The 72,089-nt window shown below is 36.0% G+C and overlaps 1 protein-coding gene across 1 annotated transcript; it reads left to right on the top strand.

Moving 5' to 3' along the window:
• The first annotated feature begins 46,189 nt into the window (after positions 1-46,189).
• LOC117908227 lies at positions 46,190-67,477 on the top strand. Its single transcript, XM_034821862.1, has 7 exons — positions 46,190-46,487; positions 47,024-47,527; positions 47,610-47,846; positions 57,044-57,163; positions 66,007-66,054; positions 66,141-66,565; positions 66,653-67,477. The coding sequence occupies exons 1-7, from the start codon at positions 46,190-46,192 to the stop codon at positions 67,265-67,267; spliced, it is 2,247 nt and encodes a 748-aa protein (XP_034677753.1). The 3' UTR covers positions 67,268-67,477.
• Positions 67,478-72,089: the final 4,612 nt, after the last annotated feature.

Genomic DNA, 72,089 nt, shown 5'->3' with positions numbered 1-72,089 from the left:
TTATAGATTCTACTTATTATGTGATCTATTGACATACTCTAGCTCTAAGGAGCATACATCAAATTTTCATTGAAGAAAATGTTATGACCATAGTCTTCTTTCACATGTCCTTTGGATTACCAAAGGGGATACATTATCTCAGTCCTATGAAATATCATGGTGCCTTTATTGAGAATGCCTATTGCCACCAACCCTCATCAATAGTGTTCCAATCTATAGGGATATGTGACCACCTTAGGATCCCACCCATAGGTCAAAGCCTCCTCCTGTTGACTTTGGCATAAACTCAATATCATTTCAAGGTTGAGAGTCGATATAGTATAGTAACTTGGTGAATCATGACAATCAATAGTCTTACGTTATGATTCACCATTGATTCTATACAATATGTAACTATACATACTAGTACACTCACCATGGGAAACCCATCTTGATGGTTAATTCCAACAATGTTCCCTTAGGTGATCCAAAGGACATGTGATCTAGAAGACTATAACCATTAGCTTTTCACGTAGTGAGATTTGACATATACTCCTTGGAGTTAGAGTATGTTAATTGATCAAATAATAGATGAATTTTTAACTCAATGATTAGAGAGGTAATCTTAATAGGTGATAATACTACTGTAGACCCTCAATTTTGTCCCTTGCCACTTGCATATATCTTGGGGGTGTCGCCCACACTCAATTCCTATGTGTCATGACTATGAAGCCTTTGTTAGGCTTAATCGGTTCTCGGACCTCATGTGAGTTCACCTATGGTCCGATTTAGTGTGAGCGTTTGGTCCATTATGAAGTGTTGTCATGGTCGATTCCTTGGTTCGTATCATTCTATGGGATAAAGGTTGAGGTTTCCGCAATCTCAGTTCAGTTGGAGACCATGATAGAACACACTAGCTTGTTTTAGTCATTTCCTCATTGATTACTACCAAAAAGTGCTATTTTGTAGACCTAATTATAATGGTTTTAAGCACCTTTGAGTAGTAATCATATTCATTTAACCCAATTAATTCATTAAGGTCCTTAGTAATTGGTTTTAACCATTTTGTGGCAAGTTTACATGTTTATATCAGCTTATGAATCAATTCAAGCATTCCAAATGATGGAGGAGCTACTTAGACAAGCCAACCAAAGAAGAAAAGCAAAGAGAAGCAAAGAGAAGCAAAGAAAAGCAAAAGAGAAGCAAAGAGAAGCAAGGAGGAAAACAGAGGACAGCAGCTGCAGTATTCTTTGGCACTTTTGGAGAACTTCCCGAAGTCCATTTTTTACATGCTATATACCATTTCAAAGCTCAGGAAGTCAAGAATCCAACGCTTCAAACCGTACACGATTTGAATCTGAAACGAGGAAGTTATGGCCTTCGGAAGAAAACTGCTCCAGGTGTGCGAAAATTTCGCACACCTCCTGAATGGTGTGCGAATTTCGCACACCTCCTTCAGGTGTGCAAAAATTTCGCACACCCCTTCCCCTGTTTTGCCGACTCCACACGAGATCTTTTCTTTTAGATATTTTTGTATAAATTTCCATCCTTCTCCTTGTAATCCACCAATCATAAGATTTCTTAGCTAGGAAGGTTGGAAAAACTTCTCTATATATACTCCTTTGCATCCATTGAGAAAGATATGTAATATGTAATATTGATAGATATAGAAATATATAAAGCTCTTTTTTCTCTCTTCTCCGGTTCTTCCCCATTCCTATTTTCTTAGTAGCCAAACATCCTTGGTGGATGAAATCCCCAAGGATGAGAGGCTAAAACCTTTTAAGTTTCTCAAAGTATGGATGTTATGTGATGGCTTGGATGGATTCCCATGGAAATTTCTCGCACCCGGAAGGTAAGGTAGTCGTTTTTCATTAATGGTTCATTAATGCAAAGTTTAGTTTTTATTTCCATTAGACAACTTCCAATGGCCAATACTTGATAAGCTTTTGGATTTCTATCCATTAGTTATCTCCTACGAGCTATTGGAAGGTGAGGTTTTCAATTCCAAGTTTTGCATTAATCCATTAGAACCAATTTCAATGGCCATTGAAAGGTGAGTTTATCACTTGGAATGACTTTGAGTTGCCAATATTTGGTAAGCTTTTGGCTTTAGACCATTAGTTATCTCTTACGAGCCATTCAAAGGAAGTCTAAGGTGAATAACCATTGATGAAATTCACTACCATCTGTTTTGCCATTTTAAAGGATTAAAACTTGATTTGCTAAATCCATACCGGTTCGGGAAGCAAGCATCACCATAGTTGCAACCCCAACGCGAGGAGCCTATCCTGAGATTTCCAATTTGCATAAGAACCAGAGCATATCTCTCCTATCTTTGAGAAACTTGTTTTTACACCCTTTCATTTTAGTCTTTAATGTTAGCTTAAATTAGTTTAAATCTTTCTAAAACATTTACATCTTCTTTTAAAGCTAACATCCATAAGAAAATCACCTATTTTCCTAATTTGAATATCACTTGTGTTTGCGAAAACCCTTCCCAGTGAACGATCCTAGAACCACTATGCTATAGTAGCTTGGCTACTTTAGTAATAGTATCTAAGGTATAAATTTTGTTGATACGCCTTTAAAGCTAAGCTACCATGAGTCGCATCACTCATTCAAGCTTGGAATTGTGCACTGTTTTTTTGGTTGGATTCCTTATTCTTCAAGGAACATTGTATCAAAATTTGAGAATTTTTCTCAACCGGTAGACCGGATGGACAACTGGCTCAACCGGTTCGACAAGTTTTTTTTTAGGCAATTGATCGGTTCATCGAGGCTGCTTGCGAATGGCTCTGTTTTTGGCATTTTTGGTGCCCTTTTCTGGTTGGTTCAAGCCCTGGTGCTCCATATGGGTTTGGAGGATGGTTTTAGGTCCAATTTGGGCCATTTTGCGGGTTGATTACAACCCACCTTGAATCCATGTGGATTCTTGGTGGGTAAGGAATTATGGAGTTATGAGGGGCAACTACACACCTCGGGAAGAGGGGAGCTAAATGAGTTGGGGTTCTGAGGCTGAAGGTGAGGGATTCTAGAGATGAACGTGGAAGAAAATGAGGTGGTGCGGATGCTGATGGGAGAGGGAGAAAAAAGAAGAAGAGAAAATGGGATACATATGGAGAGAAAGAAAAAGGGGTTTTTGAGAAATCCTTGGTAAGGAGACTCTATATGAGGAAAACTGAAAGCGTAGGAGAAAATTCTAGGGGTTTCTAAGGGTTTGGCACTTAGTGAGAAAGAAAATAAAGGAGAAAAGAAAAAAAAAAAAAAAAAACAGAGCTGGGAAGAGAAGTTTAAGAGGTTTTGAGGAAAACAGAGAGAACGGGAAAAATAAGAAAAGAAAAAAAAAAAAGGTCTGAGAAGAGGGGAGAGTAGTTTTGAAGAAGAAGGGATTAATGAAGAGAAAGAAAACAGAGAACAAAGAGATGAGAGATTTTGAGAGAAGGGTTGAGAAAGCAAGAAGTGGAGAGTGAGAGAGTAGGGCTGGAATCCAAACGTATTCTTGCTTGAGAGGATAACCTGTAGGTATATTTGTTGTGATTCCCTTACTTGCTTCCATTTATCACTATATTTTTCATCCACTTTTGTGACTCTTGAACATTGTTGGATATTTGGTTGTGAAATTGTGTTACTACTATGCTTTTCTTCCCATTTGCTTTCGATTATCATCAGAGGATAAGCTTGGATGTGGTTTCAATTGTACCACTGATCATGGATCCCATCAACTTCTACATGAAATGGGTTTTCATTTGATAGGTCTTTTGTTTGTTCTTCTGGACCATGCTTTGTTTTGGGACATTTTGTTCATCTGCATTTGGGGTATCTCTATCTTCTCTCTGTTCCCCCATTGTCGAGGATTTTCAAATTTCCGGATCTATTTTTTTTAGCGTCAATTTCCAAAGTTTCAAAATTCCGGATTTATTTATTTATTTATTTATTTATTTTAGCTTCAATTTCCAAAAAGTTTCAAAGCTTCGGATTTTTTTTTTTTTAGCATCAATATCCAAAAAGTTTCAAAGTTCCGGAATTTTATTTTTTTTTTGCATCAATTTCCAAAAAGTTTCCAAATTTTGGATTTTTTTTTTGGCATCAATTTCTAAAAAATTCAAAACTTTGAATTTTTTTATTTATGTTTTTTAGCGTCAATTTCCAAAAGTTTCGAAAATTCTGGATTTATTTTTTAGCGTCAACTTCCAAAAAGTTTTGAAAAGTCCGGATTTATTTTTTTTAGTGTCAATTTCCAAAAAGTTTTGAAAATTCTGGATTTAATTTTTTAGCATAAATTTCCAAAAGTTTTGAAAATTCCGGATTTATTTTTTTAGCATTAATTTCCAAAAAGCTTCGAAAAGTCCGGATTTTTTTTTTTAACATCAATTTCCCAAAAGTTTCGAAAATTCCAGATTTATTTTTCTTAGCATCAATTTCCAAAAAGTTTTGAAAATTCCGGATTAATTTTTTTTTAGCGTCAATTTCCAAAAAGTCTCGAAAATTTCGATTATATTTTTTAGCGTCAATTTTAAAAAAATATTCAAAATTCCGGATTTACGTTTTTAGCATCAATTTCCAAAAAAAATCGAAAAGTCTAGATTCAATTTTTTAGTGTCATTTCCAAAAAATTCCAAAGTTTCCAAAATTCCAGTTATTAGGAGATGAAGTTCAAACGGGAAAGATGTTAGTCCTCAACTGAAAGCCAAGGGAATGAGAGTAACTAAATTTTAGCCACGTAGTCCAGAGTCATGGTTGCGCTTGGTGGCCATTGGGCAGAGCTTAGAGATTACATATATATGGTTTGGTCATGGCTGGAAATTTTCGTAAATTTGGAATTTGCATGTATTATGTGCTTGTGCGCTTATTGACTAACCCTTTCTCACAGCACACGGCTAGGGACCTCAAGTACACAATTTTGTTCTGGTTATTAGTTTCCTATGTGTGTCGAATACCAACTAGAATTGTGAGTCTTATTATTTATGTAGCCCAAGGGGGAAATTGACTGATCTTCGACCTATATACTCCAACGTACCCAATTCACTAGTAGAGACCGGATTCCAGGCCTAAAGGGGTGCTACCTCATATAAGGTACCTTCCTGATAGGTAACCTAATCCCTGGACCCAAAAATCTAGTTTCGCGGACCGCTTTTTCCTAACTAGAGTCATTGAGGGGTTTTTGTTCTTACTTAATTTTCCCCATTTCAAAAATAAAAATAAAAATTAAGTGGCTACTCCAAACAAAAACCGTCCCTCGTTAGGATGGATTTTCCAAAACTCATAAACCACACTTTTTCTCCACATATTTGTTTTAATTTGCGAGTCGTACCGGTTGGTGGATCGGGGGAGGGTCCACAAATTGGCGACTCCACTAGGTATCGAACCCAGAATATCTGGTTTCATAAGAGGATCAAACTTAAACTTGAGTTGGGTATACTGGAGCACATGGTTCGTTGACCAGTGGACTTTTGGGCCATTTGGATGACTGATGATCACTTACTTGGTTGGTATTTGGTTCACACTTGTGTTTTGTTGTTGCTTGAGTGTTCAGTTGATTGGTGGTAGCATGTTCATCCATTGTTGGTAATGCTTAATCATGTGATTCATGATAAGCATAGATGATTAGTTTGTGTGTAGATTTTGTGGTAGGCCAACTCTTTGTGCATGATTGTTTGCTGCATGACTCACTATCTCTTGCATGACTGCTTACTGCTTGTCTTTGTGGGGTGCACATGTATCCCCTTACATCCGGGTTCCTAGTTTTGGTCAACTGTCTCTCATTGTTTTCTTGATTTGTTGAGTTATATGGGAATCATTCCCAATTATTTGCCTTCGACCAAGATAGGGGCTTGGAGTAGGGTCTAGCATAGGGGTTATATCGATGTTTGGGAGCACTATGGAGATGACGAATATTCGAGCAATGAAGACTTGTATAGCCATGAGTTAGATTTCTTAGATATATGTGTGGCCAGTATGTCACTTTGTTTGTTGGTTATGATCCTAGGTCGCGTACCCCCTATGGGTGAAGTCGCCTAGTCTTTAGGTCATGTTTTCGTCTGTCATTGGTCATAAAGTTACTTTACCTTTATAATATTGCCATGTCAGAATTTCGTCACCGCACATGAGGCCATGTATTGATTAGTTGTTGGCATCACATGATAGTTCATTCCCTCAAAGGATTTAGTTATGGGATTACATTAGTGGTTTGATTTCAAGTTTGATAGTCACATGAGCTAATACCTTCCCTTTCATTATAGAATTGTTGATTGAGAGTACGACCTAGGTTCTGGAGCTTGGATTAGGGTTGGAGGGAAACTTGTGAGAGGCTTAGATCAATATAACCAGATAGGACAACCATCAGTTCGTAGAGATATGAACCCCTAGTATGCTACTGTTGACCAGCTAATTGAGATCATAGATACATGGCATATCTCAGGGACACTATCTTAGGATTGTGATAGAGAATTGATGTGCACCAGGCCCAACCAATACCACTTTAGGGGAGCACCCCACATGACTCTACTATACCACCACTGCCACCATCTGGCCATACCGTACAACAGGACCACGTGGTTCCTCTGATCCCACCACTACCAATTCAGTCAGTTCCATAGGCCGGGGCATTTCTTTTGCATGGGTAGATTGAGACTACGCCACATTCTGTTGTGGCACCTGCACAGGTTACAAATGATACTCAGGCCCACATTGATAGGATTGAGCAGAGGATGAGATTGTTGCACATTTTAGATGGAGTTATGAGGTAGGATGGGTATGATGATTTGCCAGTTGCAGCATTGCCTATTGAGTTCCGCATGCCAGATATTAAGAGATACACTGGGATCGGGTGCCCTCGTATCCACTTTCAGTTGTACAATGTTGTTATGCGCGGGCACAGACTAGATGAGGCACAGATGATTATGTTGTTTCCCCTGTTACTGAGTGGGGCTGCACAGCATTGGTTTGCTTCACTAGACCCTTCACGGTGCATGACCTGGAGTGATTTAGCACAGGAGTTCCTCAGACAGTATTCTTTTAACACAGTAGTGGACGTGTCACAGAGAGAGTTAGAGGCCCTTAGACAGAGGATAGATGTGTCGATTACTTCATTCATATCCCGTTGTAGGGAGAAGATATCATAGATTATTGATAAACCTTCAGAGCGAGATAAGATCAGTATGATTATGCACAGCCTTCAGCCCCGATTTGCCAGACATCTCATGGGTTTTTCTCAGACTGATTTTGGCTCATTGGTACAAGCTTTCTATGGCATCGAGGACGATATAGCCAGGGGATTATGGGCTGACTATTTCTCTTCTGACTCAAAGGGGAAGAAAGTCGGGTCAAGCTCCAGACCATCAGATGTTGGCACTATTGGCATGATGAGCCACGGATCTCCACGACGCCCTTAGAATCTGAGATAGTTTTTAGATACTTCTTACCTGACAATATAGATCAGTTGTCCCCACTAGGCCAATAGGGCCTGCTTATCTGTACCCACCACCATAGCCAATATACCCCACTCAGGTGGCTTAGAAGCCACCTATGCAGTTCCATTATCAATATAGAGCACCGCCTCCACCGAGGTCCATTAGACAGTTCTCACAACTCGGGATGCCCTTGAACCAAGCCTTCCAAAGGTTAGTTGAAGAGAGACCATCGCTTCATTACCGCTTAGACCATCGCTATAGCAGACCCCACCGAGATATCGAGCAGATCTTCATTGTGCTTACCACTAGAGGTCAAGTCATGACACAAACAATTGTGCAGCGTTGAGACATGCTATTCAGGATCTAATTTACCATGGCCTAGTTGTTTGTGGCGGCCTAGTGTGACCACAGACCTACTCCCCACTCATGATACTGGAGTCATACCTTCACCCCCAAGAGGGGTACATTTGATTGAGTTTGTAGGGGATGAGATATTTATGGTGGGATGGGATGGAGATGCACCTTAGCTGATCAATTTGTATGAAGATTCAAACTTCATTGGATATACTTCTGACTAGCAGATCCCCAAGCCATTCAGATTGACCATAGACAGGACTCCAAGACGATCTTCAGTTCCACTAGGGTATTTGCAGCACACGCCACCCATGACGTCTTTCCTTCCGTTCCCCGAGGGTTATGGGCCCGCTCGTAAGGATGTTCAGATAGTCACACAAAGTGGAAGAGTGGCCCAGTCTCCACTCATTGACAGGTCATTTGCTGGTGCAGCCACCAAAGAGGAGTTTCAGAGAGAAAACGACAAGATTTTATGCCAGCTACGCACTACGCAGGCTTGCATATCCATTTGGAACCTTTTGGCCTCATCTAGTACGCATGAGATGCATTAGTCAGAGCACTCAGCCAGATCAAGATTGATACCTCTACTACCCTAGAAAGGCTCATACACATTTTGACAGCTGACAGAGCCACATGTATTGTGTTATCTGATGACAATTTACCCCCGGAGGGATTAGGTCACATTCGCTCTTTGTATATTAGTGTTGTATGTTCAGGACATCGAGTGCTGATAGTCCTGCTGGACAATGGCTCTGCCCTGAATGTTTGTCCTTTGGCTACAACCATTGCTCTTGGCTTTTCTCCATCTAATTTTGGACCTTCTACACAGACTTTTAGAGCTTATGATGGGACTCAGAGGACTATTATGGGTACAATTACTGCACACATTATGATTGGGCCAGTCAGATACTCAGTGCTATTCCAGGTTTTGAAGATTCAGCCATCCTTCAACCTGCTTCTCGATCGCCCTTGGATTTATGAGGCTGACGTCATACCATCTTCTCTTCACCAAAAGGTGAAGTTCATACATGAGGGGCGAGTCATCTCGATACAGTCTGATGGAGACGTCATCGCTTCTTCTGAGCCTGTGTCGCAGATTAGCCATAATGATGATGACTTGCCTTTGACCGAGTTCACATTTGATGAGGTTCAGGTGGTTAGCTTAAAGGATGACAGTAGAGAAGCGATGCCTATGTCGTTTGATCTGTATAGCAACACCTTAGTACTCGACATGATAAGAGACGTGTCCTATTTACCTGGTTTGGGATTGCGTCGTCGCTAGTAGGGGCCACATAAGTTTGCATTCACATTTAGTCATGATGCGCCCTACGATTTGGGTTACACTCCTACAGAGGAGGATGCACGTCGCATGGCGTGATTGCGCATGGATAGGGTGAGGGCTTGTTTGTTTGTCATTCCATTTGATTATCCTCTTCGCCCATATACCTTCCTTTTGGCTGATTACTTTATCAGAGGTTCAGAGCATGTACCCCATGGGGAGGGGATTGACCATATTTCTGAGACATTGGAGATTCAGGATATTCAGCAGACACTGGGTCAGATGCATTTGAGTTCTAGGATCATTGAGGCATCTAATGTTATGATAGTTGTGCCCTCATCATCGGGCCAGGCCAGCATGTTCTCTATGTGTTTCCCAGATGAGGACTTTGATTATGGACTACTTGTGGATTCTGGAGGTGGACCCGACGGAGTGACCCTTGATGATGCCTACACTGACGAGATGGATATGATAGGCATAGGTCGTATTCTTGATGCAACTCCGCACAGGCCTCATTCTTCTTTTGATCTGTTTGGTGTTTCTATGCTTGAGATAGATGGGAATGACTCTATTACTAATAGTTTCATTTCTGTTGAGGGAGCATCCGATCCTATGGACCCACCTCTTTCTTTTGACTTTATGTTCGGGTTCGTCACCCGCTATGATGTTATATCTAGTGGAAATAATAATGATATGAGCCTTTTCGAGTACTTACCTGTGTCACAACATTTCCCTTTGATCGCACCTTAGGCACCCATAGCACCGATATATGATATTGATGACGTGGGAGACCCAGATGACCCATTGAGTGGTAAGTCAGATTGTGATTCAGACTCAGAAGAAGGGAAAGTTACACCCGTTTCTGGAAGCGTCAAGTCAGTGGATTTCAGGACCTCTGATCAACCCAAGGAGTTAAAGACTGGCTTTTCACTATCTCTTAACGAGAGAAGCAGATTGATTAACCTATTTAGGTCATACTTGGATGTATTTACATAGTCATATGAGGACATGCCAGGCCTTGACCCCTCTATAATCCAGCACCACCTGCCTATTCTACCACATGCTAGACCAGTTAAGCAGAAATTGAGAAGGCTACACCCTCGATGGAGTTTACAGGTTAAGGAGGAGATTCAGAAATAACTCAGTGTTGGTTTCTTATCTATGGTCGAGTACCCTGAGTGGCTGGCTAATGTCGTTCCCGTTCCTAAGAAGGACGACAAGGTTAGGGTTTGTGTCGATTACAGGAATCTTAACAAGCCTAGTCATAAAGATGATTTTCTCCTTCCATAAATCGATATATTAGTTGATAGCACTGTAGGGCATTCTATGTTATCATTTATGGATGGGTTTTTTTTTGTATAATCAGATTTTGATGGCTCCGGAGGATGTAGAGAAGACATCTTTCATCACTGAGTAGGGCACTTATTGCTACAGGTTCATGCCATTTGGGTTGAAGAATGCAGGAGCCACTTATCAGAGAGTCGCTACTACTTTGTTCCATGACATGATGCACAAAGATGTTGAGGTATACATGGATGGCATGATAGTGAAATCTTGAGACAAGGCAGATCACTTAGCAACCTTACAGAGATTCTTTAAGATGATCAAACAGTTAAGATTGTGATTAAATCCCAAGAAGTGCATCTTTGGGGTAACTTCTGGAAAGCTGCTGGGACATATCATTAGCGAGCGGTGGTATAGAGGTTGATCCAAAAAAAATCAGAGCCATACTTGACATGCTTGCTCCAAGGACTAAGAGAGAGATAAGAGGATTTCTAGGCAGGTTACAATATATCAGTCATTTCATTGCTAGATTGACAAACATATGTGAGCCTATCTTCCATCTTTTGAGAAAGAACCAACCTACAATTTAGAATGATGATTGTCAGCACGCTTTTGAGAAGTTTAAGGAGTTCTTCTTTCTCCTCCAATTTTAGTGCCTCCTATACCGGGGCGCCATCTGCTTCTATATTTTTCAGTTTCAGACATGGCTTTAGAGTGCATGTTAGCTTAGCTCAACGAATCATGAAAGAAGCAAGCCATTTACTACCAGAGTAAGAGAATGCTTGAGTATGAGTGCAAATACATTATGATTGAGCATCTCTGCTTGGCACTGGTTTGGGTCACCAGGAGACTAAGACACTACATGATAGAGTACTCCATACACTTGGTCTCGCAATTGGATCCGTTGAGATATCTATTCGATAGGCCTATTTTGATTGGTAGGTTCATGAGATGGTTGGTATTGTTGACAGAGTTTAATATTCAGTACGTCACGCAAAAGTCAGTAAAGGGTAGCATTGTCGTAGATCACTTAGCTTCATTACCGGTATCTGATGACAAACCAATTAATGACGATTTCCCTGATGAGTAGTTTGTTTCAGTTGCCAGTATTGCAGGGTGGCGCTTGTACATTGGTGGTGCCGCTAAGCAGTCGGGATTTGGCATTGGCATCCTATTGATATCATCCCTGAGTGATCATATCCCCGATTGGTTCGATTAGCATTCTTTGATCATCCCTGATTGACGAATAATGTTATGGAGTATGAGGCATGCATGACAAGCCTAGAGACTACATTTGATCTTGGGGTCAGACAATTAGAGATCCACGGGGACTCCAATTTGGTGATACAACATAGGGCATTTTGAGAACTCGGGATGAGAAGTTGAAGCCCTACCATGCTTACTTGGACTTGTTGATTGATAGATTTGATGAGTTGAGGTATATACATCTGCCTAGGGCAGTGAATCAGTTCGTTGATGCGTTAGCCACCTTGGCTTATGTGATTGAGATTCCTGTTGGGATGACTATGCGACCATTATTGATTGTGACCAGATCCACACCAACTTACTGTTGTTTGATTTGAGATATTGAGGATCAGGTTGAGCTACCATGGTATCACGATATTCATCAGTTTCTGGCATATGGCGCTTACCCTGAGTCAGCTACAACTAAGGATAGGAAAGCATTGAGACAGTTGTCCACCAGATTTGTTATTTGTGGGGATGCCCTTTACAGGAGGTCATCAAATGGAATATTGTTGTTATGTATAGACCGAGTCATAGCAGATAGGGTGATGAGAGAGGCCCATGCATGAGTCTACGAGCCACATATGGGAGGTCACATGTTGGCACGTAAGATCATGAGGACTGGCTACTTTTGGTTGACTATGGAGACGACTTGCTGCTAGTTTGTATAGAGATGTTCAGAATGTCAGATGCACTAAGACTTGATACATGTACCTCCATCTGAGCTACATGCACTTACATCCCCTTGGCCATTTTTAGCATGGGGTGTTGATGTGATCGAGAAGGTTTCTCCAAAATCCGCTAGTGGTCATGAGTACATCCTAGTAGCTATTGATTATTTCACCAAATGGGTGGAGGCCGCTTCTTATGCTAGCTTGACAGCGGCCAAGGTGGCCAAGTTCATCAAATCGCATATTATCTATCGATACAGGATTCCTCACGAGTTGATCTAAGATAGAGGGGTACATTTCAGAGGTGAGGTGGATACACTAGTTCAGGAATATGGTATCCAACACCATCGGTCGTCTACGTACAGGCTGCGGATTAATGGGGCAATTGAGGTCGTAAACGAGAATATCAAGAGGATTGTACGAAAGATGGTCGAGACATCTCAAGATTTGTCAGAGAAACTTCCTTTTGCATTGTGGGCATTTCGCATATCATTTCGCACGTCCACATAGGCTACTTCCTTTTTGTTGGTGTATGACATGGAAGTTGTCCTACCTGTTAAGATAGAAGTGGGTTCATTAAGAGTAGCTTTGGAGCATGAGATTGTTGAGACGAATTGGCTACGAGCCATATACGACTAGTTGAATTTACTTGATGAAAAGAGATTGAGAGTTGTAGCTCACATGCATGCTTACCAGAGGAAAATGGTTTGTGCATTCAGGAAGAGGATCAAGCCTAGAAAATTTCAAAAAGGTGACTTGGTCTTGAAGGTCCTTAGGGGATTGATCAGTGACCCTAGGGACAAGTTTAGACCAAGTTGGAGCGGGCCTCATGTTATCCGAGAGTTGGCTCGAGAGGGAGCTGCCTGGTTGACAGATCTAGATGGAAATCAATTTTCGAAGCCCGTCAATGTGGATCAGCTGAAGAAGTTTTACGCGTGAGATCATGGTCAAATAATGGGTGGCCATTGTTTCGAGCAGCCATATCCCTTTTGTGTATCCATACATCGATATATTCGGTTGCTAACCCATTGAGCTTCACATGGTACATTCTGACCCTTTCGTTCATTTAGCCCTGCATACCTTTTCTTGACCGGGTTGGGAGCCTCTTATGGTGCACTTTACGGCTACTTCCTTGATCGGAGAGTATTGTGAGCACATTGTGCCATTGTTTGTTTGTTCCCTTTTGTAGGTCTTTCATGGTTTTTTTTTTCCTCTATTTGGCATCGTCAATTTGTTCGTTTTGAGTTAAATTTTTATCGTGTCGTCTTGTACTTCTTTTATTCTCCCATGCATGATGAAGATGCACTCTCATCCCAGTATTTCAGATCGAGCATGTCACTCCCCTCATTCCACTGTTAGGTTTTGATCCAGAAGTCTTAGTTTAGGGGGAACCATTTAGGTTTGGGGTTTGAAAATCACTTGTTGGATTGTGCTAGTGTAGCCCTTAGCTTACTTGGATTGCGGCATCATTGCAAAAAAAAAAAACTTGTTCGTTGTTCACTTCATTAATGTTTGAGTTAACCTTGTTAGCCTTTAGTATCACGCCTCAATCATCAAATGTTGTTTTGCATAAAAGGATTTTTATTTTTCTTATGAGAGTAGGTGAGAGCATTGTATGATCTATTTCTGCATGGATTTGGGAGATACGTTGGGAGTGAGGATTGGGTTCCCTTAGTGTTAGGTCCCCTGGATCATTATCTACATCACCATTCTCGTCTTAAAGTGGTTTGCTTTGACCTGTCATTACTGGGGTGAGCTGTTCGTCGTTCTCATGTGTTGCTATGTTTTCTATCCCGATTATTTTCAATATTTTCTTCCACACCCTTTCATCATTTGTCTTATCCCTTTTCATTTTCTTTTACCCTCGTCAATCGTTGTTTTGCTTTTTGGACAGTGTGTCCTCTAGCGTTCATAACCCGTCATTTGGCATTGTTTATTTGTATGTAGAATGAGTCACCGGGCTCACACGACTCTCTGATATTAGATATTATGCACTTAGAGGCTTGCTATTATCTTTTGGGTATTTAGGCATTGTTTCCCCATCGATTCATTCACCATTTTACCCCTAGCCTTCATTACGATCCAAGTCATAAGACCACCCTAAGGCCATGAGATCTCGCGTTCGCTTCGACATATTTCATTCGGTCAGACTCCGTCCACTGGTTGAAGTACAAAATGTCAGCCAACCTCCATTTTGTGAGGACATCGAGGGATCGCAAAATGTTCTCTCCATTTGGTCTCCTCGCTCCTAGGCCACGATCAAAGACAGATGATGTAGAAAATTGGGACTATTGGGGACACCTTTGCTTGTTGCTTTGACATGTTCATACTGGGGCATACCCCCTACCCTTGCATGATGACGTTAGTTCATACATGTACGCATCCAGTCCATCTCGCCTGAAGAGGTTTGGCATCGATGTTTGGGACATACTCCACATTCAGCCTAGATTCTTCATATAATAGAGTGCTTCCAAGGCTTGCCCGAGATTAGATTCATCCATATTCATCGACCCAGCAAGAGTGTACACTAAGGCATATCCTATGCATTATCATGTTTGTGTCTTTAGACAGATGATGGTCTTCGGGGTGGCGTTTTAGTAGTTGGTTTGCCAGGACATACATATGTTAGATGTACATACAGGGACATTCCCCTTAATAGCTTTATGGACACTAGATGTTGTGAAGAATAGTGCATGATTGGTTATGAATGACTATGTGTGATGCTTTCAGTTCTTTGATTTTAACCGCATGTGCAGTTATGACTTTTTGACATGGTACCAATATCCTAGACTGGGGCATACCCCCATTTCCGACATAGTACTAATATCCTAGACTGGGACATACCCTCTTCTTTCATCTTGATATAGGTGTTTGATTTACCAATATCCTAGACTGGGGCATATCCCCCTTTCTGACATGGTACCGATATCCTAGACTAGGGCATACCCCCATTTCCAACATAGTACTAGTATCCTAGGCTGGGGCATAGCCCTTCTTTCATCTTGATTTAAGTATTTGATTTCTTGCTTATTTGAGTCATTTATTGGCATTTCCTAGACGTTAGACTAGGGCATACTCCCTCTCTCTTTGAGTTGTTTGATCCCCTTTTTCTTTTCAGCGGCTCTCCGACATCATGCCCAGATCCCCTGTTATTTTCGACGGCTCTCCAGCATCATGCCCGAATTCCCTTTTCATTTCGGTGGCTCTTCGACATTGTGCCCAAATCCCCTATCGTTTCAGCGACTCTCTGATATCGTGTCCGGATCCTTTTTCATTTTGACGGCTCTTCAGTATCGTGCCTAGATCCCCTATCATTTCAACGGCTCTCTAGCATAGTGTACGGATCCCTTTTTCATTTTGGCAGCTTTTCAGCATTGTGTCTGGATCTCCTTTTATTTTCAACGACTCTCCGACATCATGCTAGATCCTTTTTTTTTCAACGACTCTCCGGCATCATGTTCGGATCCCCTATCTTTTCGGCTGTTCTCCGACATCGTGCCTAGATCCCCTATCATTTCAACGGCTCTCCGACATCGTGTTTGGATCCCCTATCTTTTCGACGATTCTCCGGCATCGTGCCTAGATTCCCTATCATTTCTATGGTTCTCCAGCATCGTGTCCGAATCCTCTTTCTTTTCATCGGCTCTCCAGCATTGCGCCCGGATCCCCTTTTCTTTTCAGAAACTCTCTAGCATTGTGTCTAGATTTCCTATTTCTTCGACGGTTCTCTAGCATCGTGTCCGGATCCTCTTTTTTTTTTATCAGCACTTCGTCATCATGTTCGAATCCCTTTTTCTTTTTAGCAGCTCTCCAGCATCGTGTTCGGATCCTCTATCGTTTCAGCAACTCTCCGGCATCGTGCCTGGATTCCCTATCATTTCGGCGGTTCCCCGGTATCATGTCCGAATCCCTTTTTCTTTTCAACGGTTCTCTAGCATCGTGCTCGGACGCCTTATCGTTTCAATGACTCTTCGGCATTGTGCCAGGATCCTCTATCGTTTCAACGGCTCTCCAGCGTCGTGCCCGGATCTCCTATCATTTTAGCAGCTCTTCGACATCATGTCCGGATGCCTTTTATTTTCGATGGCACTCCAGCATTGTGTCTGGATCCCCTATCTTTTCGACAGTTACCCAGCATCATGCTCGGATTCCCTATCGTTTCAGCGGCTCTTAGGCATCGTGTTCGAATCTCTTTTATTTTCGACGGCTTTCCGGCATTATGTCTAGATCCCCTATCTTTTCAACGGTTCTCCGACATTATGCTTGGATCCCCTATCGTTTTGATGGTTCTCCAGCATCATGCCCGGATCCCCTATCGTTTTAGCGGCTCTCTGACATCGTGTCCATATCCCTTTTATTTTTGGGGGCTCTCTGGCATCATGTCCGGATCCTTTTTCTTTTCATCGGCTCTCCGGCACCGCACCCGGATCCCCTTTTCTTTTTAACATCTCTCCGGCATCGTGTCCGGATCCCTTATCATTTCAGCGGTTCTTCTACATCATGTTCGGATCCCATTTTCTTTTTAGTGGTTTTCCGGCATCGTGCCCGAATCCCCTATCATTTCAATGACTCTCCGACATCGTGCTCGGATCCCTTATCATTTCGGCGGTTCTCCGACATTGTGTTCGTATCCCTTTTATTTTCAGCGGTTCTCCGACATCTTGCCTGGATTCCCTATCAATTTAGCGGCTCTTTGGCATCATGTACGGATCCCCTTTTCTTTTCAGGGACTCTCTAGCATCGTGTCCGGATCCTCTTTTTGTTTCGGCAACTCTCCGGCATCGTGCCTGGATCCCCTATCATTTCAGCAGCTCTTCGGCATTGTGTCCGGATCTTTTTTTCTTTTCAGCTGTTCTCGGGCATTGTGCCTGGATCCCTTTTTCATTTCGACGGCTCTCCGACATCGTGCCCGGATCCCCTATCATTTCAGCGACTCTCCGGCATCATGTTCAGATCCTTTTTTCTATTCAGCGGTTCTCCGGCATCGTGCTTGGATCCCCTATCATTTCGGTAGCTCTTCGACATCGTGTCCGGATCCCTTTTTCTTTTCAGCGGCTCTCCGACATCGTGTTCGGATCCCCTTTTCGTGCGACATCGTGTCTGGTCCCTTTTTGTGTTCAGCGACTCTCCAGCATCATGTCCGGATCCCTTTTTCTTTTCAACGGCTCTCCGACATCGTGTTCGGATCCCCTTTTCATTTTGGCGGCTCTCCAACATCGTGTTCGGATCCCATCTATTTAGCGGCTCTCCGATATCCTTTTTGGATCCCTTTTCATTTCGGCAGCTCTCTGGCATCGCGTCCAGATCCCTTAGTCCTTAATTATTGTGACCCAGCTCTTTTGTCCTTCGGTATTGTTATGCGGAGACAAAATTGTTGGCCTTTGTTTTCTTTACTAGAATTCATTTCTACTCATTCATCGCTAGCGTTTGCTGCTCGCGAACCATTCGTTCATTCACTCTATTGAAGAGGGGCATATTTGTAGACCCTCAATTTTGTCCCTTGCCACTTGCATATATCTTGGGGATGTTACCCGCACTCAATTCCTATGTGTCACGACCATGGAGCCTTTGTTGGGCTTAATCGGTTCTCGGACCTCATGTGAGTTCACCTGTGGTCCAACTTAGTGCGAGCGTTTGGTCCAATATGAAGTGTTGTCATGGTCGATTCCTTGGTTCGTATCATTCTATGGGATAGAGGTTGAGGTTTCTGTAATCTCAATTCAGTTGGAGACCATGACAAAACACACTAGCTTGTTTTAGTCATTTCTCCCTCATCCGGGCTTAGAATTGTGCACCATTTTTTTTTTTGGATTCCTTATTCTTCAAGGAACATTGTTTCAAAATTTGAGAATTTTTCTCAACCAATCGATTGGATGAACAATCAGCTCAACCGGTTCGACAAGTTTTTTTTAGGCTGTCGATTGGTTGGCAACCGGTCGACCGGTTCGTCTGGAATGCTTGCGAACGACTCTGTTTTTGGCATTTTTGGTGCCCTTTTTCTGGTTGGTTCGAGCCCTAGTGCTCCATATGGGTTTGGAGGATGGTTTTAGGTCCGATTTGGGCCATTTTGCGGGTTGATTGCAACCCACCTTGAATCTATGTGGATTCTTGGCGGGTAAGGAATTATGGAGTTATGAGGGGCAGCTGCCCACCTCGAGAAGGGAGGAGCTAAATGAGTTGGGGTTCCGAGGCTAAAGGTGAGGGATTCCAGAGCTAAACGGGGAAGAAAACGAGGTGGTGCAAATGCTGATGGGAGAGAGAGAGAAAAAAAAAATGGGAGACGTTTGGAGAGAAAGAAAAAGGGGTTTTTGAGAAATCTTGGGTAGGGAGACTCTGTAGGAGGAGAACTGAAAGCGTGGGGGGAAATTCTAGGGGTCTATGAGGGTTTAGCACCTAGTGAGAAAGAAAATAAAGGAAAAAAGAAAAAAGAAAAAAAACAAAGCTAGGAAAAGAAGTTTGAGAGGTTTTGAGGAAAACAAAGAGAACGGGAAAAATAAGAAAAGAAAAAAAAACAGAGGTCTGAGAAGAGGGGGAGTAGTTTTGAAGAAGAAGTGATTCGTGAAGAGAAAGAAAACAGAGAACAAAGAGAGAAAAGAAAGAAGATGAGTGGTTTTCAACAAGGGAGGTTTTGAGAGAAGGGTTGAGAAAGCAAGAAGCGAAGAGCGAGAAAGTAGGGCTGGAATCCAAACGTATTCTTGCTTGAGAGGATAACCTGCAGGTATATTTGTTGTGATTCCCTTACTTGCTTCCATTTATCGCTCTATTCTTCATCCACTTTTGTGGTTCTTAAACATTGTTGGATATTTGGTTGTGAAATTGTGTTACTACTATGCTTTTCTTCCCATTTGCTTTCGATTTTCATCAGAGGGTAAGCTTGGATGTGGTTTCAGTAGTGCCATTGATCATGGATCCCATCGACTTCTACATGAAATGGGTTTCCATTTGATAGGTCTTTTGTTGTTCTTCTGGACCATGCTTTGATTTGGGTCATTTTGTTTATCTGTATTTGGGGTCTCTCTATCTTCTCTCTGTTCCCCCATTTGTCGAGGATTTTCAAAATTCCGAATCTATTTTTTTTTTAGCGTCAATTTCCAAAGTCTCAAAATTCCAGATTTATTTATTTATTTATTTATTTTGGCGTCAATTTCCAAAAAGTTTCAAAATTTTGGATTTTTTATTTTTTATTAGCTTCAATTTCCAAAAAGTTTCAAAATTCTGGATTAATTTTTTTTTTTTTTGGCTTCAATTTCTAAAAAGTTTCAAAATTCCAGATTTTTTTTTAGCGTCAATTTCCAAAAGTTTAGAAAATTCCGAATTTATTTTTTAGTGTCAACTTCCAAAAAGTTTCAAAAAGTCAGGATTTATTTTTTTTAACGTCAATTTCTAAAAAGTTTCAAAATTCCAGATTTTTTTTTAGCGTCAATTTCCAAAAGTTTAGAAAATTCCGAATTTATTTTTTAGTGTCAACTTCCAAAAAGTTTCAAAAAGTCAGGATTTATTTTTTTTAACGTCAATTTCCAAAAAGCTTCGAAAAGTTTGGATTCATTTTTTTTGTTAGCATCAATTTCCCAAAAGTTTCGAAAATTCCAGATTTATTTTTTTTAGCATCAACTTTCAAAAAGTTTCAAAAATTCTGGATTTATTTTTTTTAGCATCAATTTCCAAAAAGTTTCGAAAATTCCATATTTAACTTTTTATTGTCAATTTTCAAAAATATTCGAAAATTCCGGATTTATTTTTTTAGCGTCAATTTCCAAAAAGTTTCGAAAAGTCCGAATTCAATTTTTTAGTGTCATTTCCAAAAATTTCCAAAGTTTCCAAAATTCCGGTTTTTAAGAGATGAAGTTCAAACGGGAAAGATGTTAGTCCTCAGCTGAAAGCCAAAGGAATGAGAGTAACTAAATTTTAGCCACGTAGTCCAAAGTCATGGTTGCGCTTGGTGGCCATTGGGTAGAGCCTAGAGATTACATATATATGGTTTGGTCATGGCTGGAAATTTTCGTAAATTTGGAATTTGCATGTATTGTGTGCTTGTGCGCTTATTGACTAACCCTTTCTCGTAGCGCACAGCTAGGGACCTTGGGTACGCAATTTTGTTCTAGTTATTAGTTTCTTGTGTGTGCCGAATACCAACTAGAATTGTGAGTCTTGTCATTCATGTAGCCTGAGGGGGAAATTGACTGATCTTCGACCCGTATACTCCAATGTACCCAATTCACTAGTAGAGACCAGATTCCGTGCCTAAAGGGGTGCTACCTTGTATGAGGTACCTTCTTGATAGGTAACCTAATCCTCAGACCTAGAAATCTAGTTTCACAGACCGCTTTTTCCTAACTAGAGTCATTGAGGGGTTTTTGTTCTTACTTAATTTTCCCCATTTCAAAAATAAAAATAAAAAATAAGTGGCGACTCCAAACAAAAACCGTCCCTCGTCAGGATGGATTTTCCAAAACTCGTAAACCACACTTTTTCTCCACATATTTATTTTAATTCGCGAGTCGCGCCGGTCGGTGGATCGGGGGAAGGTCCACAAATACCTTGTTAAATTACAGACACCAATTCATGGAGAGTTTGCATGTAGTGGATAGTAAGTCATGAACTCAAGCATCATCTTATTGTTATTTACATAGAGTATCAGAGTGTAATTAGTTCTTTGTACTGAGATGTTGAATGAACTTCATAATTGGATTTTGAAGGAGTAGTACTCTTATAGGTCGTAAGGGTCCTTACTGGAACTTATATACCTCGATGTCACGATTTATGAGGGTTGCATAAGCTTTAGGTTTACTTATGTGCATAATGGCATTTTGATAATTACACAAGGTTGCATAGGGGTTTGTAGACAGTATCTTTGGATTGGACTAATTAATTAATTAGACAACCTTGTTGGGTTAATAAATCAATTAAGACCCTTTTAGGTTATATTAAGTGACCTAAGCCCTTAATGGGCTTAAGTCACTTAAGCCTAGTGAGGAACCTTATAAATATCCTCTTAGGGGTTAGGGTTTCTAGTTAGTCATCTTCTACCATCTAAAGAGAAGAGAGAGCTTTAGCCTTCACCTTCCTAAACACCCTTTTGTTTGAGTGTTGAGGATCAAGGTAGAGTTATAGGACAAAAAATAGTGGGTTTACAAGGCTTCCAATGACTTTGGATTTGATTTGGGAAAATCCAAATCAATGGTAAAGTTTTTTATGACACTTTTCTAGATCCTTCAATGTTAGAAATTATATTTTTGCTTTCATTCATAGGATCTAAATGCCCTAGGTAGATTTCATGCTCCTAACCTAGTCCCAGGATGGGGAACAAAGAGATTTGGGATTCCCTGTGCATCTAATTAGAACCAAAATATATGCTCTAATGGCATATATATGATATGATTTATACAATATAAAAAGCTCAAATTATCCAACTTAACTCAAATTGATGCTAAGACTCTAGTTATGAATCTAATTTCCATTTTGAACCTAATTCAGGTTCAAGAGATGAAAAAAATGATAAGTGCAAAAGTCAATATCAACCAAACAAGTAAAAGGGGTTAGACATGAATAACTAAAAGACTTGAGACTTGTGAACCATGAAGAATCCAAGAAAGGTTGAAATGAGTAAGTCACGCATGAAGTACTAGCAATGAATGTTATGCTCAAGTATTCCTCAAGAGATCGAGACCCCTTCCTAATGATCATTAACATATTTTTCAAATTCCTTTCATTCTCTACTGTAATTGGCAATGACTGCTCAAGGGAAATCCACACTTCATAAGCTGTCTCACTACCAATCAAGTTTAAGACATCTTCTTCTATGGTTCCAAGAAGCAATGAAGTTAAAAGTCCATCATTGTTGATCCACCTTTGATAGTTCGAGTTTGGACAAATTTCCTCCTTGTCATTCTTATCTTCTTCAGCAAATTTTTCTCTATTTGACAAATGATGTAGAACACCAAGGCTACAAACTAAGGGAGTGACTTGGTTGCATTACTGTAGAAAGTAGGTGGTGTTCAGTTTGATAGAGATCAAGCTAGAACATTGGTGAAAGGATTGAATGTTTGATTCGGGTTCTATTTGCAGGGTGGAATGGAAGTATGTTTGAAGACATTTTTCTTGGCTGGTAGGTTTGGAGTCTCTGATGCCATGAAAAGGTTAGTATTTTCTTTTAAAAAAAATAGTTGAGTGTTACATCCTAGAATATATGCATGAGAAGTCTCTTTGTTACATGGTATCAACATGAGTATCAAATTTTCGATACTAGGTATTACCCATTATCAGAATTTTGAGCCCTCAAGAAATGCTACCTCATGACTCCGTTCGTGGTTTCTCTACTCCAGGAACTCCTTGTGCTTGGGATTCATTGTCCTAGGAGTGCGCGCAGAGGATGATCCTTTGCCATCTCTGTGTGTAGAGTACCCTGTGCGTGTGTCTATATATATATATATATATATGCTCTTTGTGCAGCTTTTGTGCAGGCCATCTATATATATGCACGTTTTCTCTTCTCTGATTATGCACATCACTTGCGCAGGCCTCTGTGTAGGGTTCTCCTTTGCCATCTCTTTGTGTAGAGTACCCTGTGCATGTGTAGAGGTTCTGCACAGAGCACTTCCTCTATACTTAGGCACTGTTCCTCGTTTGATCGCCAACTCTTTCTCTTCAGGTACTGTTAGACTGCATAGCACCTTCTTCCCTCAATCTAGGTTTTAAGCACCTCAAACACACTGAACAGGTTCTTTACACCCATTAAAGTGCTAAATTTTAGTCCCCATCACTGTCACTTTTTAATATTGGTCTTGCTCTTTTGAAGGTTATTAAACATATATGAATAAATAAATTTGGATTTTTTTGAGGTCTTATTAAATTGAATTATGAAAAATTTTATTTGTTGAAACTTCTTTTACACCAAGACTTGGAGGTAGATATACATTGGAAATAAAAGAAAAATAGATTAGTAGAAAAAGTCAATTTCTTTGAAAGAAAATGCCATGAATTAATAATATTTGTGCATTTTAAGAACTTATCATTTTTATTTTATAGCATTAAACACTGTGGGATTATAGTGTAAGTTCCTTTTGTCTCTCCCTTTCTTCAAGGTAGTTCATTTGAAAAACTGAGATGTAGGCCTATATATATGAGTTGATTTACCATTCTTTAATTTTTCTTCTCTTTTGGTCTGCTCTTTAATTTTATTATTCTTGCTTAGCATGTAAATATATTTTTTTTTCCTATGCTATCAGAAAAGGGTGATTATAATTTTAGGAGGAAATGTCATATGAGTAGGAAGCTCATACATATAGGTTATGTCTTGGAATGGTCAAAGACAATTTTGCACTCAACTGTCTGCCAACAATAATGAAGCTACAAAGAACGCAATTATGAATGTCACTACTAACCATTTCACCCATTTGTCCTATATGTTTGCCGACATCAGGGAATGGGATAGGGGCACTTTATATACACCGGAAATGAAGTGGTTTAACATACCTCTCCTTTTAGAAGTCCCTCAAACCGGAAATGAAGCTCAGCTCAGTTGCAATTTCTTTTGGGTTCCTTACTGTGCTAATAAGCTGTGTATGGAGGCTACTGAATTGGGTGTGGTTGAGACCGAAGAGGTCAGAGAGATGCCTTAAAGAGCAAGGCCTGGCTGGGAATTCGTATAGGCTATTACAAGGGGACTCCAAAGAGATGTCCAGGATGATGAAGGAAGCATATTCAAGACCCATCAGCCTCTCCGATGATATTGTTCAGCGTGTTCTGCCCTTCCATTGTCATTTCATTAAGAAATATGGTACCAACATGAGTTATTACTTTTCATCATAGTATTAAATTTTGCTGGTTTCTTCAAATTATGGTCAAATTAAGTGTTTTTGTGATGTTTCAAGTCAACGCACTTTTCGATGAATTTTTATTTCAGTTATTTGTGCTAAAAATATAATATTCCATGCCAATTCTATGGTTGATAATTAAAATAACTTCTACGTACATATATTTGATAATATATACCCGAGTAATTATGTAAAGAATGATTCCCATTTGCCACAAGCTCAAATTTTAAGATGTTACAGTTTCATATTGTAGACCCCCTCTCAGGAAACCAGAAGACTATTGGTTTTTTTAGGATTTTTATAGCATGGGAGGAATGCTATTTCACCACCCGGGAGAGCTGGCAGCACCCTAGGCAAGTGGGGGGACCCCTTCCTGACACATGAGGCGAGCTGCATGGACCGGCATGGAGATGGCAGGGGGGGGGGGGCATGCTGGTGGTTGAGAAGCCATGCTGGCTGATGGAGGAATAGTAAGGTTGGTAATGGCTTGCTGCGGAAAGACGAAAACAGGGGATTAGATATCTGTGAGAGGTGAGATCAGAAAGAAAGGAAAAGGGAGAAAAAAAAAGGAACCAGGGGGCAGACGGATTTTCTGGAGGAAAACTTGGAGTCTTGTTGGTCTTCGCTGGAGAAATACTTCCACAGCTTGAGGAAGGTTTTCGGGTGCTTTTGAGGCAGGCTAGAGGGAAAGACACCGGAGAGAGGAAACCTTTGGGGGAGTTTTTCAAGGAGATGGATCTTTTCAGTAGGAGGGAGCTTGAGAGAGCAGGCCAGACAAAGAGAGTCTGAGGGAGAAGGAAAGAGAGGTATGACTGTCACAAATCCTTCGTTCTTCTTTATGAGTATATAGTCTCATTTTTTGTGGATTGACTGCTTATACGTTCATTTCTCTTTTTACTGCTCCTGTATGATTCATGGATTTTATTGGTGGCTATCCCATCTATTTTCTTTAGGATGATTTGAGAATAGCACGGTTCTGTTTTAGTTGGTGCTATGCATCAACAGTTGCTTTGTTTAGTTCTTGTCTCCTTGGGACACATTCTAGTTCACCCACCTACAACCAAGCCTGTGGATCTAAACAGGAAACACGTCTTGGTTTTGTTTTTTTTGTTTCATTGGTTTGTGTTTTCTTTGGTGTTTTTCTTCTTTCCCCGGTTTTGATGTCTACTTGAAGAGAGCTGGGCATATGAATATGAGGCGTGAAGAGTTTTTGAGTGCTTATGGGTATGAAGTTCTGGACGAGATGAGTTCACAGGGCTCTCTGGCACACCTCCTTAGAGCATATGCAAGGGTCTCCGACACAAGCCAAGAGCATGATTGGTAAGCAGGGTGGCAAACAGACGATAAGCAGTGCAGCGTATTCGATTCTTGTGGTTTATTTTGGGCATGCAAAGGTTACGAAGACCGTAAGAGAGAAGGCAGACTTGTTTGCAAAATCCCAAAGAATTCAGTACACCATTCCAACCCGAACTCAAGGTACTCCAGATGCTCGTACATATTTGTTGACATTGAAGGAGATAAGAGTCAAGAGAGGTCCCACTGATGAACTAGTCGAGGCACAAAAGGAGGGCGAGCGAGAGGACCACCTTGCTTGATCAGCCGACGCTGTTGCTGCTGCTGCCAGAGGCACTCCGCACCCTCATTTCTCCAACTTCTCAGCTTCGGTAGCCGCACCCGTTCGTTTAGAGCAGAGATGAAGGTGATGGCTGCGCATTTGTTGGCTGTGTTGGGAAGGAAAGGTGGTGAAGTTATTCTTGTTTACTGACCAACTATATCTGGCATGATGCCCATTGATGAAGCTTCATGTGGTCTTGAGGTATCTAGTTACTTATGTAAGGACCTATGTAGTCATCATTATGCCGAAGGATTTATGACGAGTGTATTTCAAGGATACACAAGCTTGGACATTTTATTCGCTGTCACAAGAGGAATCCAACTGTTGTTGATTTGCTCCATGGAGCCCCTTCGCACCCCACAAATTGCCGGTTGGTGCGAGGGTGGTGTTCTGGTATCACAGAGACAAGATCCCAAAGCTGCAGTTTCAGCTTAGCGTTGGGCCTTCGGGTACTCCAAATAAAACAAGACTGCCCAAGAATTTCACTTTGTTGCGTCCCGGGGCAGGCTACACATGCGGTCAAGCAACCATTGAAGCTCTTTCACTTTCCCTCTCTCTTCTGAAGGACGGTGAAAAGCTTGCCAACAGGGGTGAGCGTGATCCATGCATGATTGGAGTTGGAAATTGCTCCCAGTTGCAGTCTCCCTCTTTGCCATATAACCCCTTCTATTTCACCCTTGCCGTTTCCCATGAACTGGAAATCCCGTGTACAGGGCTTTGCATGGCCACCCCAAGCATCTTCCATGTGCTTAATCTATCTCCTCATGCCGTGCACCCTCACCCGTCTTTCATAACCTCCCATGCACATGCTCATTTTCTGAAAACTCATTCAAACCTATCCCCACCACCTTCGCATGGCCATGCATGGCCACTTCTATTCACTTCTTCATACCCATTGTCATCCTCTATACCCATCAAACCATCCCACTAAGCCTATTTTCTCACTCTAAACTTTCTTCCTACCCCTCAACTTATTTCATCTTTCGTTCATTATACTTTCTCTCTCTACACCACACCCCTCATCTATTCATTCTCAAGTGCCCTTCAACCTCACCTTTGCATGGCCTTTGCATGGCCACCTTCATACCCATACCCATTTCCCATCAACCTCCATGCACCTTGGTTCCCATGCACACGTACCCACTGCCCTCCTCATACCCACCTTCCCATTCCATCATCAAATCTATTTCTCTCACACTGCACCATACCCACTAACTCACCCGTTTCATACCTCCCATACCCGTTTGGTTACCATATTTAACTCATACCTTCCACAGTCCACCCCACCCATACCTTATTTCTCTCCATGCATGACCCCAAAAGTCGTCCATAGCCTTCCTTAAAGTACCAAATTCACCCATCTATGTACCTGAGAACCATGCAAACCCGGCCATCATTCCCATATCTCCACCCAAGTTCACCACCTTCTTTCATGCCCGCCGCCCATATCCATACCCATATTTTATAACCTCTCATGCGCACCGAACCCATTTCTTTTACACCATGTACTCACCATACCCACTATCCATATCTTGCCATTAACCTGGATCTCAAGAGGGGTGGCACTGGCAGGTTCTTGAAGGCAGCTGCATACGGACACTTTATTTTGGTGGGATCCTCCCAAATGGCTGCAACTCCTACTGCTGCGCTCATGATTTTGCATCGAAAACGGGTGAACTGTGATCGCTGCTGTGGTCATAGTATCCGTTACACACCCCCTATTGCCATTGCCATCCTTTTCCACCTGTTTGAGTGTTACTGGGTTACCCGTTTTCTATAGCATGCTCCTCGGCTGTCACTGCGGGTTCTGTTGCTTCCTATTATTGGGCTCATGGTGAGACATCCAAGGGAATGTGATCATCACGGCCTCCTCACAAGGTGATGGGCCCTGCGTTTCAGGCCGCTAATATTCCATCAAAAGATGAGATCCGTGTTGAAGAGTTTATGCTCATTTAAGCCCTTGGGCCTCTCTCCTATACATATCCCTGCATGTCCAACTCCCTACGCCCTTTGCGTGGCCCATACAGAAAGCCCACATGTTTCAGTTGAAGATGGACCATTGGTACATCGAACACGGCAACAAATCTGAGATTCGCTCCTAAATGGTCATCATTCCCCGTCTCTTTCACTCTGCATGTTCCGCTTGGCCACCCTTTGGGCCACGTGTCTTTTATTATTATTATTATTATTATTATTATTATTATTATTTCGTTTTTTACTTATTTATGTCGTTCTTCGTCTTAATTTTGAAATAATTCCTAAAGTTTCAACTTTTCAAATAATTTCCAATTGCTCTTTTTTTTTTTATAAGTAATTTTAACTATTCAAATCTTCATCCTTAGTTTTTATTAGGCCTCAAAATATTAATTTTAGTAAAACGTTGCCGCCACTTTTTCTTCGGACAAGCAATTTTCATCACTTCCATGATTTCAAAATGTTTTTAAAATAAGTATGAATTTATTTTCGTAATTTTAAGTGATGGAATTCATGGAATTAGTTCATGCAAAAATAAACGGGTTTTGGTGGAGGCCCCACATACATGTTTTTGATGATTGATCGGTTGACTTGAGTATCACACTTGATTGATCCATTCTGCTTTATGATATGCATGAGATTATTCTTTAGTTGTGCACTAACCCTCTCTCTTGATAGCGCATGATGGTTCGTTGCCTAAGTACGCACTCATTCTCATTCTGGTCTCGTTATATGCATGTTTTGATATTTGTATGTGCATGATTGTTTTGAGTATTCATTGTTTTTCTCATTGGTTACCATGTTAACTTCATTTTATTAGTAGAGACCCGACTTTAGGGACTTAGAGGGGTGCTACGGTCTTTACCGTACCTTCCCGATAAGTAACCTGACCCTCGAACCCGATTCGTTTTTCGTAGATCACCTTTTCCAAAATGAAGAGTCACACTTAGGATTTTCTTTCTTATTTTGTTTACCCTTTTAAAAATAAAACAAAAATAAGTGGCGACTCCAAGTCATTTTCTTAATAAATAAAATCAATTTTTAAAATAAAAATCGAGCTCGCCATCGAGTGGGGAACGCATGAACTGAAATGCAGGGTCCACACACACACACACACACACACACACACATATATATATATATATATATATATATATATATATATATATATATATATATATATATATATATGTATGTATTTATTACGTTTGAAAAAACTAGTTATGTGTAGTCCAAACCAATTTTTTAGAATTGGATCGATTATTAAATAAAAAAAGTTAACGATTCATAATTCATCAGTTAGATTGGTTGTCAAATCAGTGATGTCATAAATATATAATTTATATATTATTAAAATTAAAAATATTTTAATTTTTTTAAATATATAAAGAAATTAAAAATTAATAATATTTATTTTTTATTTAATATATAGATGTATTAATATTTTAAGATTTTATGAAATAAAATGTATATAATATTTGGATGTGAAGTTATTTAATTTATATATATATATATATATATATTAGAAGTTATATACCTTATTATTTTACAGTTTTAAAAAAATTATATTATTTTACTTTAAATTGTTTGCATTTTTATTATTATAAAAATTTTGGGAAGAATTTTTATTTTTTTTTAGCTAGTGTTGTGGAAATGTGTTAAGGCATAAATAGCATAGTCATGATATCCTAATTTTCCCAATTCAGTCCCATATCTGAATATCTCTTTATATAGTCGGCATGTCCAGGGTGTGGATGTATGTGAGTGGCCCAAGCAGTAGCCCACTCGCCCAATTTCAACCTAAAACCATGGCCCATTTTGGCCAAAAGAATTTCAATTAGAGATAGGTCCAGGCCCAAACCGGCGACCCAGTTCACCAAGTCAATGGTTCAACCGCTGGGTCGTCCGGTTCGATGGCGGTTCAATAGCCCTACCGGCTCAATTGCTGACCCGGATCAAATTTGCTTTCAGTCGACAGTCCGACTGCTCAAACCAGTCGGTCTTTAAAACAATTATCCAAACTGAGAGCAATCCAGGACTAACACTATCCAATAATGGCATAAACAAGCAGGTAAAAATTTCTTTACATGGGTGGATCCAAGTCCAAGGGTAAACATTATGGAGCCTGAGCTAATGAGGGATGTTTTGTTGAAGTCCAATATCTATCAAAAGACACCCTCACACCCGTTGGTCAAGTTGCTGGTTTCTGGTCTAGTGGCCTTGGAAGGTGAACAATGGGCCAAACGTAGAAAGATCATCAACCCAGCTTTCCATCCAGAAAAATTGAAGATAATTTTCAATGCCCAGTTTTCAAACGAGAATATTTGACAGTAGCTACGAAGAAGGAAGAAGGATATTCCAACTCCAGAAAGAACAGACATATCTTGCAATCAAGGTTGCAATGTTAGTTTATATCCCAGGATGGAGGTATGCATAAAATCATATAATATTTCGAGAAATTATGCCGCTCAGTTTTATGAATATACATGAGTCTGCTTGTTTTTTTCATTTTTTTAGCAGTGCTTCGGCAGATTTAGAGTAAATTTGCTTGAGTTTCTATGTTAAGTGCTTTTAGTGGGAGGGTTTTCTGTAGAAGTATTTTTGGAAGAATAATATTTAAAGTGTTTCTCCAAGAAGCATTACAAATAATTTAATTTTGAACTTTTTAAAAGTATTTTCTAAATTTTGTCAAACCTTTGATCTTTCTTCAAAAATGTTTTTTTTTTCTATAATATAAGTGTTTTTTAAAAGCACTGTTAAATTGGCTCTTTATTTGCTCAAATTTAGGTTTCAAGTCACCCTTACATTTTCCTAACATTTAATAAGTCTCTATGTCCTAGCACATTTAGGTAAATTTATTCTTCAATGGAGCATTTACTTTCATGAAATGTTGACACCATGAAACCAAAGAAAATTTTGAGCATAGGGGAAGAAGCTATAATCTACATACCGGTACATAAGCCTAGTAGAATTTAATAGGTTGAACACAACTGATATGAATTTTCTTATAAACCATCGAGCAAATTCACCCATGTTGCATTAATAGGGTTGAAAAAACAAGCAAATAATTAAATATATGAAGGGAGATAAAGGGTCCCCTTAGAACAGACTTTTAAAGGTTAGGTGTCATAGGCGCAAAATTCCCATATAAATTTTCATGTCTATGTGGCGTTTAAAAGCTCTCTAAGCCAATCTACACCTTCCCCCATGAGATGGCAACAACATGCAAGACAACACATGAGGTTTACAAGGCACCAATCCCAACTTGTATTTTACTAACTTATTAAATAAGAATATAAGACTTTAGCTAGACTTCCATAATAGCTTCGGTGAGTTTCGACTTCGCTCATGATTTCCTTCTCTAGATCCCTCTCAAGAGTTTCTCCAACCCTTCCTATTTATAAAGTGGTGCCACCCACTCCTTGTTAGACTAGTAGTGCTACTCTTAGTTCAACTAGGATTTGTCTTAATAGGCTGTGGCAGTAACCACTCCTACTTGGACTTTGAGTACTAGTCCTACTTAGACTATAATTACGTTAGGCATCAAGACTCCTATTCATGCTTGATTTGCAATCCCACTTCAAGTCCAACTCTTCATGCTACTACCGCATCATCTATATATATGACTCGTGTGCATGATAAGCCCTCTTTTGGTTTGTACGTTCAAATTGCGTTTGTGTTAGGGCAACATGCTCCTACATCCACCTTGTTGTTGTTGCAGCTCTGTGCCTTACCCAAGCCCTCTTCTTAGTGTAGTAACATGTCATGGCATTGCACCCATGGCTCCCCATGTACAAGGCATTACACCTCTTATGTATTGCATCTAAGTCAACTTCATTCCCCCCCATTGATATGCCCATTCAAGTCTCTCTTAGTGCTACACTTACCATGGCATTATGCCCATGGTTCACCAAGTCATCTCCTTGCACAAGGCATTGCACCCTTATACCACCTTGTTGTTGTCATTGGTCACTCAAAAGGCCAAGGTGTCACCCCATGAGGCCTTAGTATCGCATGGTCCATGTCAAGGGGCTAACAAACCACTTCTACTTGATGTAGTTGATGCTCTCATTGACTTGGACTATGGGTAGGCTTGGACCACCTCCTCGAATTTCCATAGCATTACATCTCGTTCTGAACTAGCCTCTAATTCAAGACTATCCTTCCACTAAACTAGAAAATCAATTCTTCAATTTTTCTTACTCATTCCCATAGTTCGATGATCTAATATCTTCTCTACCTTGTCGATATCACTCGCGATCAAATTTCTTTCTAATCACTTGCCTTGCCGGTATCCTTCTTGAGTCTAGGTTTTCATGATAAGGCTTTACGAAGCTCACAAGGATCGTGAGGTGTATCTTTAGCTTATCCGACAACTTCAATTTGTAAGCTACTTATCCTTCTCTACATCACCTTGAAAGGTTTATCATATTTGGGAATCAACCCCCTCTACATAGTCATACTGCTAATTTTTTTTCCATATATGAGGGTTTAGAAGGACTCTATCCCTAATCTAAAATTCTCAGGGTCTTCGGCCCTTGTCCGCATACTTTTTCATTTTTCTAGATGCCTTCTCTAAGCTTTCACAAGCTTCATTGAGCATCTGTTACCAAGACCTTGTAAAATTATAAGCTATAGGACAATTACCACCAACCTTTTGCTTAAACATCTCCAAGGGCATAGTTAGTTGTTGCCCTGTGGCCAATTCAAAGGGACTCAACCCTATTATTGAACTCTTATGCAAGTTATAGGATAACTGAGCTATCTCCACTATATCAATCTACTTCTTTTGTGTTACAGAAACATAGTGTCCGAGGTATTCCTTAAGTAGTGCATTTGATACACTTTGTTTACCCGTCTATCTGCGAATCATTTGTTGTTTAGTACTTCAACTTCAATCCTAGGAGTTTAAACAACTCGGTCCAACATTGACCAATGAATTGAGCATCACAATCATTGACTATGTCTTTAGGCAACTTGAAGTACTTGACCACATGGTTGAAGAATAGCCTAGCTACCTTCTCTACGGGACATGCATGTGGTGTAAGTATGAAAGCAACATACTTAGAGAGTCTATCTACTATCATGAAGATAGACTTGAATTCCCTCAATTTTGGAAAGCCACCAATGAAGTCCACATATATGTTCTCCTAAGGTCACTTTAGGATAGGGAGAAGTTGCAGTAACCTTATTGTTTTCTTCTTGCTTGTCTTATCCAACTGGCATATCAAACAATATAGAACATAAGCCTGGATATCCTCTCCTATGTTTAGCTAATAATAGTAGTTAGACAATATTGTTGATGTCATCTCTTTGCTAGGGTGACCTGCCTACTTGACATCATAGGTCTCTCTTAACAACTCCTTGTGTAAACAACTTCTTGGTACATACAACCTACCTCTTTTAACCACCAAGAGGTCATTTTCTAGCCAATACTTTTTAGTAACCCCTTCTTTGACTTGTTGTTTCATCTTCTCATAAGTAGAATCAAGCTTAGCAGTTTGCTTGATCTTCTCATTAAAATATGAGATCACATTTGATAGAGAAATTACATACTTTGCCAATTCCTTCTAGTTCAAGGCATCTACAATTACATTATGTCTTCTTGGTCAATACAACCATTCAAACTTGAAGTCAGCTAGGAATTCTTGCCACCTAGCTTGCTTAGGGCTTAACTCCTTCTGCATCTTGAAAAAGGTATTAACTATGTTGTCTGTGATCATATATAGTAAATATACTCCCTAGTAGATAATGCTTCCACTACTATAAGCAATAGATAATCGTTGTCATCTCTTTCTCATGAGTGGAGTATCTTTGTTCTAACTCATTAAGTTTTCAACTCTCAAAGGCTATTAGGTGCCCTTCCTACACTAAGATTCCCCTTAAGGTCCTAGCTGATGCATCTGTTTGGGCCTCAAATAGGAGATCCAAATCTAGTAAATGCAGCACCAACTTAACTAAAATCACCACTTTCAATTTCTCAAAAGCTTTCTAGCATTCAGACCTCCAATCCTAGCGAATATCCTTCTTTAGAAGGTTAGTAAAGGGAGCCACTATCTTGAAGTAACCCTTTATGTACCTTCGATAGTAGTTGGCCAGTGTCACCTTGCTTGGAACATGCCAATCTTTAATGGCCTGGACCTTCGCTTCATCCATCTTTATCAACCCTTCCTCTATCTTACGTCCTAGAAAAGTAATCTGTCTTTGTGCAAACTCACACTTCTCCCTCTTCACGTAGAGTTCATGTTCTCTTAGTCTTTGAAACACTAGTCTCAAGTGATTCACATGCTCTTCTAAGGTCTTGCTATAGAAAACAATGCATTGAAGCAAACCACAACAAAGGAATCTATGAACTCATATGGCACATCATTCATTAGGTTGTAGAATGTTATTGAGGCATTAGTTAGTCTGAATGGCATCATGAGGAACTCATATGACCCATAGCAGGTTACACATGTAGTCTTTTTTTCATCGCCCTCTATAATCCTTACTTGCTAGTATCCTAACCACTAGTCTAATTTGGAAAAAAACATTGCCTTGGCCAATTTATTAAATAATTATACCACTAAGAGATTGGATACTTGTTCTTGATCGTTACTTTGTTCAAGGCCCAATAGTAAACACACATTTATAGGGTCCCATCTTGCTTCTTTTGGAATAAGATAGAAGCACCATAGGGAACCCTTGAAGATTGGATCATGCCTACTTCTAACAATTTCTTCAATTACTTCCTTAATTCTAGTAATTTTGAAGGTGACATCCGATATGATACCTGATCAGCAGGAAGTTTGGTCCTAGGTTGCAACTCAATTTTATGGTCTATATGGCACCTAGGAGGCAACTCCTTGGGCAACTTTGAAGGCATCATGTCTTTAACTTCTTTTTGAATATGGGTTACACTATGTGGCACCTCTATTGACTGGTCTGCCTTGTTCTTAACCAAGGTTATAATATATGTGACATTCCCACACTTCAACCCTTTCTTTATTTGAAGCATAGAAACCATCTTGGTTTGACCTTTCTTTATGACTTTTTCCTTTATAGCAAAAATAAACAAGGTTGAGTCTGATCCATGATCATTAACCCACCAAGATATGGGAGCAATGCCACCTTAGCCTTAAGGAAAAAGTCAATCCCTAAGATCAAATCAAAGTTGTCTAAGGGTACACATAGCAATTTGTAGTTGCCTTCCTAATTTACCACTTAGAGTGAGACTTTTTTTAGCAATGTCATTAATTTTTTGGGCTTTTCTATTTATTGCCTTGATCTTAATAATGTAATGTACTAGTTCCAAACCGAGCTTCTTAGCTTCTAACTAGCCACAAAATTATGGGTTGCCCTTCTATCCATCATTGGTTTTACCTGCATGCCATTTACTAGCACTTGGACATGCATCAACCCTTTTTGAATTAGTGCATTCTTGTGGATTATGTTCAAGAGCTACAAAGGATTGACTCTTAAAGGTGTATCCATGTCAGAATCACCACTACTTTTAGTAGCCATAAGGGCTGATATTTTTTCCCATTTTAGACACTTCTTAGCACAGTGAGGGCCATTGCAAATGAAACAACCCATGGGTTTGGTTCTCTGCTACCCATACTTAGTAGTTTTTTCACTCGATTACGATGCTACAGGTTTTTTCGAATTCTTCCCATATGACTTCTTAGAAGATTTTTCCTCTTTATTAGGTTTCTTTGCTCCATCTGGTCTAGGTTTTTGATTGGTAGAGTTCACACCATTCAACTTATAGACTACCAAACAATATGTTGTAAAGATTATACTAGAAAGATCTCACACCCATTATCTTTGTGACTCAATTTAGGCCCATCCCTACAATCTAAACATGAAGTTGAACAATTTGTTCTCATCGGACATATTTTTTATGTCGAGCAATAAGGAACTAAATTCCTTAATATACTCCCATGTTGAATTAGTGTGTTTCAATCATTTCAAGGATTCTCAAGCCAACCATGCCATGCTAGTAGGAAGGAATTGATCATTCAACTCCTTCTTAAGAGTCTCCTAAGTGGCGATTTGGGCCTTCTAGACTCCTCATTATCTTTTACCTTAGTTCATCACCATCACTTCACATCACTAGTAACATACATCATGGTGATAATACCCATTTCCATCTTAGGAATTCGAGCAGCAATAAAATATTGCTCCATATCCCATAAGTTCTCTAATTTTTTTAGCATTCTGGTTGCTATTGAAGCCCTTTGGTTCTAGGACTTGAGCTTTGGGAGGGGCTTCCATACTTGAGATAGAACCTTGCAACACCACCTTCTTAAGGATTGTTATGACTTCCTCAAAAGATTATATAATGGATAAGAAGTCATCCATCAAAGTTTTGACATCTACCTTCAACCCTACCACTTTATCCTTTATGAATTTGTCATGGGACTCTAAGAAATTCTATTGCACAAGGATTTCTTCCTTGGTGTGGTTTGGCCATAGGGCTACAGTGCCCTTATCACCTTGCTATTCCCCTAGCAGTTCTTCTAGTCTTGATATCCTTTCTCTTAAGGTCTCTGTAGTACTTTCCCCAACCATTTGCTTGTTGGTCTTTGATACCAATTGTCATAGGTGCAAAATTCCCACATAAACTTTCACATCTATGCAATACTTAGAAGCTCTTTAAGCCAACCTACACCTTTCCCCACTAGATGACAACATGCAAGGCAACACACGAGGTTTATAGGGCATCAACCCTAACTTGTATTTTATTAACTTATTGAATAAGAACACAAGACTTTAGCTATACTCCCACAATAGTTTTGGTAGTTCAGACTTCCTCTTGATCTCTCTCAAAAGTTTATCCACTCCTCCCTATTTATAGGGTGGCATCGCTCCTTGTTAGACTAGGAGTGCCATTCCTAGTTATACTAGGACTTTTCTTAATAGGCTATGACAATAACCACTCTTACTTGGACTCTAAGTCCTAGTCCTACTCATACTACAATTACAATTCACATGAAGATTCCTACTCATGCTTGACTTGCAATCCCACTTCGAGTCTGACTTTGAATGTTGCTGTTGTAGGCATCTATATATATGGCTCATGTGCATGTTAAGTTCTCTTTTAGCTTGCACATCTAGATTGCATCCATGTTGAGGCAACATGCTCCGACATTCACCTTGTTGATGTTATGACTCTATGCTTTGCCCAAGCCCTCTCCTTGGTGTGGCAACATGTCATGGCATTGCACCCTCATGTATTGCACCTAAGTTTCCGCAACAATGTGCCCATCTAAGTCTCTCTTGGTGTTGTACCTGTCTTGGCCTTACGCCCATGGCTCACCAAGTCGTCTCCTTGCACAAGGAATTGTGCCCTTGTGCCACCTTATTGCTATCATAGGTTACTCATGATGTCAAGCTATTGCCCCATGCGACCTTAGTGCCTCATAGTCCATGTCAAGGGGATAGCATTAGGTTAGTACTTGCCTCGATGAAAAAGGTGTACTTTGTACCATTAGGAGGTCATATAGATTAGAACCTAGAGTTGTAAAAAGGAAAGCCTTATCTACAACTAACAACTATTGGCACTTTGAAAGGCTTAGATTCTAAGGGTGAAATTAAATCAACCTTTTAATATAAATATTTTAATTAATATTTAGAAAGACTCAAATTCTAATTTTTAGAAACTTTCTAAATATAGTTAAACTAACATGCCCCTTTCGACTTGATTTGTAAAAGTAGCATCCTTAGCTATCTAAAATCTTGAAACTTGAGAGGCTCTATAAGCATTTTCGAAATTTGATTATGAGATGTTGCAAATTTTATTTGTACTTCATGTTTCATAATATACTTTCTAATAAATGATATTTTGTATTATTATACTTGCTTCAATCATGGAGAACTAGATATCTTTTATGAGGCAATTACCAATTTTATATTCATATAGATGTTTATTGGTTTCTCTTATGGTAAATTAAGTTTCTTCAACAAATTTTTGAGCTAAAGATACAACCAAGTTTTATTTATTTATTACTAGAATCACCCATAAAAATTAAAATTGGATTTTCCACATGAATGAGCATTGAAAGCTTCTTCTCTTATTGTTTCTTCCTTTGGAAAACTTTTTTAGACATTTTATAAGTAAACATCTTTCACATAATTGACACAAATTATTAAAGAACAATTATTTCATTGTTTTTCATGCTTAACAATTTCAATCCTCTAAAATTAAGGTGTTCAAATCACAAGTGTCAAATTCAAGAGGAATTATTGACATGAGATTTTAGGCATTTTAGAATATTATTTTCAATGTTATTCAAAAACATTATATCATGGGCACATTACCAATTATATTGGCATGTTAGTATCTTATTAAGACACTTTGATTTTTGAGATAAATATCATCGCCCTTTTCTAAGAGTTGACCTAAACTTAATATATTGTTTTTCATGATACACCATAGTAGACATTTGAAATATGCCTTCCATTTTCATATGAATCAAGATTTTACCTCTTCTTTTTACCGAAATTTTATATGTATCCCCAAAGGGAATATTGCCACTTTCAAATTCATTAAGCTCTGCAAACACATTTTTGAATCCACACATATGATTTTACTTAGAGGTTAAGATACCATGTAATTTTCTCCTAGCTTTGTCCTTTATATGCCAATAATAAGGTTGGCTCTTCTTGATCTTTATTTTTAGTACCTTTGACATGTCTTTTCATATTGTTTGTAGCATTTCTATATTCATAAGCATCATGACCATATTTTATATAATTATAACATTCAATTTGAAATTTATCATATCCTCTTCTTTTATTGTGCCTTAAGTTGTGCCATCTTTCATGTCCTCGGGAATGTGAATTTTGACTTGTTCTTTCATTGTTTAATAAATTAAACCTCTCTCTTCCTCTATTATCTTAGCCATGGCTATGACCATGTCTTCGACATATCCATGATTGTTTTGACTTCTTTCACTAATGTTTTCATCATTCTCCTTTAGTGTGAGTTTAATTTGTTTAAAAAAGCTGTAATTTTTCTTAGTTATTTCTTTTTAATATCTTTTTATGAGCTTGTAGTGATCGTATAAGTTGATCAATGGTCATAGAATCTAAATGTTTAGATTCTTCAATGACAACAATAAGAAGTTAAACTTATTTGGAATCTAAAGATTAAACATATTTTTTTACCACATGACTATTATTCAAACTTTTGAAGTATTTTTATTGTAAACTCACAACAGCTAATACTCTAGAAAAATAATTAGAGATTTATTTCGATTTTTTTTTTTCACACTCAAATTTTCAAATTCTCTTATAAGAGTTTGAAGATTAACCTTTTGTATATTGTTAACTTTGTTATGTGTACTTAAAATGTAATATCTCTCATACATCCTTCGTTATGGTTGCATTGAAAATCTTCTCAAAAGTACCTTCATCCATTGCTTAATTGATGAAGGTAAGAGCTTTCTTATCTTTCTTACTCATATTTTTCAAAAAAAAAAAATATATATTTTTGATTAATTTTAGGATAGAGTAGTTTCATATCCCTTTATTTAAATTGTCTTTCACCACTCTTATTCAACTATTAAATAACATCTTATTTATAGATACTAACACCTAATAAAATAGAAACTCCTAATAATAAAATATAAAACTTCATAAAAAAATATAGAAAATAATAAATTGCGAAAAATAAAATATTCTAGTTAGCTTAAACTAAGTGAAATTCTAATTTTTAGAAACTTTCTAAATCAAGTTTAACTTTTTAATAACTCATAATACCTCAATTCATGGCATTTGTTCACCAATTCAATTGAAAAACTACTGCATGTATAGGCACCAAATTATCTTTTGGTGTAGTTGTCATTCCACCTTAAAGAGGTAAATAGATGAATGGTGAAAGTATATTAGTATTGATGTACACTACAATCTTATACACATGACTTTCCAAAAGATACAACAGCTATACAAGGTATACATATATTACTCCTAAACTTAAGAATTCACCATTGAGTGCTCTTAATTTGTGGGTGAGATTGGTTCTCTCCTAATATGCCCTTGCAAGATGGTGCTTCCATATAAAAATGCCAATCTTGGACTGAAAGAATGTAAAGCGGGACTTGGGCAATGGTCTGTTGAGTATATCCACAAGTTGATTCTGGGTTGATACATGAGAAACTTGAAGGAAGCCTGTAACTACTCTTTCCAACACAAAATGATACCATTTTAAGGAAATAAAACGATGAGTTAATAACACAAGTTCACCACTTCAAGGATAAGAAATTCATCACCTTAAAGATAAGAACTCACAATTAAGCTCACCACTTAGAGGAATCCACCTTAGAGATAAGAACTTTGATAGAAAAATCAAACTCAAAGGTTTTTTTTCTTAGCAATATGAAAAAGTCCTTTCAATTCTGAAACTGAGCATATTTAATCTTGGAACAACCCTCCAAGAATAGGAGAAGACTATATTTAGACTAGCATGGGAAAAAACTTTATTTAATCTTGGAACAACCCTCCAAGTATAAGAAATGAGATTGTTAAGGTTCATGGTGGTATTGGTAGGTAAGGGAAGGTGGGATAGCATGGTTGAACTTGCATCAGCCGTGGTGAAACGTAGGATGAAGGAGAAAAAAAGAACTCATGGGAGCTAGAATTGCTCTGATACCAGAAAGAGGTACATAGATGAATGGTGCAAGTATATTATTATTGGTGTACACGATAATCTTTTAAATATACAAATGACTTTCCAAAAGATACATAAACTATATTAGTATACATATATTAGTCATGAACTTAAGAATTGACAATTGAGTGCTCTTGATTTGTGGATGAGATTGGTTCTCTCCTAATACACATGATATAACATTGTTTAAATTGTAATATCAACTTCTTAAGGTCCTGAGTAATTTATATATATTGATTGGCAAGCTAAGAAAGGAATCTACTATTAAATATTTAGAATAAAAAGGTTCTCTTCATTGGAACCTAGTGCACCATATACCTTGAAACCAATAAAATTTTAGATGCCTACTTTAATCTTTAAAAGGACCAAAGTCTGCCAGTGCATGAGAGCTGGAAGTTTGTAAAATGGGTGGGTGGTTGATTTATGTGGTTGTGATTTGTGTAGTCTGCAAAAGATTTCTTCTTCATTGCATGTCTTCATTTACCTGGACAATTTTATGTCTTCATGCCTCTATACTTCATTTACTAGGACTGTTCTTTCTGTTCTTTCTGTGTAGCATGCACTTAGAAAGTAGTCTGTTTCATAAATTGAGGTCTAGTATCCCCATGCCTTGTGTTGGCAGGATATTGTGTCAAGATGATAAGATGCCACCGCAATACATTTGTAGACGAAACCATTAGTTATTGTCTGATAGTTTCTGCCTTTGAAGTGTTATACAAGCTTCAAAAAATTAATGAAGTAGAAGGCATGGATGAAAATTAGATTTAATGTCAGTGTTCTTCATGTGATCTTTTATTTACTGGAATTACTAAGATGCAGGTTTTTTCCCACAAAGACGAACAAGAGGATGAAGCAAATAAGCAAAGTAGTACATGCATTGTTGAGGGGCATCATCAACAAAAGGGAGAAGGCAATGGAAGCTGGCGAAACTGCTAATAGTGACTTATTAGGTATATTAATGGAATCCAATTTTAGAGAAATTCAAGAACATCAAAATGTTGAAAGTTGTTCAGTCTTCCATTAATATTATTGTTGAAACTGTACTTTGAAATAAACAACTGGGCCAGCTAGGAGAAAAATCAAACCGATGACTCCCTTTCTCCAGTCTTCCATTACCTGGTCGTTGGTCCCTTGTCTGCAACCATTAGTCTTTCTCACTCTCACACGATTACCCTTAATGATCAAATCACAGTGGAAACCAGGTAATTGGAAGTCTGGAATACATCGTCATCCTTAAATCATCAATATTATTGTTTTTTGGTTCTTCATTTCATATTGTAAGAAAATATTCCCTTGTACGTTTCTTGCAGATCCAGATGAATTTTAAATATTTGGACAACAGTAACAATTCCTTTATCCCTAAAAATTTTAGTATCAATAGAAATAAAAGAGAATAAATTCGTCTATAACTCTAATAACTCCTCTCTCTCTCTCTGCCACCTTCTGTAAAGTAACTGAGGGACCCCAGAAGGTGGGGTTCGATCTATTTCATAGCTTTTACTACTGACTCATTTGAATGAATTTAAACCCATAAATGAGTGTTACAGGCTCGTATGCACGTGGTATTGTTGTCCACAGGGTTCAGATTCATCATAAAGTTGTGGGGTCGAAGTGGGTGTCCCACGCGCTCTTCTTGTTGCGTAAGGGGGTAAGTGGGATATGATCTTGTAGGAGATTGACAAAAATAAATTAATAAATAAATACAGGCCAAAAAAAAAAAAAAAAGAGCAACAACTTTGCCTTTTTCTTATACTATTTTTATTTTCTTGGATGACTTTCTTATTTTACAAAGGTTTTAGAGATGGGCTTGTTGAGGTTTCTAAGCTGCCACGACAAGCTTTCGTTTCCCATTCTGAGGAATGAATATGGAAAGTTGGGAAATATTAAATTATATAAATATGAAACCAATGTGTCGCATGTGTTAGGTGGCCATCTTCAAGATTATCTAATACATTCAAACCTATGTGGAATAAAAAACAACATTTTGGAAAAAAAAAAAAAAAGTAGAATGCAACTTAGATGAAAGGAATTGCATGATTTGAAAAAAAGTAGAATGAGTATTTGTTTCCAAATCCTTTTGACGGTTTAAATACTTTTGAAGATGGTTTTTTCTTTTTCAAAGAAGAAAAAAAGGATCAAGTGAATTAGTAAACCTCAAACAATATATACACAATAAGGATTTTTATTTTTTTTGAGAGAGATTTGAAAAGAAAAAAAAACAAACAAACAAAAAGAAAAGTAAACTCGGATCTCCTTTTTCTACTCTCTTTCATTTGGAATCAAGAAGCTTCATTCATTATGGGAAAAATTCAATTTTTTTCTTTTCTCCTTTTTTTCAAAAAGCAATTTTCAATTCCACTCAAAATAACAATAAAAAAAATATATTTTTTTTAAAAATCAAATATAAAAATTCTTCAAGGAACAGACAAAATAAGTGTCAAGATAAGGGCAACTAAGAATTATGCCAAGAACATCCTATGAATTTTAAAAGTATATTAACACAAACGTTTAAACTAACAAACATTCAACAATTTTTTTTTAATAAAAAAAAAAACTGTTGACATGAAAATTCAACCAAATATAGCATTAAATGATTTTTATTTTTATCTTTAAAATAATAATAATAATACCCACATGAGAATTTAACCTAACAAACATTCAAAGAATTTTTATTTAATTTTTTTTAATGAGTTTTTAAAACACATTCAACATGGGAATTTAACCTAACAATCATTCAATAAATTTTTAATCTACTAACATTAAAATTATACAAACCAATCATCCAACAAAATTAATTTACAGAAATTATGCTCAAAATAATCATCCAATGAATTTTTAAATTAATACCAGCATGTGAATTATTACCAAACTAATCATCCAATAAAAGTAACATGTGAATTATACAAATTAATCATCTAATGGATTTTAAAAATAAAACTAACATGCAAATTATATGAATTAAACATCCACTGAATTTTTAAAATAAAATTAACATGTAAATTATACAAATTAATCATCCAATGAATTTCTAAATAAAATTAACAAAAATTATACCCAAATTAATCATCCAATTGATTTTTAAAATAAAACTAAGAAAAATTATACAAATTAATCATACAAAGAATTTTTAAAATAAAATTAACAAAAAATATACTTGAACTAGTCATCTAATTAATTTTTAAAATAAAACTAACATGTGAATTATACAAATTAATCATCTAATGAATTTTTAAAATTAAACTAACAAAAATTATACAAATTAATCATACAAAGAATCTTTAAAATAAAATTAACAAGAATTATACCAAAACTAATCATCCAATTAATTTTTAAAATAAAACAAACATGTGAATCATACAAATTAATCATATAATAAATTTTTAAAATAAAATTAACATGCTAATTATACCCGAACTAATCATCCAATGAATTTTTAAAAATAAAATTAATATAAAAATTATTCAAATTAATCATCCAATGAATTTTTAAAATAAAACTAACAAAAATTGTACTTCAACTAATCATTAAATTAATTTTTTAAATAAAACAAACAAAAATTATACTTGAACTAATCATCCAATTAATTTTTAAAATAAAACTAACATGTGAATTATACAAATTAATCATCCAATGATTTTTTAAAATAAAACTAACATGAAAATTATACAAATTCCTCATCCAATGAATTTTTTAAATAAAACTAACATGAAAATTATACAAATTCCTCATCCAATGAATTTTTAAAACAAAATTAACAAAAAAATATTCAAATGAACATTCCAAGAATTTATATATATATATATATATATATATATTTAAAAAAACAACTTACAATTAATTTAATCAAAATTACATTCCAAGAATTTTTTATTTTTTATTTTTAGAAATAACTAACAATCAATTTCATGAAAACTAACGTTTTGGGAATTTTTTTTAAAAGATATAACCAACATGCAAACACATCCAAGACTTCAATATTTACCTAAATTCAAACCAATGTTCAAACAAGAATACGGAAAAAAAAAAAAAGTTCCTTTTTATAATTTATAAAGGGTTTGCAAGTGATATTGAAGTGTTGCTTTCTAATAAGTTTGAATGGGTAAAATGATGGATTTCAAATATAAGAGACCAAAATATAAAACAAGAAAAAGGTTGAAGGTATGTATCAAGTATATTTTACCTACTATTTTTTAAAAAGGCAGTTACCCTTTTTCTTAAAAGGTATATTAGTTTATAGGATATATAAGAGCATTTTTGGGTTACTACCTTTATAGTTAGGATCATTAAAAGATATTTGTTAACACAAATGTCAAATTTTTTATGAAGACTATAAGATAAGGAATAAGACAAAGAATGATATAGATTGAAGGATAAATTAGAAAATAGTCCCACATTGCATAGGATACTGTGGATCTAGAGGGTTAAAGGCATACTGTTCCTATGATTTCTAGTACACCAGCGCCTCATCGTAGTGGAAGTTTATATGTCATAGATTATAATGAAGCATTGAGCAGTGTCTATGCTCACTTAAAGTAATGAGCTATGAAGAGCTAGTTAGAATCTTTGTATTCTAGCATAGTTTGGGTTCTTGTAGGAACACCTAAAGGGATAAAACTCATAGGTGTAAGTTGGTCTATAAGAGGAACGCAGGAGTAGATGGAAAGTTTGAGTTTTATATGGCTTAGACTATAGTTAAAGTTTATAGTTTGAAACTTTGTTTCAACTATGGAAAACCTTTTCAATAGTGATCATACTCAAATCTATTAGATTACTCTTATCTATTGCATTGTATCTCATTTATAAGATATAGCAAGCAAACATTTTCATAGCAATGGGCCTTGTGTGTACATGAAAGCATAGGGAAGTGTAGTAATGCTCTAAGATCTTGTAAGTGGATGATAATCTACTCATTGGATATGATGTAAGGATATTGTCATCTATCAAGATCTAGTTGTTTACTCAGTTCTAGATAAAAATTTAGAGGAATGCACAATATATTCTTAGGGTTAAGGTCCTTTAGCATTACAGGGATAGGAAAAATTATGCCATGTCATCTACATTGATGAGCATTTGGTCAATTATATGTTGTAAAACTCCAAGAAGGGTTTGTTACTCTTCGGATTTGAAGTTATCTTTCTTAGGATCAATGTCCTTGGACATTTGTGAAAAGAGATCGCATTAAGACAATATCCAATGCCTCTACATTGTCCTCTCCACTTTTATTTTCATTTATTGTCATAATTTAATAAATATATAAATGTATTATATCAAATACTAAAAAATAATAATTTTTTTATATCACATATAAATTTTAAAATATAATTCATTTTTTATATATAAAAAATAAAAAATACATCCAAACAAAACTTAAAATAGAAATAATACATCACGTGGTATATATTATACACATTATTAAAGAAAAAAAATGTTAATTGCATCTCTTGTGAGAAATTTTTTATATTCGATATATGTTTACTATTGTTTATCATATTTGAATATTTCATTATCTTATAAATAATAATAATAATGTATATAAAACATCGTTTTTTCGCAACAAAAATTATCAAAACTTTTCAACGCTATCTACTCCTTACCCAATACTCAACTAAATAAAGTTACTTGGAAGACTCTATCATTGCACCTCTTATGCTTCAATGGTTCCTGGCCCATTTCCTGTATGTTTTGAAGACAGTGGGGAAAAGGGCTGCAGTTGTTTCTCTTTGGATGAGAGTATCTTCTCTGCCTCGATATAGTTAAATATAATCTTCTATCATGGATAACAGATCCATCTGCGAGGTAAGTTAATTTTGACCTTTGTCAACTGCAGATTTTGTTTAGGTTTTCTGTTGCACATTAGAATAACTTCGCTAAACATGGCAATGGCTATCAGCATGATAAGGAATTTGTTGTAATGGCTTCTTCTTCTTCACCACGTCCTAGAGATGACAACAGCGCAAACAGTCCTAACAACAGTAAAATCGACATTGCTGAGCATGATGAGGAATTTGCTGCAATGGCTTCCTCTTCATTACCACTCTCGGTAATCGATGACAGTCCAAACAATCTTAACTGTAGTACCATCAATATGGTGCAGAGTGCTGATGAATATGCTTCAGTCTCTTCCCTTTCATCATCGGAAAGCAATAGGATCATCGAAATTGATCACCTTACCGATGAATTTATTTCAGTGGTTTCCTCTAGCAGCTCCGGTAAGATGCTGAAAACCATGTTCGTGTCCATTTCCGTTTGAGGTCCTCCTGCAACTTTTGGGCACAATTATTATATAAGTTGAAGTGTTTTAAAACCTGCTGTTTAAAAAAAAAAAAAAAAAACTAAATTAAATTAAATTTTAATTGGTGTAGTTTATTAAAGGTTCAAACTATTATTGAAAGATATGAAGATTTTGATTAGAGGTAAATTTAGATAAAATTTTTATGTTTGGTTCTAAGAAAATACTTAGGAAAGAAGGGATGTCAAGGAAAACGAGTTTAAAATTACATATAAAAATAATTAATTTATTGATTTCAAGTCTATTTTTTATTTTCTATTTCACTTTTTCCTCCTATTTTTTCTGTTTATTTTTTTTTTCTTGTATTTTTTCTCAAATTTTCTGAGTAGGAAACATAAAATAAATGATTTATTTAAAAATATATATATAATTTTAGTATTAGGAGGTTGTGAATGTTGAAGAAATAAAGATACATATCAGGGAAATCTATGCTGACCTATACATCTTTTGGTTTAGTCACTGCAGAATCATATAAAGAAGATTTAACCTGTTTCTTGGAACTGTACCAAGCTGTACTCAATGGTGACTGGAAAAGTGCTTCAAAATTCTTGAATCACTATCCAAATTCAATCTATGCCCCGATCGGAACAGATGGTGCCCCAGTGCTTCACATAGCAGTTGAGTTAGGACTGGCCAACATCGGTTTCGTGGAGAAGTTGGTTGAGTTAATGCCAAGTGAGGCACTGGATCTACGGGACTCTGATGGCGCCACTGCCCTTTTCAACGCTGCAAGGGCTGGCAATATAAAAGCAGTCAAGTTGTTAGTGAACAAAAACCCAGGCTTGCCCAATATCTGCCAACGCAACAAATTTGCGCCTCTTCACACCGCTGCTAGGTATGGTCATAAAGAGCTGACTTTATATTTATTAAGCGTCACCAGAGATGATGTAGATCCAAGTCCTTTCGCAGCCAAGCCTGGATTCGAACTTCTGCGCAGAGCACTAATGGTGGGGTTTCATGGTGAGCTATATTTACTATCCCCTATCTACTTTCTTGATATGAATTACTGTCGTGTTCCCATGTACAATTTTATAATATGCAGATGTAGCACTGTATCTGGTTAAACGTTATCCTCACCTTGCCACATGCAATTTCGATTCCGCCTACCTCGATGATGCTAAAGATTCTGATGATGCTAAAGATTCTGATGATGATAAAGATTCTGATGATGCTAAAGATTCTGATGATGATTTTGCTCCTTTGACGGTATTGGCTAAAAGGCCTTGGGCTTTCCGAAGTGGAAGTCGCTTCAACTTATGGCAACTCATAATATATCACTGTTAGTTTCTTTACTCGCTTGACCCTTTTATTTTTCTTTGTGTTTTTCGCTGCATCTCCCTTGCTTTTGTTTATAGAGAAAAGAATAATTAATTTTCATGTCTTTGGATGATATAAAAATGTAAGAAAAATATTACAGAAAAAGGCAGGAGGAATTTTAAAATTTTTTCTCCACTTTCCTCAGAAAAGTTGGAAACAATTTGGGAATACAAATGCATTTCTTAGGTATAGTTAATTTCATATCATTTAATTTTTTTTCATAGACAAATAAACAGTAGGAAAAAAAATTATATTTTTTATTTCTATTTCTTAATTTCTATCAAAATTCATCCCAACCAAATATAAGCTTAATGAATTCTGGCAAAATATATGAATATCCCATTGAATAAAAATTAAATATAAGACACACAATTGCATGTTATTATTTATTAGATTTTATGTTGTATAATTGGTCATTTTGTATTTATAAATGGATAGTAAGACTCTGATACACCACAAAGCCCATGGAATAAGAGTATAATTAAGAATAAGTTTGGCACGTGGGAAATAAGAAAGGCAGATGGATATCAGTTTTCAAGGTAGGTCTTTTGTTGGGATAAGGATGAGATTGAAAATATTAACAAGGATTTCTACCATCTACCCGCAATAAGAGTTTTATTTCTTAGCATGCATACATACATACATACATACATACATACATATACATATATATATATATATATATATATATATATATATATATATATATATATATATATATATTAGTGTATGATATTGATTAAAGGGTAATGCCCAGTGGTCATGTGGTGTTGGTGTAGGTGTAGAACCTTTTGTCTAGGTTCAAACCCCCCACCTACATCAAACCATGTTCACTTTTGAGGTTTGATTGATTTTGATTGAGTAGGCACTTTGATTGAGCCAGCAGCACGTTGACTAGACTGAAAAAATTGGTAAGAACCCCAAAAATACCCCGAAAAATGATAAAAAAATTGATCGAAATTTCTCCACTATGTGTTGCTTCAATGCTAATCGAAATTTGATATTTTGTTGACATATTGTCGACTTTTCACAATTTTTTTTGTCCTTGGTAGAAAGAATCAAGGAACTAATAGACAAATGAGTGTCAATCCAAAAGGCTAATTTCTTGGATTTTAGAATACTTACTTGGCATAGAGGTTGTGGTCACTTTTATACAAGGCGGCCTTTGAGGGAGTAGTTGGAGTTTCTACATATCGAGGCATAGGCCTTGTTAAGGTCACATGAGTATAGTCTAACTTAGCATTTAATGCTCATTCATGCTTGTTGGCAAGCGATCAATCATTTAGCACTTGTGCAAGGGGTTTAGATATAAGCATAATCATACCTAGGGTTTTGACAACAATTCATAAAGGATGAGGAAGATTTAAAAATGCCATACATCATTATGATAATTTGTTATGCAAGGAGCTTTTTAAGGTGCTTAGAGTGTTGCGCTTTAATGGATAGTCAAGTCTCGCCCTCTTTGTGCCTCTTTGTGGTTCTTCACTAAATAGTACTTTGAGGTTTATTCTTACATCTATTTTGCTTTTCTTGGGTTTTTTTTTTTAGAAAGTATGGGTTTCAATTTTTATGCCAAAGAACAAGGACTTCTTAGTCAAGTGCTCCAAGGATTTTTAGACCCTGATAGAGTTATGCTCAGGAGCCTATTCTTATGCTGAGTGGCTTGTTTTTCTTAGACTAACTTTAGGAGTTCTCAAAAGGAGATGATGTCTTGATTGCCCACATCCGGGCTAATCTTTATTTTCCTTTTCCTCCACTATTTGTTAGTTTTATGATTTTTCTAGGGTTTTTCTTATTAGAGTTCACCTTACCATTGTCACATTCTTGGTTTATACTATTATCCTCAACATGGTAGAGGGACAATATGTCAATTTAGGAGAGATACTCTTTTCTTATTCAATAAAGTTGCACAAGGGTAAAAATGATCATTTTATGCCAAACTTTAATGATAGAGGTTTAGTGTTGAACTCCTTGACTCCAACAAGGCTTAGGAAAAAGGGGTTTACTAATGGTCTTTAGTGAATAGGAAGGTTTAGAGCATAAGGATCTCCATTTTTGAGTCCCTTGTGGCTTTTAAGGCCTAGATTGCATGATTACTTTCTTTATTCAATTATTCTTTTTTTCTCCTTTTAATTTACCTACCCTCTTTTATTTTATTGTTAGGAGATCATTCCACCACATAGTATCTCCTCAAATTTTCCTCTAGAAGGAATTTTTAAACTAAAAAATCTTCCTTCGATTATCTATAACGTTTCCGAGTTTCATAGCTACTTAGAGAAAGAATAGTGTGCCTTAAAAATGTCTTCATCTAGCATGTTGAAACTGTTAGGATAGAGCCCTTAAAAGCATGATATGATTTAACAAAATAAGGTTTCTTCAATATATTTATATTATGATTTCAATTTCTAATTTTCTATCCATGAATGCATTATTACTTATAAGAGCATTCAAACTTACATTACTTGCATTGTACATGACTTAGGTATGTTAGGAGTGCATAAAAGATTCATCTCATGGGTTCCTTACAGGTTAATGAGTTACTCAGAGTAAGTTTGGGGACTTAGGCAATCCATTTAAAGTTTTAGTGCACTATTTTCTAATTTGAGGGATGACTTATCTTGGTTATTGAGTTAGGTTTCCCTTGATGAGTTCACTAGTGTGTATACAAATTGGACAAGACTTAGAATGAATCCTGACATTGTCTACCAAGTAGTTATGACTTTAACAAGTTACTATGTTACATAGACTTTCAATCAAAAGAGAATATTAAGGTATTGTTAAGGTCTTTAAAGGCTTCGATATGTGGATAAGACTCTAAGGTGGTCACAAATTCCCTATAGATTGGGTCGTTATTAGTTAAAGCAAGTGACACAAGATATTTTCAACAAAGGCAATATGATATCTCATGAGATTGATATAGTGTGTCCTATTAGGTGATCCTAAGAACTTGTGATTATGAAATTTGTTGCCACAACAATTACTTAAGTGGGATTGAAGATATGTTTTTTTATGAACTAGTGTATGTCAATTAATCACAAAATAGGAGGATGTGAGACTCAAGGATTGTATAAGTAATCTTGTAAAGGTAATTTTATGAGGTTGATAGTTATTAACTCTTTAGATTATGGACATTGGCTCATAAGGAACCCATCTATAGCGGACAGTAGGTCATGAGCTTAAGAAATTAAGTAAATTAGATTTAATCAATTTTATCTCAATATAATATCATAGGGCATTGGAATGTAGTTGACTTTTTTTAGTGGAATGTTGAGTCAACTTTAGAATTGGATTATCAGGGAGCTTGTATTTTCCTATAGGTTTGAGTGGTCCCTGCTCAAGTTCATAATTTTTATTAGCATAAAGATTTGAGGAAATTGGGTTTAATTAATCATATGTGTGCATAAGGGCATTTTGGTAAAAATAAAAGTTGCACAAAAACTTATGACTATTGATTTTAAGTTTATTATTATTATTATTAAGCCACTTAATTAATTGAAGCTCATTAGAACTATCTAATTCATTAGTACCTAGTTGACTAGGTTAAGTGACCTTAGCCTATGGTGGGACTAAGTCACATTAGCTTACAAGAGAAGTTATATAAACACTCTTAGGGTTTAAGGTTAGATTAATGAGGGTTTGAGGTCAACTTATTAATCTATCTATCCATCTATTCATTCTTTGCTCTTCTAGAGAAAAGATTGAGTACCCTCTCTTTCTTAAGGTGTGTAGCCACTTTACACTTGTTCCGAGGATTAAAGACAAAGTCATCGGTGGAAGCACCAAGTTTTTTTAGATCCCTACAATAACTAAAGTATGATCTAGGAACATCTAGATCTAAAGGTATGCCTTTTAACACCTATATCTAAGTATTTGAAATGTATATGCTTCCATTGTTCTTAGATCTAGTTGCTCTAGGATCTTAGAGCATCCACCCTATGATTCCATCTTAACAAAACCTACTTACAACCTTGTCTGATTGTGCTTATGGGCTCATGCTTTCTCACCCCCTATGTTAGATATCTTTTCTCATACCATAAAATTGTTCAAACAAAAGTATAGGTGAGTTGGAGGTAGCTAAACATGCCTTTCTCGTGCATCAGTCCCTTATGCTCTCTTATAAGGAATCTGGAAAATCACCTTTGTTTTTTAAGTCCTCCAATCTACCTAACTTTATTAAATCCATGGAGGTTTAAATTATAGATCTCATATATTCTTTTTCATGTTCCCCTAATTGTTTTTGCTCCTATTTTGATATTCCCCCCCTTCTTTAAAGGACCCTCTCTTACCTTCCTCTTTCTAGCAAATTGATTATAATGGAATCATAATAATAGGACAAACTATTAGTTAGGCTCTTATCCACCATTTCGTATGCAAGAATCTTCCTTTAAGACAGAAGCTTAGGGGCTTTGTGGGTTAATTATTTTCCTTTACTACTCCATAAGCTACTCTTTGGTTGGCTAGTATGTTGATCTATGAGATGCTTTCCATGCTCTCCTTCTCTCTTGACTCAAATGTTGTGAGTAGCTTCTTTTTTTCTCCCCCTTTTGGCTACTTTTTATTTGTTTGTAGTGTGAGTCTTTGCCCTCTATTTGGTTGATAGTTCAAGAGGTGCAAAATCACCTATAGAGAATAGAGCTTACAACAAAATCTAAGAATGCTATAGTTAGGGAGATTCAAAAAGTGATTGACTCTTATAAGGGTAACATGAATCATATTAAGTTGGTGCTAGCAATTTTGAAGGAACTAAGTGGCAGGGAGCTAGGGGTGCAATTTGATTGAGTGCACATCCTGATGGTGGGTCTCTTCATATTGTGGGTTACATCACAAGCACTTAAGGACCACACTATGAGTGAGCAACATACACATAGGAAGGTCATAGAAGAGCTTTGATTGAAGCAAGAGGAAGTATGGGTCTTAAAGGGGAAGCTAAAGGAGGTCAGTAGTGGAAGCACAACATTTGTCAATAGTAAAAAAAAAATTGTATCCAAATTTTATTGGAAAAGTTTATGGAGATGAAAAACCTAAAGGTTGAATGGATTATTTATTTCAAGGCCCATGTAGTTTAAGTGTTCAAGTGTTCACAAATTTTGCACAACGGGGTTAGCTCCATTAGGGGAGGATGTTGCTAGGCATGAAGTCCATCTTAAAGAGATAATCCAAATATTAAAGGAAAATGCCTCAAAAGGCACCATCCCAATTGTAGAGCCTTCAATCAAGCCTTCTAGGCCGAGGATGGTGTCTAACCTACCTTAAAAGGATCTTCAAAGATGACTCTAATTTTATTACAAGTTATGGGAGATTTTGAAACTCTTTGCATTAGATCGGAGGAGTAATTAATACGTTGTTTATTTGGAGTTTGGCCTGCACACCCTTAGACACTTGTTAGCCATTGTGTCAAGGTTTGTTTATGGCTTTTATGCCTTTATTACATTTGATGGCCTTTATGACCTTTTTATGCTTTATGTTTTGCTATTTTTATCTTTGATGTTGTTACTTTGTTATGCTGAAAGGAAGGGTGCCCATTAGGTTTAGGAGCCTATTAGGTTTAGATGGCCGTTGAAAGGTAGAAACCCTACTAGAGACAAGGTTTTTGTTAAAAAATTGGATGTCTACTAGGGAATAAGACAACTATTAAGGGCAAGATTCCCATTGAGGGTAAAAAGCCTATGAAATGCAAGATACCCATTAAGGAAGAGATTCCTGTTGAAAGGTAAGACACCCATTGGAGTAATATTCTTGTTAAAAGGAAATATGCCCACTAGGGGTTAGATGCTTTTTCTTCCAAAGGTTTCTCTTTATTTAGAGATAATAAATATTGGTTTTTTTTTAGGTGGCACATGTTCCATGGTCAAGGTATAGACTTTCCTTCAGGAACATTCCACTAATATGCATTGTGCCCCCATTATTTTACAATTAGGTATCGTCCTTTCCACATGGAGGATAATTTTTCATCTTCTTGGCTTTCATGGAAAGTCCTTCTCAAAACTCAGTATTTTTCATGCAAGGGTCTTATTTTTACTCCATTATTATTGTTTTTGGCTATCTTGCTCTGGTAGATAGTCATCCTTATAGGTGTCACTTTCTTTCTTTCTTTAACTAGATCAAAATCTTGTTTTCTAGCAACAAGCACTTCTTTGCTACTCATTTAGGTACACAAGGTTAGCATTCTAATCATAGTTAAAATGATAACCTTTATCCTATATGTGAGAAAGTAAGGTGTTTCTTGGGTAGAGGTTCTTTGAGTGGTTTTGTAAGATCAAAGTACTATGAAAAGTTGCTTCACTCACATTCCCTTAGATTTTTCCAACTTTTTTGCTTAAGTTCATGCACTATTACCTTATTATTGGCCTTTGCTTGTTGTCTGCCTTAAGGGTACCACAAAATAAGGTAACAATTTTCAATTCTCATTTCCTTGTACAAGTCTTAAAAGTTTTGGGGGGTTAATTGGAATCCATTGCTTGAGACTATGACCCATGGTATCTCAAAGCAACAAACTATATGCTTCCATAGGAATTTTTCCACTTCTTTTGCTATGATACTAGAGTACAACTCTACTTCTACCCATTTGGTAAACTATCTCATTTCCACTAGTAGGTGTCACTTTTATGCCATGGCTAGTGGTAGCAATACAACAATGATATTAAACCCACATTGCTCGAAAGGCCAAGTGTTGTTAATTGTCATAAGCTCTTTAGGAGACGCATGGTTTAGAGGTGTAATGTTCTAGCACTTGTCACATTTTATAAAAGAATGCTATGGTGTTCTTTTACATGTAAGTCAATAGTAGCCTTGATTAAGGGCTCGATGGGTAAACATCTGACCTTTAACATGATTCCAAACATTCTATCTTGCAATTCTTTTAGCATATATCAAGCATTTTCCTCATCTAAGTAACATAGGTTGGCTTCATCATAGGAGCTGGTACAATTCCACCATTCATGATAGTATATGGCCTTACAACTTTTTTTTGGAGCCTCTATGCTTCCGTTTCCCCTTTATAACTACTTCCTCTTGAGGAAGTACTAAAGGATAGGGATTTTTTAGAAGCATGTTATTGTAGATCCAACAATGAACCTCAATAATAAAGTGGGATGTTTCCACTATTGGTTGTGTAACGTATACTTGAGGTGCCCTTACGTGAGCTAGTACTTGTGTGGCTAAGGTATATACTTCCTAGTTAGCTTCTTTAAGGATAAGGCTAAGGTGGAAGCTCTATAGGTCGCATATAGTGGCTTAGATAATATTTTAGCAAGGTCATAATTGAGGTTTCCAAGCCTCATCATATCTTGTGATCTTTTCGATAATAAGTTGCAAATTGTTATATAATTGTATGAGGAAAACCCCCACCTCTTTTGCCTAAGGTAAGCTAGCTAGTAGGACCCTGTATTCCAATTCCTTATTAGTTGTCAAATACTCTAACTACATTAATAGGTTGATTTCCATCCTGTCGGGGAAGCATAGTAGTGTATCCCAATTGCTGAGCCCTTTACAATGGAGGCTCCATCCACCTATAATGGCAAAGTCATTTGAATCTATCATTTCACTATCTGTAACTCCCCTAGACCTTTTCATAGTACTAGTAAGCTCTATCATAAATTTAACAAGAGATTGCAATTTGAACGCAATACATGGCATAACATATATCGAATATGCTAGGCTAGTTCTATTTTCTATTTCACCATCTTTTTGAAATAAAAAAAAATGATTTTATAAATAGAAAAGAGAGAGAGAGAGAGAGAGAAAGAAAGAAAGAAAGAAAGAAAGGGAGAAAGAGTTTAAAAGGTAAAAAGAAAAAAGAAAAAAAAAGTAACCTTAAGATTAAAGGTTCGCTAAGATCTTTGCTCTCAAGTACAACTCACCACTAAGGCTCTAAACCTATGATATCGACTTTAGGATTAGGCCAAGGGTTTTTGCCCAAAAATATTGCTTCTTGAAATAAACAAGAACCGCTTGAATAATTTTCCTCTTTCTCTAATTCCCCTCTTTTGGATCTATGCAACTCGATGATTTAGATAGTTTTTTTATTTTTATTTTTATTTCATGTTAGTAGGCTTATGCTTAGTTAAAAGAATCATTTAAACAATGCTTAAGCATGCTCCCAATGTTGCTTGACTTATGATCCTTACAACTGGTGCAACACAGACTTTTATCCTCTTGGTTACTCCTTTTAGTCATTGTAACTACTAACAAAGATCAAATTCTTTGTAGTTATGCACAAATAAACCAATAGAGAGTTGAACTAAGATATTGAAGACCTCAACTCATCCGACATCTTAGAGTATTAAAAGTTATCTAAGCATGTCATTTTCCTAAAGCGTACTTTCTATTCTTTCGACTTGATCTATCTCGCTTGACTAAAACTATCTTTCTCAATGGACAGAGAGCAGAAACACTCCACTGTGCAAACGAATCCATCTCCTCCCATATCCATTGCATCCTTGCCATCAATGCCATCTCTCTTTCTTCCTGGAGAGGACTTTTTTTTTCTAAGGTTGTGACGTTAGGTCATCCTAGATTGAGTAGCTCAACTTGCTTAAGTGAGAAAAGCCTAATTTCTTATAAATAGAAGTCTTTGTATTTGTACCACTTCCATTTCTGATTTCTACCCCGCGAGAGCCTTAAGAAGACCAACTTTTTAAAGATTATGATATACTAGCTAAGCCTATAAAGAGTTCTAGCTTGAATCTAGCCCGAACTCTCTTCCTTGCTCGTTGATAGGAAAACTTAATGTTGTAAAAGATAAAGATATTTTAAATATGTGATGATTCCAAAACAAGTGAATTTAGAAAAATAAAAGTTATAAAAAGTTACCTAATGTTGTATATTATGAATTTCTTTTTAATATATATATATATATATATATAATTTAGTACACTAGCCTGAGTTAAGACCAGAAGGTTCTGTTATTCAAATAAGGTTATTAATTTATCAAACATTCATTTAGCTTTTACTATATAGACTATTATTTTGTGTTAGTAGAGCTTACAAAGTTTCATTGAAAGGGGCTTTATGAGTATTGGGAAGATCATGAAAAATTTTATTTTTATTATATTCATTATAATAACTATTATATTATTATGTTTTTTTCCTTTAAGTCCTATAGCCATATTAGATGAAGCATAATTTTCCTTCACTTTTCTTGATATTTTTGTCCTTAAGGTGTTCTTGTGAAATTAAACCATTTTCTTAGTCAACCTAATAGAGGAGGCAGGGAGAATCAAGTTGGTAGCTGTGACCTATCCACACAAATGTGCTATTATTGGACTCAATTTTTCAAAGGTAAGCACTTCATTTTTTTAGTTTGTCAAATTCTACTAAATGTAACAATACAACTCATAATTACTCAAAAACTTAGGTATATAGGTACACAAAATAAATTATCTATATATATATATATATATATATATATATATATACATATATATAAAGAAAACCTAATTTAATTGCAAAGAGTGGAAACAACCAAGGTTGAAAATGAGAGATTTAGTATGTAAACTTATTAGGTTCAATTGAAAGATTTAGCATGCAAACTTATTCAAGAATTAATTTTGTTAAATGCTTTCCCTAACTTTGAAAACCCTTATCCCTATTTTGGTAAAAAGCTTTGAACTCCACAATCAAATAGAAAGATCATTAACCAAGGAGAATACAACAAGAATTAAGATATCTAATAAGCATCTAGTAAATCTAAACCTAAATAGCAAGCTTTGAAAACTTATAATTGCTAAAGACTAAAGTAGAAATATTTAACAACCGCCACAATCTAAATTGAAAACATGGGAAATGACTAGAATTGGAATTGCAAAACACAAACAACTCTTATAGATTCTCCCCAAATCTGAATGTGAACCTCCTCTCATAAGAGGAATCTTAACTGATAAGTATGCAACTTACTCTCAAGCTCTTAGTTGGTGAAGTCCTACTGAGAGTATCTCATGAAATAGAAACTCCATTGTCTCCCACTCATGCATACTAGGCAAAACAATGTCATGCATCTCTCAACTATATCATTATCATCCATGTTCATATTGACTAATGGATTATACAACTATGGAACACATTGATAAGAAAGGTGGAGTATTAAAATAAATTTCATCTCAACTAGTATAATTCATCCCAAAAGGTGTCTCGTTATACCTTAAACACATTTATTCACATTGAATTAAGCATCGTTAATCCCTTTAGAAAAATATTTCAAAATACACCATACTTATAACTTATGACTGGAAATTGCAAGAGCATAGAAGTTATACTATATAATGACCTATATAAGATTAATGCACAGGATAAGGAAGTAGGAATCTATTCATTCATTCTTATTTGATTGCCAAGAAGATATAGCATGAAAATGCATGCTACCATGGAGATCTTCATTATGAGTGTACCTTAGTTCTTCTATATCATACAAATCTTAGTTCAGTTGCATCAAGCAAAGAACTCAAGTTTTGCATATGCTTGCTAAATCAAGCACTACATTAATGTCATTTGGCAATTAACTCCATTACAAGTAAAGTATGGACTATAGGACTATCTATACTTGGTCTTTTTCACTACTAACATATAAGTCATATTGGACACAACAAGGACCAATGACCTAGCACACTATCTAAGTGGTTTAGACTCATTATGTTTCAACTTTGCTCATTATGCAAAGTAATGAAAGTGCATGCCAATAAAGTAAAGCAAATAACATGCCACCATCAAACAAGATTGAACAATGAATAAATCCTAGGTATAATGGTTAATTGAAATATACAATATGGAATCATAATCTACATGATCCAATGCTCTTAACTTAACTCCTATTTAATCATGATCTACATAATCCAATGTTCTCAACCTGACCCTAATAAACATATTTACGTATTAGCTTAGTCAATGGAGGGATGGGGGGTTCAGTCTGTAACCATGTAACATGTAGAAATATGTTCCTATGCAACCATGTCTTATAACAACTAATATTTAAGATTGATGTGTTTGGTTCAACTATGATAGTTGGGGCTCTTTGACATAGGCTAAAGCTTCCTTGCTATCACAATAAATAGTAGTATGCTCAAAAGCACATGCAACATTATGAAACATATGTAGGAACATTGTAAACTTTTCACTTTCTAAATGATAAGTAATGTACTCCTAACTCCATGGTAGACAATGTCATAAATGATTGTTTTCTACTTCTCCAATATATGATAACATCATGGAGCATATATAAAATTATAATTATATGTGGATTTGGGTTCATTTAGGATGCTACCCCAATTAGCATTGTTACAGCCAATCAAGTGCAAATTCAATCTTCAATAACAATTATACACCCTATGGTGCCTTTGAGGTAAGAAAGCATCCAATTCACTACTTTCTTGTCAGCAAGGTTTGGATCTGACTGGAACCTACTAACCTAATTATGTAACAAATATTAGTTCATGTACATATCATTGGGTACTTTAAGCAACTAACAATGCTAGCATATATAGGAACCTTGAGTGATCTTTTTCTTTTCTTCCAAAGTCTTAGACACATGTTAAAGCTTAAGGTTTTAACTTTCTCTATATGTGTGCTAATAGGTTTTCAATTTTACATCTAGAATTTTTTCAAGAATATTCATTGTGTATGATTTGTAAGACAAACCAAAAAGTTTCCTTGATTGATTGCTTAGGATCATAACTTTGAGCATATAGTTTGCTTTAAACATGTTGTTCATTTTAAAAGTTGATGACCACCACACTTTAGAGGCAATGACTATCTCACTATCATCCCTAACTAACATGTCATTTGTGTAGAAAAACAATAAAGAATATACCTTTACTCCATTTAACAAACATGTAGTAGTGTTCTTAGACCATCATAAACCCATTAGTGTAATATACCTTTGTTTAGAAGATTATTTTAGGCTATAAATAGACCTTTGCAGTTGTTAACTTTACCTTTCTATTTAGTTGCCATAAAACAAGTCAATTGATCTACATAGATATTCTCATTCATTTCTCCATTAAGAAAAGTGATTTGAATGTTTATTTGATATAATTCCAAATCCAAAGGTGTGATAATGGTTTGAATGAGGAGAGTTGAGGCAAACCTTAGTACTCATAAGAAGTTTATTATTATTATTATTATTATTATTATTATTATTATTTTACTTTACACTCTCATTTTGGTTGTATCATTTTTTCTATATTTACCTTTTGTATAATCACTTGTGTCACCTTCTGTATTTACCAAAATTCTCTTATGCACACATATGAATAAAGAACCCAACTATCCCTTAAATAATGTGTCGCCAAGGAATATGAGTTCAAGTGGGAACCATCGGGAAGCATAGAAAAGTACTAGCTCCCTCAAAATCCAATTTTAAAGTTGACTCAACATCCAACTATAGAGAGTCAACTACACTTTAGTATCTTATGATATTAGATCGAGATAGAAAACTTGAGGCTATGACCTACTAACAATTGCATGCAAGCTTCCTATGAATTGGTATCCATAATTTAACGAGATGAATGTTATCAACCTCTCAAGACTACGTTTATAATCCTTTAATCTTAAATCCTCCTATTATTTTATTAATTGCCATACTATATTTGTCTAAGTGCATATGTTAAATTGCACTTAAGGAATTATTGTGGCCATAGTTTTCATGGTCACATGTCCTTAGGATCACCTAAGTGAACACAATGTCTCAAACCCCTAAGATATCATGGTGCCTATTTAAGCATCACACAACCTTTGATTTATTAGAATATCTAATGAAAATATACTTGTTTCCTTTATAGCACAATATCTATGAGAATTTACATGAATTGAACCTACTAAGCCTTAGGATCACAAGTGAGTTAGGTTTAGCTTTTTACTTCTTTTTTTCACAACTATATGGGTTTGAAGTAATTGATTTTGACGGCACTCTATTCAAGTTTTAAGTTACAATCAAAATAGTAACCCTTCCCCCCCAAGGATATTAGAAAGTTGGCTTATGTCATTTTAAGTGAACCATATCCAAAAGTTTATGGTTACTTTTTTCAATTCAACCATTTTATTATGGAGTCCTTGAAGCTATTGATTGTCTTTGGATTTCCTTTCCATCATAGAGATTTTTAAAAATCTTTAATAGATACTTATGTCCATGATTTATCCTTAATGATTTAATAGTTTTTCTTTTCAATTTTCTACAGTATTCATATAACATCTAAACTAGAGTAATTCTTTGGACTTGTAGATATAATTGTCTATAAATGTGATGAAGTAGTAGGTACCATGCTTGGCTCTCATGTTCATTAGGCCCTGTACTTTAGAATGCATTGACTAAAAGGACAATATACCTTTGGGGCTTTCTTAAGAGGCTTCCTTATTAATTTTCCTTCTATGTAGTGTTCACAAAGAGTAGGAAAATGTTTGAGAGTTAGCTTAATATATTTTGATGTTTTTTCCCTTGAACTTATTCTAGAAAAAAAATTGATATTATTATATAGTAATACATTCTATAAATATTATAAAATATTAAATGGAGTTTAATTAGGCTTAGATTGTTGAAGCATTGGTTTGAACTAAGCCCAAAATTGAGGTCAACCCAAATTAATTTTTGGTTAAGAAAGTCAACCAAATCTTAACTTGAGTACTAAAAATGTTTTCTTAACTTCATCGAGATTTGAGTTAGGTTAAACTAATTTGCCAAATTGCACCCGATAGAGAAATGCCAATTTGTTGAATTCAACTTTTTATTTTGATTAGTCCTCACAACTTTAGTTTGTCCTCACAAAATTCTCTTCATTTTTTTTCCTTTAAGTTTAAGTAATTGATTTAATATCAGCTTTATGATCAAATTTCAATGGATAATACTCTACTACTCAAATAATTATGCAGGATACACAATTTGCATTGTTTTGATAGATTTTGTGAATATTTTGTCACATAATGCTCCTAGTTAATTAAAAAGAAGCCAAGTGATTGATTTTGTACCAAATTTCATTAGGTTTCTTGATTCTAGCCTTTAAATTCAAGTGTATGGTTTAAGGGAAATATATGAAACCTATTGAATCTTGTTAGAGTTTGGTAACCCGATTTCCTTTTTTGGTCTAATCCTGTTAGGGTTTGATAAGATAACCTCGTCGTGGACACTAGAGAAAAAACAACATAATGATCAAAAGGCCCTATCTCAAATTCATTTTCATCTGTCAAATCAAATTTTATTGGACATTCTGAAGGAAAAAATCGCCACTCATTATGGTTAAAGTTGGAACAGTTGTGCATGATGAAAAGTCTAACTAGCAAGTTGCATCTAAAATAAAGACTGTATTCTCATCGTATGACAGAAGGTATGTATTTAGAAGATCGCTTAACCGTCTCTAAAGAACTTGTTTCTGATCTAGAGACCATGGAGGTTAAGTATGATGAAGAAGATTTAGGGTTGATTTTATTTTGTTCGTTGCCCTCTTTATATATGACTTTCAGAGATACTATTTTGTATAGTCGTGACACTCTTACTGGAGAAAGTTTTTTATGCTTTATATTCTATAGAAAAGATGAAGCAGCTTGTGATTGGGTCTAAGGCTTAGGAAGAGGACCTTGTTGTTTGAGAGAGGATATAGGAGAGGAGTTTTGGTGGTGATGCGAGGGGCAGATTGAATCTAGTAATAAAGACAAAACCTATAGATATTGTAAGAAAAAGGGGCACATCAAATTTGAATGCTACAAGTTGCAGAATAAGAATAAGAAAGTTGCTGCTAATCAGAAGGAAAAACAACCAGAAAAATCTGGTGAAGCGAGTGTTGTAGAAGATGAGTACAGTGATGGAAAACTCCTAGTTGTTTCTGACGACGACTCCAAACCGGTTGCACATTTCATATGTGTCCTAATCGGGACTATTTTTCAACATATGAAATAGTGTCCAAAGGTGTTGTGTAGATGAGAAATGATGCATCTTGTAAGATAAATAGTATTGGAATGGTCAAAATTAAAAAGTTTGATGTGCTTATCAAGACACTTGGTGATGCGAGACACGTCCTAGATCTAAAGAAGAATCTTATCTCGTTGAGTACTCTTGATTCAAAAAGGTACAAGTACACTGGTGAGGGTAGAGTCTTGAAGGTTAGCAAAGGTGTTCTTGTTATGATGAAAGGGTAAAAAGGTCTACCAAATTATATGTCTTGTAAGATCTTATAGTTACAGGTGATGCAATTGTTGCTACTCTTTCACTGTCAGATGGTGATGTTGTTAAACTTTGGCATATGCATCTTAGGCATATAAGTGAGAATGGGATGGTTGAACTGAGCAGAAAAAGACTTTTTAATGGTCAAAGTATTAGTAAACTGAAGTTCTATGAGCACTGCTTTTTTTGGAAGCAGAGGAGAGTAAAATCCACAAAAAGCATTCACAAGACAAAATGGACAGTTGGTTATATACATTATGATCTTTAGGGACCATCTAGGGTGCCTTTAAGGAAGGTTCTAGTTATATGTTGACTATCATTGATGATTTTTCTAGAAAAGTTTGGGTGTTCTTCTTGAAGCAAAAGAGTGATGTGCTAGCTACATTCAAGGACTGGAAGATTATGATTGAGAAGCAGATAGAGAAGTAGGTAAAACATCTCTACACTGATAATGGCTTGGAGTTTTGTTATGATGAATTTATGGCTCTACGCAAGTCAGAAGGAATTGTGAGGCATCACACAGTTTGTCATACTCTACAACAAAACGGTGTGGTAAAGCGAATGAATACGACTTTGATGGAGAAAGTATGTTGTATTATCTCCAATGTTGGTTTACCTAAATCTTTTTGGGCTGAAGCTACCATTATAGATTGTTTTCTCATTAATTGCTCTTCTTCAACTGCTATTGAGGTATGGTTTGGTACTTCTGTTAGTTACTTTGATTTGAAGATATTTGGATGTCCTACCTATACTCATGTTGATAATGGAAAATTGGAACCTAGATTTATAAAATCTATCTTCCTTGGCTACAAGTCTAGTGTTAAAGGATATAAGTTATGGTGTCCAAAAACAAAGAAAGTCATAATCAATAAAGATATTTTTTATGAAACTGCTATGCTTCGTGACTTATCTTTTAGAGATTATTATGACAAAAAGCAACAGAAATCAAGCACACAGGTGGAGTTTGAGATTGGATTAAAATCCATACTAGATTCTACATCTTAGTCTAGTTTAGGGATGAAGAGTGGTGTTGTTGCTCTCTCACCATCACCGCCATCACCACAATAACCTATTGCTAAAGATAGGCCTAAAAGAAATATTAAACCTCCACAAAGGTATATTAAAGCTAATTAGGTTGCTTATGCCTTAAATGTGGCCGGAGGTATTGATTCTAGTGCAAAACCTTCTACCTACTCAGAGGCAGTTAATTGTGATGTTTCTAGTAGATGGATGATTGTCATGTAGGAGGAGATGGGGTCACTTCATAAAAATGGCACATGGGACTTAGTGAGACTAACTAAAGGTAAAAAGATTGTTCGTTGCAAATGAATGTTAAAGGAAAGAAGGAATACCAAGAGTTGAAGAAGCTAGGTATAAGGCAAGATTAGTTGTAAAGACTTGTGGTTAGATTTCGGGTTAGACTTCACTTATGTGTTTTCTCCAATTGTAAAGCATAGTTTGATTCGAGCTTTGCTTGACATTATGACCATGTATGATTTTGGGCTTGAGAAATTGGATGTGAAGACAACATTCTTACATGGGGAACTTGAGGAGGACATCTAGATGCAGTAGCCTAAGGGTTTTATAGTTTTAAGAAAGAAAGACTAAGTGTGTTTGCTGAAAAAGTCTCTTTCTATGGCTTAAAACAGTCACCTAGACAGTGGTATAAGAGGTTTGTTCATGTTCATATTTATCATATACAGTTAGTGTAGTTAGTAGGTACATGACAAATCCTGGTAAAGAACATTGGAAAGCAGTTCACTGGATGTTCAAATACTTGTGTGGCTTTACTGATGTTCGTTTGCATTTTAGGAGAACTAGAGATGAAGTTGTTGGGTATGTTGATTCTGATTTTGCAGGTGACCTTGATAAAAGAAGATCTCTTAGAAGGTATGTTTTTATTGTTGGTGGTTGTGCTATTAGTTGGAAAGCTACTTTGTAGACTACAGTTGCTTTGTTTACTACTGAGGCTTAGTACATGGCTATTACAGAGGCTTGAAAGAAAACTATTTGGTGAACTTAGTGACAAGTACTTACAGATTACCACAATTTTTTGTCATAGTTAGAGTGCCATTTTCCTCACAAAAGATAGAATGTTTAATGATAGGACAAATCACATTGATGTGAGGTATCATTTTGTGCGTGATATCATTGCTTTGTTATGGGTAAAGTTAGCAACCATGATAATCCTGTTGATATGATAACCAAGACACTCTCTATAGCAAAGTTTGAGCATTGCTTGGACTTGGTCAGTATTCGTTGTTGAGTTGCCCTTTAAGGTTTGTGGAAGAGGTGAAGAGTTTTTGTTGAAGATTGGAGTTTGTTTTTTCATTCCTTACATTAGAATTTGTGTCAAGGTGGAGATTGTTAGAGCTTGGTGACCTGATTTCCTTTTTTGGTCCAACCCGAAAAGTTTGCGGTGTGACATATATGGTGAAGAAAAATTATGGATTTTCCTGCTTTATTTATTTTTTCTCTCCCATATATGTATATATGCGATGGTGTATAGGTTTTCAAGGATATATATAGTAGTTGCTTGATACACTCCCCTTTTTGTACCAATTTTTGACATAATGAATTATCTTTCTCCTTTGCCTGAGGTTTTTCCCATCTAGGATTTTTCACGTAAATATGTGTGTTCTTATTTTTCTTGTTGCCTATTCTCGTTTTTCAATAACAAACCCCAAATTCATGTACATGTGAAGATGAATATCAGATTGGCCATAAGTAATTCAAGGGTGTGAATCTTGAAACTTAATTTATTCAAGCAAACTGGCATCATATATTTAATTAACTTAATGATAGCCAGCAAACACAAACTCTACACCAACCAATATGAGTTGGCAACTACTTCTCATAATCACTTTAATTTAGATTAGTGTTTAATTGGTACTTTGTTCAGGATTGTTTATTTTTATTTTTTTGTTTTTTCTGTTATTCCCGCTTTTGCATTTGAACTGCTTCAATTTTATCCTGGACACAGCTTGCCAAAAGGCGAATGCAATATTCTGGGAACTGGTTGGATGGTTAGGTAAGGGACACAACAAAACTACCACTAAAGCATGCAAAAGTCTTGAATGCAATGATATGTTGTCCTTAATATAAGTTTAATTGCAGTACCACCCATCAAGCACATCCAAGAAACAAAAACAATGCATTCTCAGACTCTTCAATTGCTTAACCACCTATGCACTAAAGTTAAAGATTTGGAAGTACCAAGAGCAAAGGAAATATTTAGCCAATCATTCATTAATGGGGCAAAATATGGAATTCCCGAAATTCTGGAAAACATTCTAAAGTTATATCCTTTTGCACTTCAGTATCTGGATGAGGAAGTATTCGAATTGGCAGTATTAAATCGTTATGAAAAGATTTTCAACTTCATCTGCAAAACTGGTATGCATAGACAATTTATAATACGAATCAGAGGTGCTTCAAATAACAATATCTTGCATTTGGCTGGAAAATTGGCCCCTCCACACCGGCTCAGTCTCGTTTCTGGTGCAGCTCTACAAATGCAACGCGAGTTACACTGGTTTAAGGTAATAATTTTTGTTTTGAAGGGGAATTAATTTTCTTATACATATCCGCTCTTTTTCTGTCTTAGAAACATTTTGATTTTTACACAGGAAATAGAAAAATATGCACCGGGAACCTTCAGGGAATTTGAGAACAATGACAAAGATACACCAAAAATGGTATTTATAAAGGCACATGAAGAGTTGATAAAAGAAGGGGAGAAATGGATGAAAGGCACAGCAAAATCTTACACATTGGCAGCAGCGCTTATTGCTACTGTAGTGTTTGCAGCAGCAATTTCCATCCCAGGTGGCAACCATGATGATACTGGCATACCAAATTTCTCCAAAGAAAATACCTTCAAAGTTTTTGCAGTTTCGGATGCTCTTTCCCTCTTCCTATCCATTGCTTCGATGCTGATATTCCTATCCATTCTCACGGCACGATATGCAGAAGATGATTTTCTTTTTGCACTTCCCAGGAGGTTGATATTTGGCCTTGTTACTCTATTCCTCTCCGTAACATTCATGATGATAGCCTACAGTAGCGCAATCTATCTTCTCTTTGGTGAAAAGAAGGCATGGATTCTTATTACCTTGGGTGCATTAGCCTGTTTGCCAGTGACCTTGTACGGAATTTTGCAGTTTCCCCTCCTTGTGGAATTGATTTATTCCACATACGGCCCAGGCATTTTTGGCAAACATAGTAATCGTCTGATCCGATAGATCGACAATCATGGTGAGAGTATTCGACACAATTACGTACTTTGGGATTTGCATCAAATTCATGACTGAATGTATTGCCTTCACTCTCTTTCTCTCTCTGCTCCTGCGGACATTTTCTCCTAGATATTTCATTGTAATTCTAACTTCTGTCAACTATGATGAACAGGCTTAAAGCAAACTTTTTAAACTTGGCAAAATTGACTTTTTGGTGCATGGCTAGATTGGTCAAGATGATAGTGATTCCTAGAAGGAAAAGAAAGGTACTAATTGCAAAATCTAAATCTAGTCTACGGCTAAGGTGACTTATCAGGAAGGCCACCGGCCAAGAACACCCCTCTTGGTCGGACTTTTACTTGCTTTTTATTACTGGGTAAGGGGAAATTCGGTTTTCAAATAATCAAACATTTCATCAAAATTGTATACATCACAAATAAGCCAACAAAATACATGGTAAATGAATAAATATATGCAAATATGAACATCTAAATTGATAATCAGGCAAGAAGTTATAGACAATGAATGAATAGATGATTAGGCAATCTAGGCAGAGATATATAAAGAGAGATTTTTGTAGATCGGTTTTTAAAATGAAAGTCAAAATGTGGATTGATGAACAAAAATAATGTATTATCCCTTTCGTTTTAAAATAATTTTGCATATAAAATTGAGAAAATGAATTATTTCATCTATTTAAGGAGTTATTTTGTTTGTCATTACCATCAAAATTATTCTTACAAATTAAATATCTAATTTGTATTAAAAAAAATGCAAAATTGTTATTATTCTTTATAAATAAATTTTTTCATGGGATTTATTTTCAATTTTTTTAAAAAAATGGTCACCCAGCTCAAAGTGATGATAAGCTCCCTTAAGGGTCACCAAGTCTCAAAGTCTTCTCAAATCCACAAGTTATAGTTTGATGATTTGATCATTCCATAATTCCAATTACATCATTTTGTCTTTTCCTCCTACTCCCATATAACTTTACTTTTCTACTTTTCTTTTTTGTGCTTTATTTACTATATGTTAAGACTAACAATATTATTTATTTAAAAAATTATAATTATACATTTATTATTATCATCATTATTAACATATTATTAATATTATTATTTATGATATTAGTTTTATATTATTCATATTATTAATATTCCATATGTATCATTATTCATATTTTTATTATTCTAATGTCATTGATTATAAACCAATCTTAGGATATAATCTTTCTTTCATCTAATTCCTAAAACTTATAGGCTTTATTATAAAAATCATGCATAATAATGATTCATTAAATGTATAATGCTAGTACACTGATATTGTGTATTAATATAAAAGCCAACATATACGTACGACAAAAATATAATGATCTTACAACATGAATACTTTAAAGTCTTATACATTACTACATAACCTAACTTTATTTTAAAATTTTCCTTTTAAACAAGCATTGATGAATGGTTTTCATATATTTTATATATTTTTTTAACATTTCATCTACTGTAAATTAACCTTATAAGACATTTTTTTTTTATAAGGTGTATGAGTTTCATTATAAGAATTATTGCTAATAAGAATGCATCTAGTATATGATGCTAATTCAATGGGATGCCTTACTAATGTAGAAATTAATATAGTAGGATAAGACAATGCTTCTAACACTATTAAGTTTGTTGCAAAATGTATGTGTCATGGTTATGCATTGAAATTATAATATAAATACACTAAAAGCACGATAACACATGCTTTAATTTTGTTTTTTTCATAATTATCAATGCTAATTTTTTATTGTAATATTTTCTTAATAATCATATTGTTAAAAACAACTGAAAATTTATGAAAGTTTTTATAAGAAAACTTTGTCTTTAATACATGAATGAAACAATATTTGTAAAATTATTTTACCATTATTATTGTATGAGTTATATATAATATTTTAAAAAATTTTGAAATAATAATTAATAATACCAATAATATAACTAATGAAACAATAATTTTTAAATTAATTATTATATTATATATATGTGTTATTATTATTATTATTATTTTTTGATGGGTTATATTATGCTTATAAAATAAAAATAATAATTATAATTATAATTATAATAACTAGAAGAGAAAAAATAAAATAAAATAGAGAAAAGAAAAAAATAAGTGTTGTAAATCGAGGATAAATGCAATGCAAATAAAAATAGAGAACAACTATATATTATTTTGATAATAATATATAATGGGGAGGAAGGAATCAAAAAAGAGAATTAACAGAGTTGAAATGATGAAAGGCATAGAGAATAAGAGAGAGAAAATTTCTATCTTTCCTTGGGATGCATCTTACAGGGGATGGGAAGCCTTTTTATAGGCTTTCCAAATGGCTTCCATTAATGAATATTAATGGAAGTTATAAATAATATTAATGAACATTTAATATAATAAATGTGGTGGTATTCATTACTTCATTTATAATACTCTTCCTTGGATGTCCACCACATTAGAAGAATATGTTTCATTAAAACCTTGCTAGTAAAAAACCCTATAGGAAAAACCTAGCGAAAGAAAAAGAGTACAATACTCTGATAATTGTTTAAGTTGCTCTTGATATGTTAGGACTGTCTCATTAAAAACCTTGTCAGTAAAACCTAATGGGACAAAACTTGGATGAAGGGAAAAAAAGTACAATACACTAATACCCTTTTACTACCATACTCCCCCTCATGTCAATATCCTTGAGTTGACGCATTCCAATCTTGTGTACTAACTTCTTGAATGTTGAGGTTGGCAATGACTTTGTGAATAAATCTGCTAGATTATCACTTGAGTGTATTTGTTGCACATCAATTTCACCACTCTTCTAGTGTTCATATGTATAAATGAATTTTGATGAAATGTGTTTAATTCTATCTCCTTTAATATAACCCCTTGTTATTTGTTCAATGCATGCAACATTATCTTCAAATAATATTGTCGGGTCACTTTTGCTAGAGAAGAGTCTACATGATTCTCGAATATGTTGGATCATAGATCTTAGTCATATACATTCACGACTTGCTTCATGAATTGCAAGTATTTCTGACTGATTTGATAATGTGGTCATCATTGTTTGTTTGATAGATTAACATGAAATAGCAGTACCATTGCAATTAAACATCTACCCTGTTTGTGACCTACCTTTATGTGGATTTGAAAGGTATCCTACATTTGTATATCCAAGCAATTTTTGTTTGATTCCCTTGAGTAAAATAGACCCACGTCAGTAGTTCCGCGAAGATAACGCAATATATGTTTGATACCATTTCAATATCTTCGAGTTGGAGTAGAACTGTATCTTGATAATAAATTGATAGAAAAAAGCAATGTCTAGACATGTAAAATTGGTAAGATATATAAGTGCACCAATATCACTAAGATATGGTACTTCAAGACCAAGTAATTCTTCAAATTTTTTGCAAGGCTTAAATGGGTCTTTTTTCACATCAAGTGATTAGACAACTTTTGGAGAACTTAAATGATGCACTTTATCCATATAAAAATGCTTCAAAATTTTCTTAATGTATGTTGATTGATGTACTAAAACTCCATTTGGAACATGCTCAATTTGCAAACCAATAGAAAATTTTGTTTTTCCAAGATTCTTCATCTCAAATTCCTTTTTTAAGTAATTTTTTTGTTCTTATGAGCTCTTCAGGAGTTCCAACAAGATTTAAGGCATCAACATACAGTGAAATAATTTCAAATCCAGCTTCTGATTTCTTAATGAAGATGCATGGACATATGGTGCTATTCATATACCCTTATTTTAGCAAACATTTGCTAAGACGATTGCACCCCATATGTCCATATTGCTTTAATCCATATAAGGATCGTTGTAACTTAATTAAGTAAATATTACAAGTCTTTGTATCATTTGTTTTAGGCAATTTAAATCCTTCAAAGATTTTCATGTATATATCATTATCTATGGATCCAAATAAATATGTTGTAATAACATCCATGAGATGCATATCCAATCCGTATGAGACTACCAAACTAATTATGAAACGAAATGTGATTGTGTCCATGACGGGAAAGTATGTTTCCTTATAGTCAATACCTGGTCTTTGAAAGAAAACTTGTGCTACTAATTGTACTTTATATCTTATGATCTCATTATTCTCATTGTAGTTTCGTACAAATACCCATTTTTACCCAACAGGTTTTACATCTTTAGGTGTTTGGAGTATAGGTCCAAAAACTTCTCGTTTTGTTAATAAGTTTGACTCTGTTTGCATAAATTCTTTCCATTTTGGCCAATCATTTCTATGTCAGCATTCTTCCACATTTCATGGTTCGGGATCTTCATCATTTCTTATGATATCAGGAGCCACTTGAAAAGCAAAAATATTGTTAATAGAAATATTATTTAGATCTCATTTTTCTCCCATGTGTACATAACTTACTAAGATCTCTCAATTTTCAAGTACATGTGCCTCTTTCGGGGCTTCTTGTTCAATATGTGCCTCTTCAAAGGCTTCTTAGTCAATATGTCCCTTTTTAGGGGCTCATTGTTCAATATGTGCCTCTTTAAGGGCTTCTTGTTCAATATGTGCCTTTTCAAGGGCTTTCTGTATTATTTGTGCCTTTTTTAAGGCTATAGACTTATCAATTTTAAACTGATCAGTCATTTTAACGACCTCTTCTAAAGTACCAAGTTTTTCTTATGTTCTCCTCTTCTGAGAGTTACATCATTTGAGCCAACAGGTCTACCACGCTTCAAGCGTATCTTAGATTCATTTATTAGCTATCCTACAGGGAGATCAATCATTGCTGAAGTATTTGTAGCCAGGATATG

The sequence above is a fragment of the Vitis riparia genome, chromosome 19, assembly GCF_004353265.1.
Source record: "Vitis riparia cultivar Riparia Gloire de Montpellier isolate 1030 chromosome 19, EGFV_Vit.rip_1.0, whole genome shotgun sequence".
Taxonomy (NCBI): Eukaryota; Viridiplantae; Streptophyta; class Magnoliopsida; order Vitales; family Vitaceae; genus Vitis; species Vitis riparia.
This window is presented reverse-complemented; position numbering and strand designations above follow the sequence as displayed.

Coding starts and splice junctions, on each gene's coding strand:
- LOC117908227 (XM_034821862.1), top strand. CDS start 46,190: ATGGCTTCTTCTTCTTCACCACGTCCTAGAGATGACAACAGCGCAAAC. Junction 57,164..66,006: donor TTGGACTCAATTTTTCAAAG/GTAAGCACTTCA, acceptor TCCTGGACACAG/CTTGCCAAAAGGCGAATGCA. Junction 66,055..66,140: donor GGAACTGGTTGGATGGTTAG/GTAAGGGACACA, acceptor GTTTAATTGCAG/TACCACCCATCAAGCACATC.